General features: G+C 48.4%; 6 protein-coding genes across 17 annotated transcripts in view; 2 read left to right on the forward strand and 4 right to left on the reverse strand.

The window, feature by feature from the left end:
- Mxra7 (matrix remodeling associated 7) overlaps positions 1–8,098 on the reverse strand; it is a 24,349-nt gene extending 16,251 nt beyond the window's left edge. For all 4 annotated transcript variants that reach the window (XR_004945687.1, XM_036197176.1, XM_036197178.1 and 1 more), the window contains exon 1: positions 7,798–8,098. Coding sequence is in view for 3 of the 4 variants with exons in the window: in XM_036197176.1 (XP_036053069.1) it covers positions 7,798–8,055 (258 nt within the window). In the remaining variant the exon portion in view is untranslated. The remainder of the gene's footprint in view (positions 1–7,797) is intronic.
- Positions 8,099–16,003: 7,905 nt separating this feature from the next.
- Positions 16,004–22,060, reverse strand: Jmjd6 (jumonji domain containing 6, arginine demethylase and lysine hydroxylase). 3 transcript variants are annotated; one of them, XM_036195042.1, is made up of 7 exons: positions 21,447–22,060; positions 20,723–21,111; positions 19,369–19,655; positions 18,765–18,862; positions 18,161–18,249; positions 17,329–17,467; positions 16,004–16,394 (listed from the first exon to the last, which is right to left on the reverse strand). In XM_036195042.1, the coding sequence occupies exons 1-7, from the start codon at positions 21,573–21,575 to the stop codon at positions 16,263–16,265; spliced, it is 1,263 nt and encodes a 420-aa protein (XP_036050935.1). In that variant the 5' UTR covers positions 21,576–22,060; the 3' UTR covers positions 16,004–16,262. The 3 variants fall into 3 exon arrangements, with proteins under 3 accessions (XP_036050935.1, XP_036050933.1, XP_036050934.1); XM_036195040.1 differs by lacking the exon at positions 18,161–18,249 and having other exon boundaries at positions 18,727–18,862; positions 21,447–22,048; XM_036195041.1 differs by lacking the exon at positions 16,004–16,394 and having other exon boundaries at positions 17,380–17,467; positions 18,161–18,254; positions 18,727–18,862; positions 21,447–22,059.
- On the forward strand, positions 21,934–27,827 carry Mettl23 (methyltransferase like 23). Of its 2 annotated transcripts, XM_036195049.1 has the most exons (5): positions 21,934–22,195; positions 26,452–26,556; positions 27,016–27,253; positions 27,337–27,421; positions 27,507–27,827. In XM_036195049.1, exons 1-5 carry the CDS (start codon positions 22,112–22,114, stop codon positions 27,667–27,669), a joined length of 675 nt encoding a protein of 224 aa, XP_036050942.1. In that variant the 5' UTR covers positions 21,934–22,111; the 3' UTR covers positions 27,670–27,827. The 2 variants fall into 2 exon arrangements, with proteins under 2 accessions (XP_036050942.1, XP_036050941.1); XM_036195048.1 differs by lacking the exon at positions 26,452–26,556 and having other exon boundaries at positions 22,040–22,195.
- Positions 27,828–27,986: 159 nt separating this feature from the next.
- Positions 27,987–31,271, reverse strand: Srsf2 (serine and arginine rich splicing factor 2). 5 transcript variants are annotated; one of them, XR_004945615.1, is made up of 4 exons: positions 30,577–30,999; positions 30,027–30,337; positions 29,652–29,755; positions 27,987–29,035 (listed from the first exon to the last, which is right to left on the reverse strand). XR_004945615.1 is itself a non-coding variant. In XM_036195047.1 (3 exons), the coding sequence occupies exons 1-2, from the start codon at positions 30,936–30,938 to the stop codon at positions 30,034–30,036; spliced, it is 666 nt and encodes a 221-aa protein (XP_036050940.1). In that variant the 5' UTR covers positions 30,939–31,271; the 3' UTR covers positions 27,987–29,035; positions 30,027–30,033. The 5 variants fall into 5 exon arrangements, 2 of the variants coding, with proteins under 2 accessions (XP_036050940.1, XP_036050939.1); XR_004945613.1 differs by having other exon boundaries at positions 29,652–30,337; XR_004945614.1 differs by having other exon boundaries at positions 27,987–28,423; positions 28,930–30,337.
- A 323-nt stretch (positions 31,272–31,594) lies between these two features.
- On the forward strand, positions 31,595–43,464 carry LOC118588580 (UNC93-like protein MFSD11). 2 transcript variants are annotated; one of them, XM_036195045.1, is made up of 9 exons: positions 31,595–31,782; positions 32,026–32,199; positions 32,696–32,751; positions 37,393–37,500; positions 38,259–38,338; positions 38,447–38,543; positions 40,012–40,070; positions 40,563–40,707; positions 43,234–43,464. In XM_036195045.1, the coding sequence occupies exons 2-9, from the start codon at positions 32,104–32,106 to the stop codon at positions 43,367–43,369; spliced, it is 777 nt and encodes a 258-aa protein (XP_036050938.1). In that variant the 5' UTR covers positions 31,595–31,782; positions 32,026–32,103; the 3' UTR covers positions 43,370–43,464. The 2 variants fall into 2 exon arrangements, with proteins under 2 accessions (XP_036050938.1, XP_036050936.1); XM_036195043.1 differs by lacking the exon at positions 31,595–31,782 and adding an exon at positions 31,793–31,929.
- A 1,579-nt stretch (positions 43,465–45,043) lies between these two features.
- Positions 45,044–54,363, reverse strand: LOC118590381 (UNC93-like protein MFSD11). The gene is made up of 5 exons (XM_036198340.1): positions 52,726–54,363; positions 50,950–51,075; positions 47,971–48,145; positions 46,687–46,822; positions 45,044–46,078 (listed from the first exon to the last, which is right to left on the reverse strand). Exons 1-5 carry the CDS (start codon positions 52,757–52,759, stop codon positions 45,914–45,916), a joined length of 636 nt encoding a protein of 211 aa, XP_036054233.1. The 5' UTR covers positions 52,760–54,363; the 3' UTR covers positions 45,044–45,913.
- Positions 54,364–67,961: the final 13,598 nt, after the last annotated feature.

Genomic DNA, 67,961 nt, shown 5'->3' on the forward strand with positions numbered 1-67,961 from the left:
ATACGGGGCAGCTCTCTGTCTCTGTGCACTGAGCTCCACGTCAGGCCTAAGAGGGAGGAAAATACTTAGCACTCCAGCAGACACAAGAACCCAATGTAAAACATGTGCCAGTTTCTGCTTGAACACATCTTGAACTGGGAGCTCACTCCCTTACAGAGTATCTACCTCTCTCATGCGACCTCTCTGGAGCATAAGACAAGGCTTGGAGTAAGTTCTGCAGCAGGGCGATGCTAGCTAGGCTGTAAACAAGGAGGGCACAGACAAGGAGACTGGACCTGCCTTTGGCAAAGAGCCAGCAGCAAGTTTTTGTTTCGATTTTTGCTGGTTTGGCATGTTCTTTATTAAAAAAGATTTTACGGTGCCTGCTGCAGTGGTGGACCCGTGGTAGGGGTGGGTAAGGGGTGGTGAACGTGGTGGGTAAGGGCCTGTTCTCATTCTTGTGTGCAGACATTCCTCTGCACAGACAATGTGCTCAAAAATAAAAGATGACCTCATGCTGGTTAAGTGCTCTGAGGAGAGCCAAATAGGATGATGCATGGGCGAGTGAGCAGAGGGAGAGCAGAGAGGAGGGTGATTTACATCTGCTAACGTGGTCAAGGGCATGGAGACAGGATGTGCACAGGGCTTGTATAAAGATGCAGCCTGGGTATACCAGGCAGGCAGTCAACATGAGCGTCTAGACCCGGGCCTGAGTATGAGGAAGACACCAGTGAGGACAGTGAGCACTGTGATCAAGGTCTATCAGCCTTAGAGGCTGGAGTCCATCCTGTGCAGCAGAAGCTGCAGAATGCTTCAACAAGGAGGCTTCTGGGTTAATAAAAGGCAAAGTGGGAGCTTGTGGGGCTGGGCAGCCTAGGGCACATGGGCAGCAGGAGCCTGGGAAAAGGTTATCGGGCAGGCTGCAAGGACATGGCATGGAACAGCAGCCAGCAGGACTACAGGGGGGCTGCTTCTTTGGGAGGAGGCTCTGGGAGACAGGCAAGAGGACTTGTGGGGCAGAGAAAAGAGGAGTTCAGGCCTAACCAGCTGTGGGGAGCATGAGGAGAGGAAAAATTGGGGGAAGAAGGCAGACAATGACAGACACCTGAGGAGAACGGGTATCTGCAGGAGACGGGAGAGGGCTTCGTGAATGCATTTGGGTGTCCTTCACTACCATCAGAACGATGGTGGCGGGGTGTTCTAGAAGGCAGCAAAGGTGGAGCAGGCCCAGAAGCCCTTCAGTGGATACTATACACCAGAACCTTTCCAACAGGGGGAAGGGGAGGGGAAAGGGGAAATCCCAAGCATGAGACACACTTGCACATAAGGATGCATTGGCTAAGGGCTGGCTTACAGCGCAGGGAAAGTGGGGAATGGAGATGGAGAGAGGAGTGTGTGTATGCTGGGGGGCAGACTGAGACAGAGATGGACTGACTCACTGTTCTTTTGGCTAGCACTCATACACCAACCCTACCCTGTTCAGACATCCAGTCCAAAAACACCATCCCGGGCTCCAAGCACAGCCCAGTCAAGAGCACACTGGCCAGCCTTAAGCAAACCCACTCAAATGAGCAGGCATGGCAGACTCAATTCCATCAGATTAACAGTTTTGGGCAATGCTCCCATGAGAGGCTTTAGAGGACACCAGGCGCTTCATAAAACCAGAATGAAACAAACACAGGAAAGCCCTGTGGGCAGCAGTCTGCACTGTACCCAACCCCAGGACAAACGCTGGGCTGACATCCATCCACCACATTTCAAAATAGAAAGAAGAAAATCAAGAAGGGATTGATGAAGTCGGAATTGAGAGGGCTGGGGAATGCAGTCATTTATTCAGGAAGTCAGGATGGAGGACTTGGGTAAACTGAACATAACTGTAAGGTGGGCTGGACTGTCGTCCTCAGGAGCTTAGAGCACTTGCAGATAATGTTCTGGTTCTATCACCAGCAGGAGTGCGTGCACACGCACACAAGCACACACACCCACCCACACATCCACACACACAGAGTAGGTGGACAGCTTTTAAAATCTCTTTAAGGCTTTGATCAGAGGAGAAGCCAGTTTCGGATTTCCTGGGAGTGGGAGTTGTGGGTGGTTTGGCCCAGACTGTAAGTCCTCAAAAAAATAAGAACCTACCCAAGAGAAAAACCATTCCAGGAACTCCCCTTACCCATAGCTTGGGGTTATACAATCTCCGCTTTGTGTGTGTGTGTGTGTGTGTGTGTGTGTGTGTGTGTGTAATTAAGAAAATTTTAGGGATTGGAGAGATGGCTCAGAGGTTAAGAGCACTGGCTGCTTTTCCAGAGGTCCTGAGTTCAGTTTTCTGCATCTGCATGGTGGCTCATAACCCATCCTTAATTCCAGTTCCAGGGATCCAATGCCCTCTTCTGACCTCAGAGGGCACTAGGTATACAAACATACATTCAGGCAAAACATCTAAATAAAATTACACCCAAAATAAAATTTAAAATGTAAAAAAAAAATTAATTATTATTATGGGGAGGTGATTTCCAGATGGGGTCTCTCTGTGTAACCTTGGTTCTGTAGACCAGGCTGGCCTTGAACTCAGATATCTGCCTGCCTCTGCCTTCTGAGTGCTGGGATTAAAGGCGTGCACCACCACCACCTGGCAAATTGTTTTGTTTTTTTAGTGTCATGTCCATGCATGTGTGTGTGTGTGTGTGTGTGTGTGTGTGTGTGTGTGTGCACCATGTCACACAAGTGGAGGTCAGAGGATGACTTGTGGGGGTTAGTTCTCTCCTTCCACCATGTGCGCCTTGGGGATGCAACTTAGGTTGTCAGGCTTAGGGGCACACACCTTTACCCACTGAGCCATGTGCTGGTCCACTTCTGCAGTCTCTGCTCCCCGCTGTCAACCAAAGGGTGAAATGCTTGGGAGAGGGTATGGTGACACATGCCTATAATTTCTATGGGGGCTGGAAAGACGGTTTAGTTAAAAGTTAAAAGCACTATTTTTCCAGAGGCCCTGGGTTCCATTCAGTCTCTCTCTCTCTCTCTTTTTTTTTTTTTTTGTTTTTTCGAGACAGGATTTCTCTGTGGAGCTTTGCGCCTTTCCTGGAACTCACTCTGTAGCCCATGGGTTCCATTTCTCAGGACACACATGGCAGCTCACAACCATCTGTAACTAGTTCCAGGGCATCTGACCCCTCCATTGACCTCTGTAGGCCCCCTTGCATGCACGTGGCCTGTGGACATATATTCAGGCTCATATACATACACTTAACATTAAATTTGAGAAAGTAATTTCTAGGGTTGACGAGACAGCTCAGTGGTTAAGAGCACTGGACGCCCTTTAGAGAACCCAGGTCCTGTTCACACATGGTAGCTCAAAACTCTCTATAACTCCAGTTCCAGGGAATCTGACATCCTCTTCTGGCTTCTGTGGAATACATGCCACAGACAAAACACTCACACCTGTAAACTTAATTTTTTTTGGGTTTTTTTTTTTTTTTTTTTTTTTTGGTTTTTCAAGACAGGGTTTCTCTGTGTAGCTTTGCGCCTTCCCTGGATCTCCCTTGGTAGACCAGGCTGGCCTCGAACTCACAAAGATCCACCTGGCTCTGCTGGGATTAAAGGCGTGTGCACCACCACCCGGCATTGTAAACTTAATTTTTAAAAACATACTAGTTGCTATAGTGTATGTGGTGGTCACATCTGCAATCCCAACATTGAAGAGGCAGAAACAGGTGCACCAAGAGTTTAAGGCCTCCAGGCGGTGGTGTTGCACGCCTTTAACCCAGCACTGGGAGGCAGAGCCAAGTACATCTCTGTGAGTTCGAGGCCAGCCTGGTCTACAGAGCTAGTCCAGGACAGGCTCCAAAGCTACAGAGAAACCCTGTCTGGAAAAACCAAAAAAAGTTGAAAGAGCAATACAATGAAACTCGAACACTCCTCGCCTAGACACACCAATTTTGCCATCTGTCCATTCTCATTCCCTCTCTCTCTCTCTCTGTCATGCTCTGTGTAACTATTGAAATCTTGACAGACAATTCCAGCATGCAGGCCTGACAACCTGAATCTGACTCCCACGGGTTGCCCTCTGACCTCCATATGGGCACTGTGCGAACATGAGCACACACGCGAAATAAAAAGATTTTAGCCTGTATCTCTAACAATAGACCTCTGACCTCTCTCCTTTATAAGTGCTAGGACTCTAACCCACGACCTCAGCCAAACCAGGCAAGTGTTTTACCATGGGGCAACGTCTCTAGCCCTCAAGGACATTTTCTCCATAGAAACTTAGTGTCAGTACTGCACACAAAAAGCCCAGCACTCAGGGGGCTGGAGAGATGGCTCGGAGGTTAAGAGTACTGACTGCTCTTCCAGAGGTCCTGAGTTCAATTCCCAGCACCTACATGGTGGCTCACAACCATCTGTAATGAGATCTGGCACCCTCTTCTGGCCTGCAGACATACATGCTATATACATAATCAATCAATCAATCAATCAATCAATCAATCTTTAAAAAAAAAAAATCCAGCACTGAAACCTGAAACCACACTTAAAAATGTCTCAGTGTTGGAGATTTAGCTCGATGGTACAAAGCTTGCCCCAGGCCTCAGTTCCACTCCAAGCACCATACACACAAAAGTCCCTACTCTGGACTGGAGAGGTGGCTCAGCGCTTGATGCTCTTGTAGAGGACTTGGATTGTGTTCTTAGAACCTACATGGTGGCTCACAACTATCTGTAATTCCAGTTCCAGGGGACCAGACACCCTCTGGCCTTTGCATGTAGTGCACATACATGCAATATTCACACACATAAAATAAAAATAAATATAAATGAATCTTTTTAACAAAGCCCCTACTGTGTGTTTATTTTTTGCTCTTTTGAGAGTGTCTTGCTATGCTGCCCCAGCTGGTCCCTGGACTCAATAAGACTCCTATCTCTGTCTCCAAATATACAGTATACCGGATAAATACAGCAGCACTCAGCTCTTATTTTGTTCTTGAGTAGAGCTAGAACCCACATGCCAGGAGGTCTGACTGTGGTACAGACTAAGCATCTAACCCCAGAGTCACTGGAATGACCCTGTGCCATGGTCTCTCGGGGACTCTCCCCATATAGACATGACCTTGCTGGGGTACTGATATGTCACAGGAGACCTGACCATCCTAAAACCCCAGCATACACATCAGCATCAAGAAAGCTCTGCTCCCTGGCTTTGAGGACCAACTTTTGTCCAGACGCTGTTGTCCCATAGTTCTCTGCAGGAACTAGGTGTGCCCACCCCAAGTAATCCCCATGAGAGAGGTAAAAACACATTCTAATAACATGAATCTACCTCTCGGAGTCCTGCCTGGGCTGTGAACTGCTGGGGAGTGGGGAGGAAGGCCAGCCTCTCCAGACCTCAGGTTGGCCCCACCCCCAACCCCCTTGAGTCTGCTGCACTCAGGCCTCATCTATAACTGCTTCCTCCCACCACCTGGTCCCTGGCCTTAGGGCACCCAGCCTTCAAGAGGGGGATGCTGCCCCAGTGATCTACAGCAGCAGCTGAGGGCTGCCTCCCTGGGCTCCAGATCCTTTTCAATAATCAGCTTTGTGAGGCAGAGGCTGCAGCTGCCACAGCCTGCCCAGGCCTTGCTGGGAAAGAAGACTGGATTAGGAGGGAAGTAGTTAATGGAAAATGAAGAGGGGATGAGGTGAGGAGAGTGAGTTAAGCCTCTCAGGGGTGGTGGCTCCCGGCCAACAGCGGGTGGGATGGTTCCTGATGCCTGGCTGCTGCCTTTCACCTAGGGACCGTGAAGGAGGCCTCCACTGAGGGCATCATCCAGCCAGAGCTTCTCATGCCAACCCCAGTTATCTTCCCTGGGGGCACACCGTGCCCTCCTCACTAGGGTGGTCATCAGAAGAAAGTGCTGGAAACACCTGGAAGTGCCTGAGTCCAATTCAAGCAACAACTTGTAGTACTAAAGCCCACTGCCGGGGAGTGTGGAAGACACACAAGCACCTGTCTCCCAGGCCTGCCCTCACCTGGGATTCTGACCACTTGACATTTCAGGCAGGAGTCCAGGGAGCTGGCCAGCGTCCATGCTCACAAGCGATGGGCCTGATTTCCAAATGAGGAAACCGCCTTACTGTTGAGTGGATTCCCTCAGGATAGCTCGCTGCCATCTTGAGCTCCCTACATTGTACCTGGTCCTCCAAAGCATCCACTAACCCGGGTGTGGTGGTGAGCGCCTATAATCCTAGGATTTTGTTTTGTTTTTTTCTTTTGGAGTGGGGGTGGGGGTCTCATCATGTAGACCAAGATGGATTTGAACGCACAGAGTTCTGTCCTCTTCTGTCTCCTGAGTGCTTAGAATAAAGGTGTGCGCCACCAGGTTTTGGGAGGCTGAGGCAGGAGGATTTTCAGTTGGAAGTCAGCCTTGAGTACATAGTGGGCTCCAGGCCAGGCCGGGCCGGGCCAGGCTACATGTCAAGAATTTGCCTCAACCAACCAAAACCAGAAAAAGTCCGAAATGCCCACTCGGGTTAATTATATGAAGGCCCCTGTTTCAATACTATACTGACCCCATTGCAGGATGAGTGTCTCAAAAATCCTTGCAGGAAGTTCCTGAGGAAATTGACCTACTCCAAAGAATCAAGATAGGACTGTGCCCCGCTAAAAGACACCCTGGTCTAGATAAAATCTACTGCTGGGCGAAAGAGGAACAATTTGAAACAGGGCTGGTGGAGAGGGCCAGGGGTGGCCTGAGAGGAATCCCAAGCCCCACCTGCCATTCACCCCAGGTCTGTGAGCCCCCAGTAGCTTTCCAGGCTCCCTGGGTGGAACACAATAGCTCTCCTCTCAGCCACTCTAATGACACAATTAGTCACCCACTTGTCAAGCAAAGAGCCTGCTGGTCGGGGGTCTGGCAGACTCAGCAAAGAGAAAGGCCTGGGCCCAGGCTCGCTGCCGCCTCTCCTGTCCCAAGAGCTTCAGTCCGGTGCAAACCATTGTATCCAGCAAGGCAAGAGGAGGCTCCCGCAGACACGCCGACCACACACCAACGCAGCAAGCCCACGGCTTCCACTGTCCTAGCCATCCTGCCTTCAGGATGAAGGCTCAGAAGAACAAAGTGTTTAAACCTGACCAAATACCAGAGTGGGTGGCCTGGCCCGGAGCTGTGAAATCCCAGGAACCTGGGGCAAACCAGGATCCAACCCAGTGCATCAGCGAATGAGTGTATCAGGGATACCCTGGAGAAGGCCTGGTCAGCGCATGGCCAGCCCCCAGGAGGTGGGGACGCTGGTGGTGGGGTAGCTGCTTCTTGTACCTTTTGTTCCACACAAGCCGGGCTCGTCTGCAACCCAGGGGGTGGGGATTGAGGGTGTCAAACCTACAAGCAGTTTAAAAACGACAATAACATGCATCCCGGCAAGTGCTCTTCCTTCCAGCCCAGTCCTCCCAGCCTCATACAACGCCCACATTGACTCTGGAATCTGGATTTCAAGTTGACCTAAAAGACAGGCAACTTCCCTTCTCGCACACCCCATCCCAAAGTACTGTGTTGTCAAGAGTAAGCTAACTCCACTTCAGACCTTGAAGTAGGGCTCGTGTCCGTGGATTTGGGCACGGGTGGGCAAAAGCAGGGAGAGAAGAGGGTGCAGGGCAGTGTCAACGGCCGTGGGAGGCCCAGGAACGCCAGAGCGGGGAGGGAGGGAGGTCAGCTTCACTTTGGGGGAGGATGGAGCGTCCGGCCGTAGGAACCCTCCTTTCCTGCCGGCCGCTAGCTCGGCCCTTCCTGGGGAGGTTCGGCTGGCAGGCTGGTGGGTGTCTTACCGGGTACCCCACGGCTGCCCCGGTGCGTACCTGCCTCCCCTCGTCCGCCGGCTCCTCCGCCGCGGGCTCCCCCGGTTCCGCCATGCGCTCGGGCTGGCGCGGCTCCGCGGGTGCGGGCTCCGGGGAGCAGGGCTCGGGAGGCGCAGGCGGCGCGGGAGCCCCGGGGGCCTCCGCTGGGGACGCGTGTTCCGGGGCCGCCCCACGCCGCAGCAGTAGCCAGGCAAGCAGCAGCGCCAGCGCCGTGGCCAGCGCGGGCAGCGCGGCCAGCAGTTCGGCCGGCGCCTCCATCGCGCCGCGGCCGCCGAGTGCCCGCCCGCCGGGACCCCGAGGGAGCCCGCCGCGCCCCGACAGCAGGCCACGCCCCGAGGCGGAGTCTCGCCCCAAACCACGCCCCCTCACGCTCTCAGAGTGACTTGGAGTGCGTACCTGGGGAGGCGCTGGAAAGCCCACACCTCGCTGGCTGACGCTCTGGGGCACCAGCTCAGCTCAGGCTTGCTGGATTAGGTGAAAGGCTCATTGTTCATTGTCTTTAAATTGGCTTCATTTCAGCCCTGTGCAGAAGTTTGATCTGCAGACCTGTGATCCCAGCACTTGAAAAGTGGATAGGTGCAGGAGGATCAGGAATTCAAGGTCTTCCTCAGATACGATAAATTCTGGGCCATAGAAGATCCTGTCTCTAGGGGGTTGGGCATTTAGCTCAGTGGTAGAGCGCTTTGCCTAGCAATCGCAAGGCCCTGGGTTCGGTCCTCAGCTCCGGAAAAAGAAAAAAAGAAAAAAAGAAGATCCTGTCTCAAAACAACACACACCGCACGCAAACAAAAATGCTCATCGTTGAGTATTGGTGATCTGGGCACTACCGGGTAAGGTGTGGAGGCAAGTCCAAGGAGGATCATGGAAACTGAACACTTAATTCCCCCAAAAGGAAAATAATTCAAAATGGAACATGGTGGCTCTCGCCCTTGATCCCAATCCCAGCAATCCTGAGGCAGAGGCAGATGGTTCTCTGTGAGTTCAAACACAGTAAGATCTACATAGCAAGTTCCAAGTCAGCCAGGGTTGCATATATGACCCTGTCTGGGAAATCTCTTATGAAGTGGGTTACTGGCAGCCATGGCCCACAGCTGTGGCATTCGTGAGTTTTTGCTGAAGGCTTCTCATCTCGGTTTCAGCAAGGGGCTGGAATAAGGTGAAAAGAAGGGTGTTTTTGTTTTTCCGTATCTTTTCTAGGGTTCTATTGATTAAAGTGTAGAACACACTGGGTCCAACTGTGTATGTATTTCCCTAGCACTCCCCACCCATCTTCTAATTACTCTGAATAAATACAGAACAAAGTCTGTCAGAAAAAGGGACTGATGGAAAACAAACACACAAACAAACTCTACTGGGATTGTTTATGCATGCCTGTAATCCCAGTTTTTGGTTGTTCAAAGCCAACCTGGGTTACACAGTGAGTCTGGGTCCAACTTGAGACACATGAGACCCTGTCTCAAAAGAAGAGAAAGAAGTTGGGCTATTGGAAAGCTGAGAAGGTAGGTCACTTACCAGTTCAAGACCAACCTGAGCAGTCTCCGCTAAAACAAAATGAGGTTCCAACTTTGGCTAAATGCTAGACTGGGAAGGAATCCCAAGCATACCAGCTAAGTATTTTACCACTGAGGTACATTCTCCTGGACAAGATGTTATCTTACCTTGTGAGTTCCAGCTGTGACAGGAAGATCCCCCAGCAACAGGGAGAGCTCAATTCTATAGCAACAGTCACTGGTTTTAAGGGACATGTATGTGTCTCCTCTTAGTAGTAGTTGATGAAAGGCTCAACTATACAATGCAAAGGAGTTTGCTTCTAGGTTCCTGGCTTTTGACCTCTACAGGATGTACAGCCAAAGTATAGGAGCCTATTTTATTTAGTCTAAGACACACACCCCTACACACACACACCCCTACACACACACACCCCTACACACACACACACACACCCCTACACACACACACACACACACACACACACACACACACACACACACACACACACATACTGCCCCCATCATCCTACCACATCCTGTTTTGTTTTGAGTAACAAGATTTCATTCAATAGCCCAGGCTGGCTTTGAACTTGCATTGATCCTTTCCAGTGCTAGGACTACAGGTGTAAGCTACTACACCCTGCTCCCAAATCCAGGTTTCTGTTTATTTTCTTAGGTTTATTTACTTTTATTTTATCAGTGTTTTGCTTTCAGGTATATATGTGAAATCCTGGTGCTTGTGGAGACCAGAAGAGGGTGCTGGATCTCCTGGAACTAGAGCTAAGGATGACTGGGAGCCACCATGTGGGTGTTAGGAACCAAACCCTGGTCCTCTGCAAGAGCAGCAGGTGCTCTTAATGTGCCATCTCTTCAGTTCCCTGGTCCCATTTATTTTTAGTGTATTTTCAGCCCAGTATAATTCTAGTACCCAAGACAATGAGGCAGGAGGGTTCAAAGTTGAAAGTCAGCTGTCTTAAAAAACAAACAAAAAACAAAAAACACCCCAAAATATAAAATGTATTTTTAAAAGTTTTTTCTGAGATATTGCTGTCCACCGTGCCTGGCCTTTAATCCCAGCACTTGGGAGGCAGACACAGGTGGATCTCTGTGAGTTTAAGGCCAGCCTGGTCTACACAGCAGGTTTCAGGACAACCAGGGCTACACAAAAAGAACTTGTCTCAAGAAATAACAAAAAGTCTGTTCTGCTAACAGAGCATATCCTAAACCTTGACCTTGGGATCAGAAAGCACAAGAAGACACAGGAGAAAACACGAGGATCCCCAGTCTACTGGCTTTATTGAAATGACAAACAAGTTTACACAAGAGGGAAAACTCCAGTGGCAGAGTCACAACATTCTGTGGCCCAGCCCACAGCAAGAGGGACACAAACCCCAGATTGTTTGGTGTTCTAATAACTACAAGAGACCAGAGTGCTTACAGCCTGGTTCCTCTGAGCATCTAGTTACCATGGAGACAGCAGGCTTGGGCAGGTTCCCCCTGGGGAGATTCCTGGGGAATAAGCAGTTCAAGTTCTTGAACTAAACAAGGAGACACAATTGGGAGCCATGAGGGAAGGACTTTACTTTTGGGATGGAGTCAGTGTACTCTGAAATCAATGTGTCATCTTGACATGGGGGTGCCACAAGGAGCCAGACCCCATCTTGAATTCATCAGAATACACACCCCAAACATTACTGTGGGAATGTCATACACAACTAAGGTAACAATCTACAGCTGCATCCTCACACCTGCCTCCTACACAGCACCTTTTACATCTGCTGCATTCCCCTTCCATCCCTTCTCTTGCCTAAAGCTCAAGGCCTCCACCTGGGTAAAGCATTGACAACAGCAACTGCCCCATCTTTAGCTTGGGCACCTTCGGCTGCTCTCCAGATGCCACGTGCACACGCAAACACACCACTCGGGTGGCTCATGCTGTCCTTAGGTCTAATGCGCACGTTTGGTGAGAGCCGCACTTGACTTCTGACTGTTGTAATACATTCATTCAAGCCTCCTACCTCCCTAGTGAATAGCAGCAGCCACTGCCCACTGAGCCCCACAGGCAGGGGCCCAGGCCTGTCTCTGACCCACCTGCAGGCACTAGAAATTCTGCTCCAGGCTTGGACAACTAGGATTTGGGGATCGGCAGTCAGCAAGAGGGGAATGGTGCTTCTGCAGTGGAAGGGACCCTAGGCCCCAGGGCTGAGACTGCAGAGGCGTACCTGTGTAGTGTGGGCTCCACCAGGCTGATGGTGAATTATGTTCTGGGAGACTTGGAGTCAACCCGAGCTCCCTTTGCCCAGAACCCAGCTCTTTGGTTTAGTAAGACCAGCTGTGGCTCAGCAAACAGTGTAGTTTTGCTGAATTCTCTACTGTTACCGTCCTAACTCATGCAGAGAGAGGAAAGAGGGGTTCACCCCCTTGTCCTGAGTACTTGGCTACCACTCTACTCCTCAGCCCTCTACCTTGTCTCTGCTGTGCTCAGTGGAGTGGGGGTGTCTTCTCTTTTGGGGGGCCAGCCACCAGCTCCCAAGCAAATCACACATAGCAGCTTATTCTTCGTTACAAACATCTACCTTTTGGCTCTGGGCTTTCCCGTTCTCTCACTTCTGTAAACCTTACTCTTACTCCAAGGCTTGCTGTGTAGCTGGGTGGCTGGTTCCTGAAGTCTGCCTCCTCTGGCTCCTTCTTTTTCCCATATTTCTCCTTCTCTTAATTCTTTCTGCCTGCCAGCCCCACCTGTCCTTTCCCCTGCCTTGCTATTGGCCATCCTGCTCTTTATTAGACCATCAGGTGTTCTAGACAGGCACAGTAACACAGCTTCAGAGCTAAACAAATGCAACATAAACAACAGTAACACACCTTCAAATATTCTACACCAGAGTGTATTTGATGTGTTCATAGGGCAGTAAGCAGACCCATGTGAAGATCCTGGCTAGGAGCAACCACACACTTACTTGCAGGGTGGCCAGGTGCCCATTCCTGATGTTTACTGACTGGGAGGCACCTCTGGCAGCTGGGGGAGAATTAGAAGAGCAGATTTTTCCATCTGAGATTTCTGCACCCGCCAGGCTACTGGCTTTGTGCCTCATCCTGCCCCCTGGTGGCAAAGAGATCTCTTCTTTGGCTGCTTGTTTTAATTTCAATTTTTAACATGTTTTGATATAGGATCTCACTCAGCCCAGGCTGGGCCTGAACTGGCAATGTAGCGGAGGCTGGCCTTGAACTGCTCCCTTGCCTAACTTCCCTTGCTCTGTGGCCCAGGCTAGTCTTGAGTTCTAGAGCTCAGCTGATCTGCCCACGTTAGCTTGCTAATGGCTGCTGCACTGCTGGCACACATACTCAGCTGGTGTTTTATTAGATTTTAAAAACACTATTCATTATTTTTCAGACAAGCTCTGCTATGTTCCTTGGAAGACTAGGAACTCACTCTGTAGACCAGGCTGGCCTTCAACTCAGAGATCTGCCTACCTCTGCCTCCTGAGTGCTGGGATTAAAGGCATACACCACCATGCCAGCTAATTTTTTTTAAGATTTATTTTTAAGGCCGGGTGGTGGTGTCGGCAGTGGCGGCAGTGGCGCATGCCTGTAATCCCAGCACTCGGGAGGCAGAGGCAGGTGGATCTCTGGTGAGTTCGAGGCCAGCCTGGTCTACAAAGCGAGTTCCCGGACAGCCTCCAAAGCTTCAGAGAAACCCTGTCTCAAAAACAAACAAACAAACAAACAAAAACACCAAACCAAAAAAACCCCAAGATTTATTTTTATAAATAAATTTATTTCATTCAAATGTTTGCCTGCATGTGTGCATGTGTGCATGTGTCCCGTGTGTGTGCCTGGCGCCTGCAGAGGTCTGAAGAGGATCTCCTGGACTGGAGTGCATGAGCTACCCAGTGGTTGCTGGGAACCACACCCAGGTCCTGAGGGAGCAGCCAGAGCTCGGAGTAGCTGAACCATCCCTCCAGCCTCATTTCAGTTGTCTGGGATTGGTTCTCTCCTTCCACCATGTTGGTTCTAGGGTAGAACTCAAGTTATCTGTTGGGGTGACACCTGTTCTTTCCTGCTAACCCACCTCATGGCCGTTTCTTTTTCAGACAGGTTGAGACAGGAGCAGCTGACTTGGGACAAGATCTTGACAAGTCTCCTCTATTGATACAACTTTCCTTCAATATAGGGGCAGATTAAGGCAAGCAGGTGAGTCTAGGGGGCAAGTGAGGAGCTCGCTGGTCAACCCCCAATCCCACCAGAGCTATTTAGAAGAACCCGCAGACCCCAAAAGCTGCCAATTCCATGTCAGGATTTCTTTCCTGCATGTACAAACCACTCTTGATGCATGTGGATCAGAAGTATGAGGACACTGGTCATGATGTTCCCTGTAGACAGCATTCCTTACTCATTCATCATGTGTGGGAACTGACCTATCAGAACCTGACCTATGTACAACTCAAGTTCTGAGACAAAAACACCAGGAGTCGGGTGGTGGCGGCCCACGCACACCTGTAATCCCAGCACTCGGGAGGCAGAGGCAGGTGGATCTCTGTGAGTTCAAGGCCAGCCTGGTCTACAGAGCTAGTCCAGGACAGGCTCCAAAGCTACAGAGAAACCCTGTCCGAAAAACCAAAAACAAAACAAAAAAACAAAACAAAAAAAACAACACTAGGAACACCTTCCCCGAGGCCCAATCATGTCTTCTACTGTTCCTCAAAATATATCATACTGAGAATGTTGTATGATGTTTTGTTTGTGTTCTGACAAATAAAGCTTGCCTGGAGATCAGAGGGCAGAGCTAGCTACTAGTTAACCATAAAGGTCAGGCAGTGGTGGCTCACACCTTTAATCCCAGCACAAGGGAGGTGCAGACAGGATCTCGGCCTAGCCACTCAGTCTGAGGACCCAGAGGACCCCCCCCCCCCCCCAGAGCTGAGGTCTCACACAGGTGGCGGGCCTCCTGTGGCTGGCTGTTCTTCTTTCAGCTTACACCCTTCTTATCTAGCTCCAGGCTTTTATTGTTAAGACTAATTAAGATTATGAATTATGAGACTTCATAGACTCCCCTGTGCAGAACGATCCTAATATGGCACCAAGTGGTGAGCAAAGGCACAGGGCTGGAGCTGGGTCATTGCCCTGCATGGCACTGTGAGCCACAGTGAGGTCCAGAAGATGGCATACACTCAGGCACTTCTCACACAGATCAAGGCCTCACCACACCACTCTTGGCTCTGCTTGGGTGCACAGCTGTGCCTTTCCAACAGCAGGGGACGGACAGCAAAAGGATGGAATGATCAGGTCCCTGCAGCCAAGGGTGACCAGCACACTCAAGCACGACAGCACAGTTAGTCTTCTCACGCACGGCAACAGTGCCAGTGCAGCACTGTGCCGGCTTTGCACACTCACACTCCTGGAGACTCTGGGAGCACTTAGACCAGCATGTGCTCAGAGAAAGGAGCTTGGGCCAGAGAAGGAAGATCCACAGTCAAAGACAGAGGATAAGGTGGGAGCACAAGACGGGAAGTGAGGCGGGTGGCAACCAACAGCTTACACAGGAACCACCCCAGGAGTCCATTTGCTCAGGGATGGGCACAGCGCCCCACCAGGGTCCCTAATCCTGCCAGGGAAAGCACAACTGTCATGCACACGGCACAGCTGAGCCACAGCTAGACAGCAACACTAAAACAGAACTCCACCAGGGGTGGTGGCACACGCCTTTAGTCCCAACATTCAGGAGGCAGAGGCAGGAGGATCTCTGGGAGTTCCAGTTCTACAGCACAGCCAGGGCTGCTACACAGAGAAACCCTGTCTCGAGAAACAAAACAACAAACAACAACAAACAACCAGAATCCCAAAGGTGAGTGTGCTTGGTGGTGCATGATTCTAGCACTTAGGAGGTTGAGGCAGGAGGATCCTGACTTCAAAGCCTGCATGACTATGCAGTCAGATACTGTTTCAACTGTCCCTACCCCAAATAGGCAAAACCTCAGACCTCATGTTACAGCTGTCAGCTCCCAAGCATAGGATGGGAACGCATGAATGATTCACAGGCAGAGAGCACACCTAAGCATAGACGTGGAAGCAACCCGATTCTCCCCAAAGAGAACGCGGACTAGGAGCCGGGATCCTGGACTTTATTATGCAGTTAATGTTCAAGGGCTCTGAGATGAATGAAGGCCACAGAACTGTCACTCACCCGTGCAGTCAAGTACTTGAGAATGTCACTATCTCCCACAGTCCCAACTGGTGCCCCTCCCAGGTACACACAGGGCTACCTTTCACTGAGGGCCTGTCACTGTCCACACAGGGGGTAGGTACCAGCAGATTCGTTTGGGTTCTCTGAAGTTAGTACTTAGATCCAGTTGGTCTGTCTGTCCCCTCCAGACAGAGTTTCTCTGTGTAGTCTGGGCAGTCCTAGAACTCACTCTGTAGAGAAGGCTGGCCTTGAACTTGAGCTCTGCCTGCCTCTGCCTCCTGAGTGCTGGCATTAAGGCCTGTGCCACCCATACCTGGCTTCCTTATCCAATCCTGGTTTTCTGTTTCCCACTCTTTAAACAAGTCTGGAGGGATGATTAAGATGTTACACAGGAAACCTCACAGCTGTCCCAGTTCCCTCACTGGTCCAGGTGCCCCCTCAATAGGACACGCACCAGTGGGACACCCCACCCCCAACACACACACCACAGCAAAGGAGCACAGGGAGACTCTAGCAAGCCCGAAGGAAAGCTGTCCAAGATGTAAAATGGATTGCTTTTATTAAATAGGGAAAGGGCTTCCTTGGCGCCACCCACACACCTTTGCCCTTAGGCTAAAAGACATGACGGGGAGAAAGAGCCACTGTACCAAATGCTATCAATTCCCATTTGGAGAGTCCTCGTTCTCCGGTGTCACCCTCCCTGGTTCTGCAGATTCCGATGGGCTGCCCCTCCCCAGGTTGGGCCTTGCCCATGGCTTCGAGCACATCCTTGCACAGACAACTGCCACATGTGGTCACCTGGAGGAGCTTCGTTCTTTGCTCACACAGTCATCCTGTGAGGTAGTGTCCCCATTTCCCACCATGTTGCATGCTCTCCTCTTCTTCCTCCGGTGTGTTGTCCCATCACCTTCAGACCCAGACTCACACTGGACACAGGGAAAGAAAGAAGGAAAAAAAAGGTTAAGGCCGGGGAGATGGCTCCATGGATAAAGGTTCTTGATGCTAAGTTTCATGACCCTGGGGCTCCCAAGAAAGGAGAGAACCAGCTCCAAGTCATTTTCTGCCCTCTAAGTGTGTGCTACCACAAACGCTGGTACGCACAGGCACGCCCTTAATCAATCAATGCCATATCAGAAGCTGTAGGGGCTGGAGAGACAGCTCAGTGGCCAGGAGCACTTCCTGCTCTTCTAAAGGACAAAATTCACTGTGAAGCTTGTACACAAAGGAGCAATGTTCTTTATAGAGAGACAGCTCAAACCAGAATGTTTAAATAGAAAAGAACCAGCAGGGTGTGGTGATGCACACCTTTAACCCCAGCACTTGAGAGACAGATGCAGGTGGATCTACAAAGTGAGCTCCAGGACAGCCAGAGTTACACAGGGAAACTGTTTTGAAAAACAACAGAAACAAGAATCCCACCCGGATAAAATCCCTCTTTTTTTTTTCTTTTTTTCTGAATTACTAGGCATTGAGCACAGGGCCTTCAGGTTAGGCAAGCACCAGAGATGGTGAGAGTGACGGTGGCATCCATCAATGTATAGCACCTCTCACCTTGAACTAGTGTTAACTAAAGCAGGTGACTGGGTCTGCCTGTTTCTGGGCTTGGGTGTCACCATCCAAGGAAAATCTCTAACAAGGGCTTTGTGGTCAGAACAAAGACTCTAAGCCCTGACACTGCTGTATGCTAGCTATGGTCACAAGGCCACTGTTTCACAAACCTCCAAACACCCAAGCACCTTTGCATGGATGGAGTTCCCACACATGGGAGGCTGTAAAGGGGTGTATGACAGCAAGCACTGCACATGAGGAACCTGTCCACCCCCACCTGAGGGGCCTGGGCACAGCAGGGGAGGGCCTCACCTCTGAGTCCGTGTCGGAGGAGCTGGAGCTGGAGGAGCTGGAAGAGTCACTGGAACTGTCAGAAGCGATGCCTGTGGACTCCTGGAGGTCAACAGCGTCCGCCAGGACTGCCAGCTCAGGGTGCTCCTGCTTCAAGATCCTGAAGGGCAAGAGGCACGGTTCTCAGGGCTGTGAGAGCTGGCGGTGACAGGCACTCAAAATGAGACTCAAAGTGGAGAGCTCCATTGCACACAGCACCTGGAAAGGCCTAGTGCACCGGCTGGAGCAGCTGCACGAGACACAACCGGGCTGGACAGAGCACGCGGCTGCCCACATCCGCTCAAGGAAAACTACATTCTGGTGCCACAGGCCCGAACGAGCACCAGCCACACTGCTCTGGAGGCCAAGGTTCCTGGGGAGGGAAGTCCTTAAGAGTTTTCCCTGGAGAGAAACAGCTCCTTTTCTCCTCTCCTCCCTAAGCCCTCTCCTAGCTCATCTGTTTCTTTTTCTTTCTTTCTCTCTTTTTTTAAAGCCTTTCCTTCCCACAGCAAGGTGCTAGTGAAGGGGGTGGGAGCTTGTTAGATTATACTAGAAAGAGCAGAAATAATTAGGTTTACAAGAAATCAGACGTCACACGAGAGAGCCCACCCCGTCACTGGAAGAGAGACTGAGCTGTCTGTCACAAAGAGCAGCAGCCCTTCCCAGCAGCAACCTAATCTGGCGTCCACTGTGACCAGCGACAAAGGACCTGCGTACGCTGAGTCCCCAGAGTCCAGGGGAACAGAAGCCACCACCCTTGCTGGCCTCTCAGCAGGGAGGCAGAGCATGGAGCAAGCCAGGATCCCTCTCTTACCCCGAGAGCTGGTCCCTCCAGGTCAGGGTTGGGACACAGTGGCACGGGGTGGCTGGGGGTGGCTTGAACTGCCGCTGCCCGTGCTGTATCTGTTCTGTGGATAAACAGAGGAGCTAAGTCTCCAGGGCAGTTGCCTCACAAGAACTGAAGGTAGTAAGTTCAAATGAATATTGTTTCTGGGGGAAAATAAGGAAAACCTCAACAAAGGCTTTTTTTTTTTTTCTTTCTTTTTTTTTTTTTTTGCTAGCTTTTATTTTTTTAAAAATAACAAACCAAAACAATAACGAAAAAAAGAGTAAGAAAAGGGAGCAAACAGAGTGAAAATAAAATGCGAGACATCCCAATTGTGACTCTACTTTGACTGTGACTTTGATGGGACATGCAGAGCCGCACCCTGCCACCTGGAGGCTAGCAGACACCCTGACAACTAGCCCTGACCTTGGGCCTTCTCTACCCACAGCTTTACAGACCCAGCTGTTCCCAAGCACAGTGCTGCAGCAGACAATTCCCCTGGTCATGTCTGGGGAAGGAACCGGAACAAAGAAGAGGGGGGAGGAGGTTCTCACCTGTACCACTTCCGGGACAACTTTGGCCTTCCTCTTACCGTCTTGTGCCACACAACAGGGAAGTTGGTGCTACTGGCAAAGTTCTGGGTGATGGCGATGGTGGTGTCAAGATTGAGGACAACATGCCACCAGCCCCCTGAAATCCAACAAATAACCCATTCAGTAAAGATCAGCCCTGCAGACGACCTGCAGTCTAACCCTGCATAGCTGCACCCTTACTTTTTTCTACTGTTTATGGTTGTTTTCCTGCTAAAAGACAAAGTTGAGCAATGGTGATATACTCTCTGCCTCAACTGCACTGACTCCTGGTAACTCAATGCGACTAGTGTTGTAAAGGCAAAAGTTTTCCGTGGGGAACCCCTAATTTTTAAATAGTCTCACTTCTGGAAACTTCTTCCAGTAGCTGTCTGGCTGGGATTTTCCAAATCAATCCAGCCAGCTCTGCACTCTAGCAAGAGCCACAGAAAGCAGGCAGAGCCTGCACCACTACTCAGAGGCACCAGGAGGCAGGACACAGGCACATGGAGATGCACTCTCTCTGGATCTGTTTCATTCTGTAATTCTACTCCAGAACAACCAATCAGTGCAATTACAGAATGTAGGTGGAGCTGGGAAGAGCGATTTCTTCTAGCTCATCTATACCTGGTACAAAGACGGTCTCTCCTGGTTTCTGTAATATCTCCAGGGGTTTGAACTCAGGTGGCCAGGTCGGAAGCTGTGTCCGAGGATAAATGACGTTAAACCAGGTAATGGCCTCATCTTGCTGGTTCCCTCCTTCTTCGCGGGTCACCTTGATGAGCTCTCGTGGGGTGCTGGTCGGGAATAGGCACCAACGCTTGTGGCCCTGAACTAAGGCATTCCAGGCACTGGTTCCCAGAGGGTCAATGTGAATCCCTGTTCCGGAACGTGGTGGACCCATCACAAACCACCTACAGGAGGTAGACATGAAGGGTCATCTGAAATGTACAGTCTCTATAATATATCCACCACACATTATGCTTATCTACTTCAGAGACTGTACAAGTTGTGGTACACAATAGTAAGTAAATCAAGTATGAACTGATGTCTTAATAGAAAAAAAGAAAAATCACTGATGCAAATTATTGCTGGACTTTTTTACAAGACAGGTTATCAATTAGCTGCCTATGGTGTCCAAGCTAAGCTTTTAATCCCAGCACTCTGGAGGCAAAGAGGCAAGTGATCTGTCAATTCAAGGCCACCCAGGGCTACAGTGAGAACATCTCAAACACCCAAACCTAGCTGGACCTAGTGTCTTTAATCCCAGCACTCAGGAGGCAGAGGCAGGTGGGTCTCTGTGAGTTGGAGGCCAGCCTGGTCTACAGAACAAGTTCCAGGACAGCCAGAGCTACATAGTGAGATCATGTCTCAAAGAAAACAAGGACCCACATTCTGGAAGGAGAGAACAGACTGCCACAAGTTGTCCGCTGAACTCTACATGTGTGCTGTGGCCCATGTGCCCCTCTAATAAATAAATAAGGCACAGGTGGGTGTAGTGTCGGACATCTTTAATCCCAGCACTTGGAAGGCAGAGGCAGGATCTCTGTGAGTTTGAGGTCAGCCTGGTCTACATAGTGAGTCACGGTACAGCCAGGGCTATACAATGAGACCCTGTCTCAAAACAAAACAAAAACAACCCCCCCCAAAAAAAACAAAACAGAGTGCATGGTGGCTCACAACTATCATCAATCCAGCTCCAGAGGATCTGAGGCCCTTTTCTGACCTCCTCAGGCACTAGGCATGCACTGGTACACATACTTGCATGTAAGGGGGGGGGAGGGGCTAGATGCCTAGAGAATTTGAGGAATGCAGCTAGACATCTGCGTGTACCCCAGACCAATGAAATCAGTCTTCACAAGTAGGATCATAAATGAGTCAGTGTGCAGGGAGGATCCACTCACGGCTTTCACAAAGTTAGATTGAGCTCTGTTAACCACACTGTCTAAGGTTTTTGAACACTTGATGTGGAATAATTCACCTGTAAGGGGGCCTGCGCTTCTCCCCTGCATACTGGAAAAGGTCATCCGTGAAAAACTTGGGCACCTTGTAGTCCTCTAAAAGTTTCCTTCTTTTGGGGTGTTCACCATAGCTGCTGTCAAAGATGTAAAGGGGACTGTCATCACGGGTGCTCTCCATGTACTCGATGTAGTATTTCATCTTCATCTTCACCGAATAGCCGTCATTATCCTCGCCACACTTGAATTTCTGGTTCCGGTATTTCCTTTTGAGGCGCTCCAGAGTCCATTTCTCCTGCGCGGACCAGCCCTCCTGGGCATTCAGCAGAACCACGGGCTTGTAAGGCCTTTCGTACCGCTCCACAAATTCCTCCACTGACAGCTGTGAAGCATCAACCCTCTCCACGTTATCCTAGGGAACAACAAAAGACCTGCCCGTTAAAAACACCAGAAGAAGTCCGGTGGCGGATAAAGGTGTCCCACAGGGCCAATTAGCAACGACGCACATTAGCAATGACCGAGCCTCGGGCTCCTCCAAGGGGAGGGACGCCCACGTGCGTGAGAATGAGCACGTCGCACTCACGGGAGGGAGGGGCGCAAAGCTCCCTTAAGGAGCGAGCTGGGACAGCCGGGCTGCGGGGCCCCATCGCCCCAAAGGGCCCGGGGACAAGCGGCCTTCGGGTAGTGGGCACCGAAGGTGGCCCGCCGCTGAATGGGAGGCCCCGCCCGCAGCGGCGCCCCGCTCACCGGCACGGCCGCCGGGCTCAGCGGGAAGCTCTCGTAGTAGTTGTGCCGGGTCCAGTCGAGCGAGTCCTTGAGCTCGGGCCGCGCACTCCGCTTGGCCTCGCGGATGCGCTTCTTGCTCTTGTGGTTCATCCTGAGCAGGTCACCGTCTGGTTCCGCCACGACCTCGACGCAGCTCGCTTCCTGCCACCAAATGCGCCCTCTCTGGCTGGCGCGGCACCGAAACGCCCTTCGCTCCCGCAAGGCGCCTTTAAAGTCGCCTTCCAGAAAATTCACTCCCCAGCCACCTCCGGAGCTTCGGGTTGGGCGAGCCGCGGCCGTCCTCCCCGCCCCACCGCCTCTTGCGGACCGCCATTGGCCTCAGCGATTTGCGAGATCCGCCTTCACGCGCGCCGATTGGGCGCCATGTTGGGAAGGTCGCCTTGCTGACGCCCTGCCCCTCCAGGCTGCGGCCTGCGCACCACTTCCGGCTGCGCGTCGCTTCCTAGCGACCGCTTCCGGCCAGGCTCGCTGCTGCAGCTGCTTTCTGTTTGGATAGCGTCCAGCAGCCTCGTCTCGTCTCGTCTGGTCTCGTCTCGCGGCCACGTGGCACAGCCCCAGCGGCCTGGCGTCGCTGCGCGCTCCCTGACCTGGGGTCCCCCGACTCCCCTCCGTGCGAGCGCGGCCTCATGGCCGGGGCTCAGCGCTTTCGGTTCCGGGAGGAGCCAGGCCCTGGAACCGAAGGGGCCGTGCTGGAGGTCCGCGTCCCGCAGGTGCGTGCCGTGGCACCCACGTGGAAGCGCTCCCTGGTTAGAGTGTAGGGAATGGGGATCCCTCAGCTCTTCGCTTCTTTCGTTAGCTGCAGGTTTGGTATGAATCCCGGCGAGGGATTAAACGTGCTCCAGGGACAGACATTAAGGGACCGTGCCAGGAAAGAGGCACCGAATATTTCTTCCGGGGAAGTGGCTTTCTTGGCCTCTGATGCTAGCTTTGAACTTTTTTTGAAAAACATTTATTAATATATCTCAACACTACACACACGCCTCTGAGTACTCTTGATTGAACCCAGCCTGTTAGACAAATGCTGCACCACTGAGCGTTGAGATCAGGCAGGCTTCGAAATTGATCTCCTGTTCCTCTCCCTAGAATCGCAGGTGTGCGCCACGCCACCATGCTGTTTTGTGAGGTTCTGGGTATCAAACCCAAGACCTCATACATGCTAGGCAAAATTCTCACTTGGTGTAAGATTTGAGACCAGGGGTTTCTGTCTCTAACACCCCAATAAAGTTCTCTGCATCGGTCCTGGCTTGTTCCTCTGAGCTAGCTACCCTAATACTGAATAATACGCATTCCCTGATAGTGGGTGTTAACAAAGGACTTTCTGGTTGTAATGTTAGCTGGCCCAGCAGGATTTCCTGGCGGCAGCAGCCGTGGAAGCTGAAGGTGCAACCCTATGCTGCCACCTGTAGCAGCCTGCATTCTTCGCAGAGACTTCTGCCCAAATGAAGCAAGGATTCTTTTGTTTTGGTTTTGTTGAAACGGTTTCTCTTGTAGCTCTGCTGCCTTGGAACTCGCTCTGTAGAACAGGCTGGCCTGCCTCTGGGATTAAAGGCGGGATAAAGGCTGCAGGCCGCCGCCTCCACCATTCAAGCAAAGCAGATTCTTCACCATACTCCAGAAAAACATTTCAGGGCAAATCAATGTGGAGCAGAGTGAGAGGATATTAACATTATAACCTGGCTTTAAGTTTGGGGTTAATAAACATTTGAAAAGGACACAGAAGGCATGAGCACAGGCTTTGCAAGTGCAGAAAACTGCACTTAAGTGTCTTAATGCATGATTCTGGTAGTTTCTGTAGGTAAATTTAAGGGATTTCTAAGAAAGTTTTAGTAAATAAGATCACATGGTGGGGGATGGAAAGATGGCTCAGCTGTTAAGAGCACTGGCTGCTCTTCCAGAGGTCCTGAGTTCAATTCCCAGCAACCACAAGGTGGCTTCCAACTGTCTATAGTAGAATCTGATGCCCTCTTCTGGCACAAAGGTGTACATGCAGATAGAGCACTCATACATAAATAAATAAATCTTTTTTTTAAAGTCCCAGGTTAAGATTAGTGAGGTGCATTGGACAGAAGGGATTACAGTGATGCCAAAACCATATGCTACAAGGGTCAAAGGAATCTTTAATTATACCAGGTCCCAAGGGTGTTGACATGTTTATAATCTTGCTCGTGAGATTCTCAGAAAGTTGCAGGTTACAGGTGGAAAAGCTGTGAGGTTACATTCAAAGGTCAGACATATTTTGGTCACAATAAGTTCCTCTCTTTATGTTTTAATTATTTTTAGATAGTCTCATTCTGGAACTGACCAGGCTGGTCTTTAACTCAAAGAGATTCACCTGTCTCTGATTCCTGAGTTGGGATTAAAGGTGTGCACCACCACACCCTCCTGGTTCTTTGATAGTTTAACATTTGGGTTTGAAATATGTCTATAAAGAGCACTGTTCCTCTGTAGAAACTTCACAGTGAATTTGGTTAGTTGTACTGAAATTTGACTCTTACCTGGTGAGAGACTTCAAACTCTGGGATGAGATCTTTACTTTCCCATGTCCTCTTGATCTTTTCCTGTCTGTCTGTCCTGCCTTTGTTAGTAGTTCAGTGTTAAAAAGACACAGCATAAGTAACAAGTCAAAACAGAACTTTTTTCCTGTAGCCTTTAAGTGACTTCATCTTAAAAATTCTTATTGAGTCAGGGTATTATGCTAAGGCACTGATACTTATTTTTTTGAGACAAGATGTAGCTGTGGCTGGCCTGGAACTACCAGAGATCTGCCCACTTTTACCTTTCATGGGATTAAAGCCACGCACCATACCCTGCTTCATTTTTTCTTTTTTTTAAAGGTTTATCTTTTGCCTGGCATAGTAGCTAATGCCCTTAATCTCTCTCTCCTTTAATCTCAGCATTACAAGAGGCAGAGGCAAGAGGATCAATGGAAGTTTGAAGCCAACATAGTCTGCATAGCCAATTCCAGGACATCCAGGGCTACATACTAATTTTGTCTCAAAAAACAAGCAGAAAGTACTTTGAACTGCTAAATTATCTTTCTAGCCTATTTCCCCCCTGTAACTTCATTTAAATTATGTATATATGTATATGCATATACATGGTTTTTTTTGTTTTTTGTTTTGTATGTGCATTGGTGTTTTGCCTGCATGTATGTCTGTGTGAGAGTGTCAGATCTTGGAGTTAGACCAGTTGTTAGCTGCCATGTGGGTGCTGGGAATCGAACCCTGGTTTTCTGGAAAAGCAAAGCTATCTTTCCAACCCCTATTTATTGTTATTTTCAATTAGGGTCTTGATATTTAGGCCTGACTGGCCTTCAGTTCAGGGCCCTCCAGTCCAGTGCTGGAGTGAACAGTGTCCCACCACAGCCATCCATGCACTGTTCTTGAGTGGGCTGAATAAGTTTGGACCTCAGATTCCTTTACAGCCTTGATTATTTTTGTCCTTGTTTGTCACCCTATCGAATATACTCTTGTCTCCACAAGACAGGCCAGCAGATGCTATGTAGATCAGATTGGCCTTGAACTTACAATGTTCCTTCTTCCTCCTGTGTGATAGGATTACAACTGGAAACCACGTCCTGAATGATTCTAGTTCTTTCCGAAGGCTTTCTTTTGTCCTTCAGAACTCAGCTCTACATATGCCTTTTTTGGAACATCTTCTAGAACTGCAGGACTTGTCATTAGCATCCACGTCACACTTGAGTTGAAAATCTCCCCCAAATAGGGAGAGATAGGGACACAGCTTAGTTGGTAGAGTGCCTAATGTAAGTGAAGGTCTGGGTCTGAACCCCAGCACCTACCTCAGAAAACTGAGTGTGCTGGCACACATCTGTAGTGCTAGCATTTGGCAGGTAGAGGCAAAAAGCAGCTCAGTCGTCCTAGGCAATGAGTTGGAGACCAGTTTGAACTACATTTAGACACTGCCTTAAAAAAAACCAAAAACAAGGCTTAAGAGATGGCTTAGGTGAAGACACTTGCCTTCAAACTAGACAACCTGACCTGAATTCCATCCCTAGATCTCACAAGATGGAAGGAGAGTTGTCCCCTGACCTCCACGTGCACCTTTCCCCTCTTCCCCCAACAAAGGAAAGGTGTACTTTTTCTTTCTTTAAAGAAACCTTCCAACATCTTCTTGTACTTAGAATTCTAAATTCCTGCAGCCAATAAGATGCATAGGTTAACAAACTTTTACTCACAGCTGTGCGTGTGGTTAGACCAGTTGTCTCCATGTGTTATATCCTTACTTTACCCTGGTTTTACTATTGTAGCGTTTATTGTCAACCAAAACTTTTTTTAAAAGATTTATTATGTATAGTGTTCTGTTTGCAGCGTATGTTTGCAGGCCAGAAGAGGGAACCTCACCAGATCTCATTATAGATGGTTGTGAGCCACCATGTGGTTGCTGGGAATTGAACTCAGGACCCCTGGAAGAGCAGTTGGTGCTCTTAACCTCTGAGCCATCTCTCCAGCCCACCAAAACCCCATCATTGTCCAGTATGAAGCATACACAGTATATACTCTAGTCCAAAATGTTGTAACTGTCTCTGATTCTCAGTTTAAATGCTTGTAGAGAAACTGGAGAGATGACTCAGTGGTTAAGAGCACTTGCTGCTCTTACACAGAACCTGGTTTTAGTTTCCAGCTCAACCACTGTAGTTCCAGGGGATCCAACACTCTTCTGGTTTCAGAGGCACCAGGCATGCAAGTAAGTACATATACATACATGCACGTAAAACACTCATACACATAAAATGCTAGTTGAGGGGGCAGCACTGTCATCCAAGGCCCTGGGTTCTCCAAGGAGGCTGAGGCAGGATTGAGACTAGCCTGGTATACAAAGAAATAAAGCACTGTGATTTCAGACATGTAGGTCCTGGACTGGACAACAGGACTATCACAGTAACGAATGTCAGTGATTGACAGTACATGAAGATAAATATTATTCACATGAAAAATTTTCTTTGTAGGTCCTGCATGTCCAATATGGGATGTATGTTTGGCCCTGTGCTGTAGTCCTGGCCCAGTACCTGTGGTTTCACAGAAGATCTCTGCCAGGCAAAGCTGTCTTAGAGGTAACAGGACCCCGTTTCCAGAATGATGGGCCATAGTCACGTATACCTTCATGCTAGCTATTAACTGGTTAGGTATTTTCTAAATCTGGTAGTTTGGCTGGCTTTGAAATTCCAAACAAGTCATTTTAAAAATTTTTAAGATGTCCTTTGAGTGTGGTGCCCACCTTTAATCCCAGCACTCAGGAAGCTGAGTTTAAGGCCAGTCTAGTCTACATGTTATGAGCTATGGAAGCAACATCTTTTTATATAGCAGGTGTATACTGCCATTTTTAGCAAATTAACCATGTATCCTCATGTTCAAATTTCAGACTGCTTGTTGCCAGAGGCAGCACTGCCATGCTTTAGTCCTAACCCTCAAATGGGGAATCAAGTAGATAGAGCTCAAAGCCAACCAGGGAATTACAAACTGTCTCATCTGGAATGGAAAGCTAAATCACTCTTAAATTCCATTTTCATTAGATTGGAGCTGGAGTGAGTCTTCCAGGGATTTTGGCTGCCAAATGTGGTGCTGAAGTAATACTATCTGACAGCTCAGAACTGCCCCACTGTTTGGATGTTTGCTGGCAAAGCTGTCAACTTAATGACCTGACGCAGGTACAGGTTGTAGGACTGACATGGGGCCATGTAACGAAGGACCTACTGTCTTTGCCACCACAAGACATCATTCTTGCATCTGATGTGTTCTTTGAACCAGAAGGTAAGCTTAATCTGCCCCCCCAAACAACCTAGCACAGATGTGTTGTATTAAACTCACTGAAAAAAAGTTCTCCCCACCACCAGACTTTGAAAGCATTTTAGCCACTGTGTACTTTCTGATGCAGAGGAACCCCAAAGTTCAATTTTGGTCTACCTACCAGGTCAGAAGGTGAGTATGGATCATTTCAACTTATTTAAAAACATATTAAGGAAAACAGAAAAAGCATCTGTCATAAAAACTATTTCTTTTTAAGTGCGGACTGGTCACTTGAAGGCTTGCTCTTCAAGTGGGATATGAAATGTGTCCATATTCCTCTGGAGTCTTTTGATGCAGACAAGGAAGATATAGCAGAATCTACCCTCCCAGGAAGACATACTGTTGAAATGTTGGTGGTCTCCGCGAAGAACAGCTCCTGAATTGTACCTCTTGCCGTTCACAGACAGTGTTGTGGCTAAATAACTGGCATTAAGAGGAGCTATCTCCAGCAAATACAGTGGGCTTGAAGATGGCTTTAAGACTGATGTCCAAAAAACATTCATGGGCAATGTAACTTTTAATAAATTAAAACACTTAAAAAGGACTTGGACTTCTCTCAATAACTAGGAGAATGTGACACACTTGTAAATCCTCAAGAAAACGCTACTGTTTAGGTCTTAGTGGCATTCTCCTACTCAACATTGAAGGTAATTAATGGCATAGGTCTTAAGCAGAGGGAAAAAAAGACCAGGACATATTCTCAAAAAAGCTAACACCAAGAAACACTTTAATCAAACTACAGAAACAATGGTTATAGTACAGAATATTCATAAGCAAAAGATACACCATGTTTTAAGTACTTACAAAGTTACAAACCATTTGCTTCCTTAACATTTTCTGATTAAGTTCATACATGAGGATGATCAGATTTACCATTTTTTGAGGGGAGGGGGTGTGTATTTATCATCAGCTAGATGTGCTCACTGTATGCTCCATTATTTATATGCAAGGCCCGGGTGACTGGAAGTGCAGTTGTCAGGCATTTTAATAAACTGGACAGCCATTTGTTTCTGCACAAGAAGGCATCTTTACACAGGAGCAATCAGGAGAAAACAGGAAACAGCCAAGCACTCTGCACTGCAACACGCCACCTTAACAGCTAACCAGCATTACTCAACTGCTACACAACTGCGCCTAGTGCACAAAAATACATAAGAGAAGAGATTAGAATTGTATTTGGTAAACAATCCTTTCAAAAAAAAAAAATTAAGTCTTTTCACCTGAAAAGTCTTTATACAAATTTGGGTTCTGATTATCATTTAGACCTGAAGGTAAATAACATATATAAACAAATTACACCAACTTTCGTAGGGTTTTTAATTTTAAGGAGTGAAGGCAATGTTGAGTCAATCTGCTGACAGCTTTAGGCTGTGTGTAATGGCTGCAAACGTTTCCTTATTAAGTCAGGAGGCCACAAATTAGGTTACCAATCTGTTTAATTTCAAACAAAAAAAGTCAGCACTATAAACAAAAATGAAATTTTACCTCAAATATCCAATCCAATAATGAAATCTGAAGTCGCTCACCTCACTAAATTACAAGAAATTTGAATAACAGCAACAAAATGGCACATAAAATGAAGTTTGCCACCTGAGGCAGATTAAAACAAGTAAAAAGTTAGACAAATGTTACAAAATAACCTTTTCAATAGCCAGTTGCTTGTTCCAAGGACTCTTCCATGGACCGATGGACTGAGTTTGTGGTCCTTTCTTCCAGAGTCCTCTGTTAAGCTGTTTGCCGATCCATCTAGATTTGAAAAGAGAAAGGTTCAGCTTACCTTCTAACACTACAAAGGTACCAAAAGTGCAAATTGGTCTCAGTTTCAGGCACGTACTTACTAAGGCTCTGGTGAAACAAGGAGTTACAGAAGGTTCCACCTGGCCATCAGTTTTTTAAAGGCCCAAATGAGGATTCTCCTAAAGGCTACCAGCACAAGTTTGAATGTGATTCTTGGTCAAATAACCAAGGCAAAAAGAAAAATGGCAAGGGGGGAAAAAAGAAAAAGCGGGAGGACAGGGTGGGGCTGTATCCAAACAAAAACTTGCTATCAGAAATTAGTCTACACTTTAAGATGTTTGAAAATGAAACGTTGGCAGTTGAGGATGTTCTTAATCAGCTACTTAGGGCCCTTTCCTTTAAAAAAAAATAGGACCAAACAATTTGAGAGTTAAAGACACACTATCCTTTCCCCACCCAGTGCAATACCTGTAACTTTCTTTTGGGGTTCCAAAAGTTCATTGCTTCTTAATTGCAATTCATTTGCCACATCCATTAGAGTAAGAAGTCCCAGTCAGTACAACAACAGTTGAACTGATTGTTTTTCTCTATGAGGATAGTGCATCTTTAACGTTTAAAGACAAACCTGCTCCAATACACGCCCACAGAAACTGGTCCCTGGAGGATCAGCCAAATCAGTTAAAATCTGCAATACTGGCCAATATTCTTTTATCAAACAGGAGACCGCAGCTTTAAAGGGGGAAAATGCAGACGTTGGATAAAAACAGCAAGAAATAGTCATTTTCATTAATAGGTCTCAAACAGTATGAAACAGCCATTATTACTTAAGCTTTACACAATCCTCTCTTGAAGACCCCTCTTCAGCATTACTCCCAAAGCCGAGTAACTTCAGAGCAGTACTCTGTAACACCAGGAGTCACTCTTACGCTAGCATGGCTCAAAAAACCTACTCCAAACCCCACGGGACTCAGGGTGGGCCTCGGATTCCTGCAGACATTACCGTTTTCTTAAGAGGACACCGCTCCTTCTTCCTCTGGAGACTTGGGGGGGCTCTTGGAGCGCGACCTAGACTTGGATTCCCTCTTGGACACGGGGGGAGGACTCCTGGATCTCGACCTGGACCTGGACCGCGAGCGGGATCTGGAGACCGAGGAGGACTTGGACTTGGACCTTCGCGCCGACCTGGACTTGGAGGTGGACCGCGAGCGCGACCGAGTGCGGGACCGAGACTTGGAGCGGCTGTACCGGGAGCGGCTGCGGGACCGGGAGCGGCTGCGGCTGCGGGAGCGGCTGCGGCGGCGGCGCCGAGGGCTGCGGGCGGGACGCGAGCGGCGGGGTGAGCCGCAGCCCCGGCCCCGCCCGCTCCTCCCGCCCCGCCGCCATTATCTGCCTGCCAGGCGCCATTTCCCTCGCCGCCGGGCGGGGTCTCGCGCCGCGCCGCCAGGCCCTGCCGCCGCCCCGGCCGCGAGGGAGGGGCCGCCGCACGTGCTCCGCCGCGAACCTTTGTGAGCCCGACCGGCGGCCTCCCGCCCCGCCCCCGGCCCGCTCACCTGCGGCTCCGCCGGCCGTAGCCGCCGCCGCCATACCTGCGGGGCGGCGGGCCCCGGCGGCTGTGGTGCGAGTCGGGCGGCCGGCCGTAGCGCGCCATCTGCACCCGCAGCTCGCGGCCGTCCAGCACGGCGCCGTCCATGGCGTCCATGGCGTCCTCGGCGTCGCGCTTGTCGTGGAAGCGGACGAAAGCGAAGCCGCGGGACTCCTTGGTGTAGCGGTCCCGCGGGATGTACACGTCGCCGACGCGCCCGTACTTCTCGAAGACGCGCCTCAGCGTGTCGGGGGAGGTGCGGTAGGTCAGGTTGTCCACCTTGAGGGAGGTCATGCCCTCCACATCGGGAGGCGGGCGGCCGTAGCTCATGGCTGTGCAGCGGCCCGGGGCCTGCGACCTGGCGCCGAGACCCTAACGCCCTGAGCCGGCGCTCGCTCTCAGTACAAGCCGCGGCTTCCTCAGGCCGAGGCGGCGGCAAGCCGCGCCTCTCTCGGCAGTTAGCGTCCGCGTGGGTAAGCCGGGAGCCGCAGGCCCGTCACGGACAGAGCCCACGCCGCGGGCTCCTCACAGCAACTGAAGGGGCGGGCCGGCCCCCCAGTGCGTATTTATATCCACCCTCACAAAATGGCGCCCGCGCCACCCGGAAATGAATCTTCTGATTGGCTCGTCCTGCCCGGTTCCGTAACGTCGCTGCCGCGCGCCCCGCCCCTCCCGAGCGCGCCTGCGCAAAGCGCGGCGGGCGGGCAGAAAGCGCGCAGTCACTGCGGCGGGGCGGGGGGAGCGGCCTGGGGAGGCAGTTAGAAAGCCCGCCAAATGCTCTTTCCGCCGGCGAGGCCGGGGGAGGAGCGGGGAGGGGGGAGGAGCGGGGAGGGGGAAGGGCTAAGTACTACAGAGGGAGGGAAAGGAAGCGCTCCCCGCCGGACCCGCCTCTGCCCCACGCCAATACCCGACCTCCACGCACCTTTCTGCCCAGCCCTCTGCCCCGCCTCTGTTCCCCGGTGCCTCTCCGTGTCCCTGGACGCACCCCCCCACTCTGGCCGTTCCTGTGTTTAGCACGCTGCACTCGAGGTCGCCCCCCCCCACCAAGGGATGAGTAGTGAGACGCGCGCTTGTCGCCTTGCGCAGGCGTACCCCTCCCTGGCCACCCGGGACTACATTTCCCGGCGGGCGCTGCGCCTACGCTGTGGTCAGCTGACCGTTCTCGTGATCTGCCGTGAGTCAGGCCGGGAGGGCGGGCCCCGTCGGCCACTGGAACTCATCCTGGCCCCTGGTCCCCCTCCCTGCAGCTCGGAGTTGCTGCCGGCCGGCCCCGGGTCTCCTTCCCAGTCGGTCACGTCCCTGGAGTGTCCTAACTGTGCGGGTGGGGAGAACTTTCTCCTAAGCGCGCGGTTCCCATTCGAGCACTGGAAATTGGTAGTCTGGCTGCCTGGCTCTCTCATCTCGTTTCTTCCCTCAGGATTGTCAGGGGGTTCGGCTGGAGGAGGAGAGGTGCCTGCCCTGGGCCGCTGCTGATCTCCGACCAAGCGGAGCCAAAATGTCCCCGGAATCTAAAAAGCTTTTCAACATCGTTATTTTAGGAGTTGCCTTTATGTTTATGTTCACCGCCTTTCAAACTTGTGGAAATGTGGCGGTGAGTTGGAATTTGCCCTCCCTCTTTTCAATGCCTATCAGAATGCACTCCAGTTGTGACAATAAACGTTGATGTCCGCTACCACGCCAAGATTGCACCTCCTGGTTTTCAACCTACCTTTACTTGCTTTCTATGATTTAGTTTGATTTCACGTGTCAGACATTTCTCATTTATGGGGTGTTAAACACTGGCGTTTATTACTCAGATGCGGCTTGGGGTTTGAGTATTGGCCCTAGTTACTTTAATTCTTGTAAGCGTTGAACTCTGCGTTTAATGTTTGGGTGGTTGAGGCATTAAAAACCAATGTAGTTACAGCTGGTTGCCAGTTCCCGGTCTCGGGTTTGTGTTCCGCAATTGAGTTTTTTTCCTCCTCCCAAGGTGGGCTTGGGCGGTAGATAGTGGGCACTGAATCATAACATTTTCCAAGAACTTAGGCTTTCCAAGGGGGAGGGAGATGGCAAGGCGTTTTCGTTGACTAGTTTTATCTTCCACACAGCAAACTGTCATCAGGAGCTTAAATAGCACAGATTTTCATGGCAGTGGATATACCAGGTATTGTACTGTGTGCATGATTTCACTTTGCATGTCATAGTTCCATACATCTCTTCAGGAAAACCAGCAATGAAGTGTTGTAACTGGATAGTAGTAATTCCTTTTGTACTTAATTTGGATTTTATTCAAAACTCAGAGAAGCAGTGACTGGGTCAGATCTGTCCCTTTTTCCTACTTAGGGCCAGCCAGCTAGGGCCACCCTTCCCACCAACGCTATTTGAATTCATCCTAGAACCTACATATGGAAGGAGAGAACCAACTCACTCCTGCAGGTTGTCATGTGACTTCCACACAGGAATACACCCTCACACATACATAAATTTTAAAATATGACCCTGAAAAATGATAGGCCAGGCATGGTAGTCATGCCTCCATCCCCAAAATAAGTAAATGTGATGGTAGATTTTTTTTTTTTTATTTTTTTTTAAGATGATGACTTCAGATTTTCTGCAGAATTAGGCTTTGGGATTGAAAGCCTAGCTGTGAGGCCCCCCCCCCTTTTTTTTTTCCTTTTTGGTTTTTCAAGACAGGGTTTCTCTGTGTAGCTTTGGTGCCTGTCCTGGATCTCTGTAGACCAGGCTGGCCTTGAACTCACAGAGATCCACTCTCCTGGCTGAGCCCAGTTTCCTTGATAAGATCATGGCAATAAAGACAGTGTAGTGCTTCCTGTCCAATATGCATGCCAGTCTTGTCACTTACATTCCAAACCTAAACAGTTGAAACATTGGATTGTCATGGCTTTGTAATTTCAAAATCGCTGTGATTTCATTCTCAATTTGTAGTTTGGTTTGGTTTGATGTGTCACGACAAGGGTTCCCTGTGGCTGTCCTGGAACTCACCCTGTAGACCAGGCTGACCTTGAACTCAGAGATCCGCCGGTCTCTGTCTCCCAGTGCTTCAATTAAAGGCATGTGCCACCACCACCACCCAGCCTCAGTTTGTAATTTCATCAGAAGCTTTTGGATTTTTATGCTGTCTAGGTCCAATTTTATAGGCAGAGAAAAAAAAAACTTCACAAGTCCGAAGTACTTTGGGTTTATAGCTGGAAATGTGCTAAATGATGTGGGTATGTGCATCCTCTCCCTCTTCTCATGTAGCCTTGACCACTGCCTGGCCTTGAGCTCACAGCGTAACACCGGAGAGCCTCTTGCCTCTGCCTCCCTCATGATGAGATCTGAAGCCTGTAGCACTAGACCTGGCTTCAGGGTCTGTCCCTACACACACACACACACACACACACACACACACACACACACACACACACACACGTGCACGGACACCAAAGAATTCAGCATCCTTCAGGCCAGGCTATGGAGAGCCCTCACCCTAAGTTTGTGAGGGTGACCATGGGGCCTCTGCCAGCCTGGCTGTATCCACTGCTGAGATACTAGACAGATGGGACACAGGTGGCTGCTTTGTGGTTAGCAGGGTCAGAGGCCGAGTGGGGCTGGCAGCCGAGCTTTGTGTGTCTGTTCTCTAAGAATGTTCCAAGTTTGTCCTGCTGGTTCTTCCAGTCTTTGTGTATAAGTAGGGCAAGCTGCTGCTGCTTTTTTCCTTTTTGGTGAGACATTCTCACTATGTAACTCTGGCTGGTCTTATTTATTTATTAATCTATTTATTTGTTTTGGTTTTTTGAGACAAAGATTTTGAGTATAGCACTGGCTGCCCTTGAACTTGTTCTGTAGACCAAGTTGGCCTCAAAATGGCTATTCAAAGTTACAGAGATCTTATTCTGCTTCCTGAGTCCTAAGATTAACCAAATGCACTACCTCATTTAGCTCAGGGTTCTTAACTTAAAAAACAAACAAACAAACAAACAAACAAAAACCTCAACTTTTTAATTTTTTTTTTTGCTTTTTCAGACAGGGTTTCTCTGTGTTGCCCTGGCTGTCCTGGAACTAACTCTGTGGACCAGGCTGGCCTTGAATTCAAAGATTTGCCTGCCTCCGCCTTCTGAGTGCCGAGATCAAAGGTGTGCGCCACTACCACCGCCCTGCAAAAGTAAAACTTTTAACTGACAAGAATTGTACATGTTTATCTCTAGTATGTATACATTACAGAATTGTGAAATGGAGTTATACACACTCTTTAAATTTGATTGATTTAAAGATTTTAGAGGCATAGTGCTGACACACGCCTTTGATCCTAGCACTCAGGATGCAGAGGCAAGCAGATCTCTGTGAGTTCAAGGCCAGCCTGGTCTACAGAGTAAGTTCCAGGATAGCTAAGACAGAGAGATCCTATTTCAAAAAACCAAAAAAAGAAAAAAACCACTTTAGAAAGAGAAGTAAGATCTTCCCTTGTAGCCCAAGCTGGCCTAGAATCTGTTCATGCTCAGCCTGGGATTGCAGGCATGCATTACTGTGCCTGACTACTTTTCTTAATTTGTGCTTATAGGTTTGTTGTTACCCTATCCCCGAATTTCAGAGCTTTTTTTTTTTTTTTTTTTTTTTTTTTTGGTTTCTTGAGATAGGGTTTCTCTGTGTAGCTTTGCGCCTTTCCTGGAACTCACTTGGTAGCCCAGGCTGGCCTCAAACTCACAGAGATCCGCCTGCCTCTGCCTCTGAGTGCTGGGATTAAAGGCATTCGCCACCAACACCCGGCTTTTCTTTTCTTTTCTTTTTTTTTTAAAGGTGTTTTTTTAAGACAGGGTTTCTCTGTGTAGCCCTGGCTGTCCTGTAACTCACTCTGTAGACCAGGCTGGCCTCGAAATCAGATGCATCTGCCTCTACCTCCTGAGTGCTGGGATTAAAGGTGTGTAACACTGCCGCCCAGCCCCAGAGTCTTTATTTTGGCTCTTTATTACCTAAATCTAGTATGTGGGAGTCTGAAGATAAGTGGAAGTGTCATTTTTTTTAGGTGGTTAGCGCCATTGGAGCTTTGTAACACTGTCTTCTGTGTATTTTAAAGAACAAACAGATGAAAGAATACATTTCATATCTGAGCAGCTTATGGAAGCCAAAGAAATATTTCCTCTGAATTTAAGCACTGCCTAATAAATGAAACCAGGACCCTCAAGATGGCTTAATTGCCCCTCTGTTCAAGATATATGTAGTAAGCCGGGTAAGGTGGTGTATAGCCTTTAATCCCAGCCCCTGGGAGACAGAGGTGGGGGATCTTTATGAGTTCAAGGCCAGCCTCTACTATATAATAAGTTTCAGGATAGCCAGAGCTATGTAGAGAGACTCTATCTGTAAAAGAAAAGAACAAACAAATATGTGTAGTAAGGGAGAAAAGGAGAGATATGTAGTAGAGTGCTTAGGCCTGCTGTGTATGTGTGTATGCTCAAGCAGGGGATTGTGGGTTCAAGGTCAGCCCTGGCTATATGGTGATATAACAACTGTCCATATAGCTAATCTATTCATTTATATAACATATGTATACTAAGTTGTGTATATGTAATAGGGCTGAGAAGTAACCAAAAAATGTCCAGGTGAGTAAAATAAATCCTAGTGTAAGGAGATTCTGACTCCACTTGTTATTTATGGCAAAGAAATGCTGTTCAGCTACCAGAAGTTGTAATGGAGTAGACTGCTTAACCTGGACCCCTGGACAGATCTCCAGGTCCAGATCCTGACTCACCTAATGACCGGTTGAACTGAGGTGACTCACTCATCGCACTTCTGTCTTCTATGAAGTGAGGCTGTGTAGTAACGCCTTCCTCCTATAGCGTCTGGACTAAAGGGGGAAGTGCATGTCCTCAGCACAGAGCTTGTTAATATTCTCTGTTGTCAAAACCAGTAAGTACCTGGAGCAAGCGGTGGTGGCGCACACCTTTAATCCCAGCACTCGGGAGGCAGAGGCAAGTGGATCTCTGTGAGTTCGAGGCCAGCCTGGGTGACAGAGTGAGTTCCAGGACAGACTCCAAAACAACACAGAGAAACCTTGTCTCAGGAAAAAAAAAAAAAAAAAGTACCTGGAATCATGTTACAGGCAAGCTGGCTGAAAGAAACATGATACAAATGTTTAATACAAGACAAATGTGGAACACGCTTGTAATCCCAACAGTGTCCTGGGACAGACAGACAGACAGACAGGAATGTTGCTGCAGCCAGGGCTAGATTTAGAGACCCTGTTGTAACAATCAAATAAAGCCCACCAGTGTTAGGTCGTATTCCTGGAATCCTAGCACTTGGGAGATTGCAGCAGGATTGCCGTGAGTTCAAGCTTAGCCTGGGATGTGCAGTGAGTTTCAAGCCAGCCAGGGTTACATAGTAGGACCCCATCTCAACAAAAGCTCTATCCATCAATAACTAACATATTTATAAAGTAAATATATATTTCTGTATGTTACATTAAGTGAAAACTTTAATGTGGTCTTCAAGGATATAAATATTAATTCTGACTAAAGTCTGGAATTTTCTACAAAATTTTAAAATTTACATATTACGAGTAGAATTTTACCTTATTTTATTATGTGTATATATATTTATGACATACCTCGGGGTGAGCGTGGAGGTCAAAGGACAACTTTCAGGAGTTGGTTCTCCCCTTCCACAGTGTGGGTTCTGGGGACTGAACTTGGGTCAGGCTTTACTTGATGAGCTGTCTGGCTGGCCCTAAGTAGAATTGGAAAAGTGAACTTTTGAGATATTACTTAAGGTTTTTGTTTTTTTTCCTTTCTGTACATTGTGTGAGCAGCTTGGCAATTATTTACGGCGTGTTCTCTGCTTCCAATTTGATCACTCCGTCCGTGGTTGCCATTGTAGGACCTCAGATCTCTATGTTTGTCAGTGGCTTGTTTTACAGGTGAGTTGTTCTTTTTCTACTTCTCTTGTTTAATTTAGAACACTTTAGCCCATCTTTCAAGCGCAGTAGAAAGTAGTTATTTCAGGGATTCGGTGCTATGCTTTTTGCTCAGGATCACTGTATTTCTAACTGATCCTCATCAGTGTGTGTCATGTTGGATTTGTGTTTGAGACAGGGTCTCACTATAGCCCAGACCCGCTGTCCCTGAACTTGCGATCCTCCTGGCTCGGCCTTTAACGTTTGGTATTACCGGGCTCCTCCGTGTCTGGCAGATAGCAGCTTTCGTCTTACTCTTAATAATTAGAATGTACAAATCTCCATCCGTTAGGGTTGAAAAGAACCTTCCTTGAAATAAGTTTCCTTTCTGTTAAAGTTGGTGAGCAGATTTGGTGAAATCAAGAAATATCTCTGGCTCGAGCTTCTTCCTGCATCGAGTTCCTAGCAGAAGCTGTTGCAAACCTGTGAAATCTGCATTCACAGGCTTGAGGTGGTGAACAGCACTGAGTGGCTTGGGCTGCAGAAGGCTCAATGGCAGAGCACTCGACTATCACACAGAGTCCTGGGCCTGATCTCTTCTGGAGGCAAAAAAAAAATCCAAAACCAATTCACATTTATCATTTTCCAAAAGCCCAAACCAAGAAAGTGCTATCCAGGTCAAAGTTAAGGACGAGAACCTCTGAGCTGGCCCCTGGGTGGCGTGCTCAGCCTTCTCTTTTATGTACTGTTTGACTGTAATGCACTGACCTGTTGTATTTTAGCATGTACATTGCCGTTTTTATCCAGCCTTTCCCATGGTCCTTCTACACAGCGTCTGTTTTCATTGGAATTGCAGCTGCTGGTGAGCATTGCTCTTTGCCTGCTTTCCCGGGGTTTGGGTGCTGTTTACATGTTAGCACGGGGACTGCCTGGTATCATTCCTTTGATAAACTTTTGGTTTGAATTTTAGTACTTTGGACAGCACAAGGAAATTGCCTGACAATAAATTCTGATGAGCACACAATCGGGAGAAACAGCGGCATTTTCTGGGCACTCTTACAGTCTAGGTAATAATCTCTGTGGAGCTCAGTCTGTCCTTGGACTTCTTTCTGACATCATTTACTAGCTCTTTATTGTGTGGGGTGCAGATTCATACTCTATGAATTACATAAAAACGCATGGAACTGTTTTCCTAAAAGTTAAAATTAGCAAACAAAATATTAACCTCTGTAGCAGCCTCTGTATTTTAGGCCTTTTGGATTATTGGTTTAATTTCATATTCTCTTCACACAGACTTAGGGGTGGAAGGTATTTTCTGTATTCTGCAGATGAGAAAATGGAGACTAGAAGTTAACCCATGTAGATATGATTATCTGTAGTCTGTTAGCCACGTCCTTCCTGCCAAGCTGCCCCGCCTGATAGCTATTAATAAATACACCAACTTCAGAAGAGCAGACGGTGGCACCAGTTCTCAACAGCATACAGATGTTTCCTAAGAAAAAGTGCAGCAGTCATTCTGCTCAGGACCGTGAGTTTCACTAGGAAGAGTGGCATGGACCTGTAATCCCAGCACTCAGGAGGCAGAGGCAGGCGGACTGCAGTGAGTTCAAGGCCAGCCTGGGGGTCGTGTATGGCTGCGTGGATAAAAGCTTGTCACCAGACCTGATGACTTGAATTCTGTCCCAAGACCTGCGTGGTAGGAGGAGAGGACAGCTCCTCTGGCATGTATACTGTATACTGTAGCACTGGCACACCTCCTTCCACCTACAAAAACTAAGTGTAATAAACACTTTTTAAAAAGAGTTCTGGTTTTTCACAAGACTTAAGTTTGACCGTTTAGTTGATGGTGGTAGGGATGTTTGTGTGGTTTTTTTTTTTGTTTGTTTGGTTGAGGCTGATTGAGAGTCTCACTAGGCTGGCCTTGAACTCCTCCGCTCAGTGTGATTATTTTGCTTCAAGCCTCCCAAGTAGCTGAGACTATAGGTACACCCCACCGTGCCTGGTTAGGAAACAGGAGAATCCGTGAGTGGCCATTCCTCAGGAAAGTCTGCCAAACAGTTGGAGGTGGCTATTTAAGTCACAAGCTTGTTCACAGAGTCCTTAAATTTTTTAGGATTTTAAAAGTACCGTAAGTTTGTCTCCAGTTTACGTGGAGAGTCCCAGTAAGTCCCACGTGTCAAAGTGAGTCACGGCCTCTAGGGCAGTGCTGAGTCAGGTCACTGTCATGTGCCTCTGGGCGGTCAGCGTCTCAGAAAAAGTCAGGTGGAGTTGATACTGTTAAGTAACCTAGGGCAGGCAGTTCTCTACACTATCCTCTTTCCCTCTTCAAATAATGGGAGTGATGTTTTAAAAGCCCCAAGTATGAGCTGGGCACAGTCCCCCACTTCTTTAACCTCAGCACTCAGAGGCAGAGGCAGGTAGATCTCTGAGTTCCAGGCCAGCCAGAGACCCCGTTTCAAATAATTAAGTAAACGTACCCCCCCTCCCCCAGGATGCCAGTGATTCGCCAGCATCTTCTCCCTTTCTCCTCAACAGCTTGTTCTTTGGAAATCTCTACATATATTTTGCCTGGCAAGGGAAAACTCAAATTTCAGGTTGGTCTTATTCACGTTGCTTTATTGACATGGTTTTGAAAGCCGAACAGTAGTTCTACAGAAATGCCCGTCACTGCTCTGTCATTCCAGTGAACTTTAGCACACTGGAGTTCCTTCAGATGTTTGCTTTTTCATAAGCTTTTGCCCCAGATTTATTAAATGAAGGTCCAAGTTCATGGCTGTGCTTTGCAGGGCACCTCCAAGAGAGCAGAAGGTCGTGGTGAGGGTGCACGTGCTAGCCAGGCTCCCGAGGGTTTGTGAGTGGTCAGTGGCTGCATCTGTGTCCTCCTCAGTTAGAAGAGGCGGTTCTGTGCTTGTTCCATTGTTTCTTTGGCTTGTTAGTATTTCTCCAGCTGAGAGACGAAGCTGCTGCTTCCTAAATTTTTCCGATGCCTTAAAAATGTAATGAAGTCTTTTGCTGCCTAGCGACAAGGGCATGGCACTAACTGGTATTGTTTCACCTGTACCGTCCACTCTCTCCTTTGTCCCTAGAGAATGACCGAAGGACAGTGTTCATCGCCCTGACGGTGATAAGCCTTGTGGGGACAGTTCTGTTCTTTCTCATTCGGAAACCAGATCCTGAGAATGTCCTTGGAGAAGAAGAGTCTTGTGATGACCAGGACATGGAAGCCACTGAGTAAGATGCCTGGAACATTCTTCTTCATGTTACAGTAGATTTTGAGCTGTGGTCTAGGGATTACTAGACTGTTGACCACAGCTGACATGTGATACTCTCTGACAGATAGACATGAGGGGAACTTTCGAGCAAAGATGGAGGAGATTCATGGATGACAGAGAAGGGAAAGGCTGTCTGTGGAAGAGAGGCCATAAAAGGTCCTTAGGTCCTTCCACAGCTGCGGGTGACCTTCACAGTAGCAAACATCCTATCCTGTCTCTAGGCTGCAGTTTCCCACTCTGGTCAGCAGTTTCCTCGTGCAAGGCTGGGCCGATAAGAGAGGGGGAGACAGATGTCTTCAGTCCTGTGCTTGTGGTCCAGCTCTCCAGCTCCCTCATGCTGTGATGGAGGCCAGTGGCAGAGCCCCTGCAGCTCTCAAGGACCAGGCTCCTGTGCTGATCTGAACAGGAGGTTTCCAATACTGTAACTATGGAGCACATCTCTTTCTGATTTTGAGACAGGCTGTCACTACATAGCTTAAGCTAGCCTAGACTTGAGACCCTCCTGCATCAGCCTTCTGCTGCTGGGATCACACAGGAGTGCCAGCACACCCAGTCACCTCAGCATATTTCAATAGTAACATTATTTTGGGTATGACAGGTTGCCAAGTATATTGCACATGCCTGTAATCCCAGGATTTGAGGGTGGAGGTAGGATGATTAGAAATTGAAAGTCACCCTCTACTGCATAGCAAGTTCAAGTCCAGCCTGGGCTATGAACACTTGTTTCAAAAGCCATACAAACCAAAAATCCTAGGTGATTTGTCTGCAGTACCATTTAGATTCAAGGGAGGAAAAAGAAAAGTTAAAGATTTAATTTTGGTTTTGAGTTGGCAATTTAAGATTTTTCTTACAGCTTTTCATCTGTTGTTAAAACTTATGCATTGTAGGCCGGGCAGTGTTGGTGCACACCTTTAATCCCAGCACTCCGGAGGCAGAGCCGGGCAGATGTTCGAGGCCAGCCTGGTCTACAGAGTGAGATCCAGGACAGGCACCAAAACTACACAGAGAAACCCTGTCTCGAAAAAAACAAAAAAACAAAAACAAAAAAGCTTTTGCATTGAGCATTCTGTGTTGCCATTTATTTATTTGGGTTTTTTGTTTGTTTGTTTTTTGTTTTGGGGAGGTTTTTGTTTTGTTTGTTTGTTTGTTTGTTTTTGAGACAGGGTCTCACTATGTAGCCCTGGCTGTCCTAGAACTCACTATGTAGACCAGTCTGGCCTCGAACTCACAGGGATCCTCCTGCCTCTGCCTCCTGAGTGCTGGGATTAAAGGTGTGAGCCACTCTGCCCTGCTTCTGTGTTGCCTTTTTAATAAACAAACAAACAAACAAACACGCATAAAACTCGAGTTGAAAATTTGCACTAAGTATTTAAAGTGAAGGAGAGGAGGGTTGAGTATGTTACATACACACAGTCATGCACTGAATAATGGGTTTCTGTTAGTGACAGACTGCTGCTATATGATAGTTGAGCCCTAAGATGGTATCACCTAACAAGGCTGGCCTACTGTGTGAGTGCAGTCTGGGATTGGTTCTCAGCATTGTGTGTTATAGCATTAGCCAGCAGGTACTGGAGAAGGGCATGGTGTACCTGTGGTAAAGTGTAGTTCTTAGGAACGATGCTCAGCCTGATCAGCAGTCTTCTGGGCCTTTGTTTGCAGATAATGCTGACCATGTGCCAGCCCTAGCAGAGGACAAGCTTCTGCTTTTTTTTTTTTTTTTTTTAAAGATTTATTTATTATGTATACAGCATGTATGTCTGCAGGCCAGAAGAGGGCACCAGATCTCATTACAGATGGTTGTGAGCCACCATGTGGTTGCTGGGAATTGAACTCAGGACCTTTGGAAGAGCAGTCGGTGCTCTTAACCACCGAGCCATCTCTCCAGCCCAAGCCTCTGCTCTTACTGGACTTAGGTTTAGAGGTGGTAGAAGTAATACACCTGTAAGAGAATACCAGAGTGTCCTGACCGTGGGACTCAGGATAGTCATGTTTTTATCTTTATGTCAAGAGATCTTTACTAACTTCATTTTATTTTATTTTTTTTATTGGTTTTTGTTTGTTTGTTTTTTTGGTTTTTTTGAGACAGTTTCTCTGTGTAGCTTTGCATCTTTCCTGGAACTCACTCTGTAGACCAGGCTGACCTCGAACTCACAGAGATCGGCCTGCCTCTACCTCTGAGTGCTGGGATTAAAGGTGTGCCGCCACCAGCACCCGGCTACTTTGAATTTTTAATACATTTGTTTATTTGTGTGTATGTGTATACATGTAGACGTAACTCTGGCTGGCCTGGAACTCACTATGTAGCCTGGGCTGGCCTTGAACTTCCCAGGATCCACCTGCCTGTGACTCTGAAATTAAGGGAGTGTGCCATCAAACCCAGCTGAGGCCATAGACTTCACAAATGCAGATGGAAGTGGGGTGGCTGATCACGCGCTGCTCTTGCTCTCGGTTTCCGAGGGGAAAGCAGTCTGTTTTATTTTCCCAGGTCTGCCCAGAGCAATGTGACAAAGGCAGTGGATGCGTTTAGTAAGTATTCTCTGTCTGAAATGCAAGAACTATTTGGGAACACCTTCAACATTTGCCTCCCCTTCCCCTGGGAACTTTGGACTGAACACCCCTAGTGTTTTTGGTCTTCCAGGTATGCGCTTCTGAAATATGCCAGTCTTTCCGCCAGTGTCTCTAATAGGGTGTGTGTGTGTGTGTGTGTGTGTGTGTGTGTGAGAGAGAGAGAGAGAGAGAGAGAGAGGGAGAGCGAGCGCGCGCTGCCCATCTGGGGGGGGGCGGGGCTCAGGTATGGGGACCCTGTGTGTTGACTTCGGGAGTTGAGAGCAGACCCCAGGCTGCTCCTTGGAGCAGAGCCATGGCTCCGGTGAGCAGGGCGCTAGGAAGAGCAGCCACACTTGTCCACTGAGCAGTTTTTTCGGGCCATAGACGCAGGTAAACTTTCTGTGTGGTTCCTTACTGCCATGCTCACAGTGTAGGCCGTGATTGACACTTCCATTCCAGAGGAGAAAGTGGAGGTTTCCAGAACCTGGATGAGTCCGCTCAAAGTTGTTCACAAGTAACCAAACAGTTCTTGGAGCATGGAGGAAATTGTACCCTAACACAACTGTCTATAACTGTAGTTCCATGGGATCCAATGCTCTCTTCTGATGTGCATACATGTAAACAAAACATCTATATACATGAAACACAAACAAATCTCTAAAGCCCAAACCAGTGCCAGTTAGCGCTCTGCCTCCTGCTTGTGGATCAAATGTAAGCACTCAGTCACTGCTCCATGCCTGTCCACCATCATGATGGCCATGGACTCACCATCTGGAACTTTAAGCCCCAATAAACCCTTAAACACGTTGCCTTGATCATGGTATCTCTTCACAGCAAGAAAAAAGTAACTAAGACACTGCACCCTCATCAGATGGTTCTCAACTGCCTGTAACTGCAGTTCGTGGGGATCCTCTGCCCTTCTGACTGCCATGAGCTCTGCAAGCACACGGTGCACACAGACCAGCAGGCGAGCACATGGTGCACACAGACAAGCGGGCGAGCACACGGTGCATGTACACAAGCAGGCGAGCACATACACACATAAATAATAAGAATTGCTGTGCAGTGTAAGTGCACACCTTTGACCCCAGCACTTGGGAGGCAGAGGCAGGGGGAATCTCTGTGAGTTCAAGGACAGCCTGATCTAAAGAGCTAGTTCCAGGACAGCTAGGGCTGTTACACAGAGACAACCCTGCTTTGGAACAAAAAAGCTTTATTAGATGCAGTGATGATTATTCAAACTTATACACATACACACACACACACACACACACACACACACACACACACACACACAAGTTTGTGAATTTGAGCCAGATGTTGAGGCTGGAAGAGCAAGAGTTGGAGGCCAACCTGGAGTACACAGTGAGATCTTGAAGCTTTATTTACTATCTCAGTTGTGAAAGTGTCAGCTCTTATGGAAGACAGTCAACAGCACTTAAGCATCCTCTCAGACAGGACAGCTGCACAGAACCCACCAGGAGGGTGGAGTTTGTAGTGGGTAGCCATTCCAGCTTTGATCTGGAGGTTCTAACCCCCACTGAGGGTTTGGTAACTGTCACGCCTACAAGGTGGGATGAAGGGAGGACCCTGAAGACCCGGGACACGGATGCACCGGGGCTCTCTTGGTTCCTGGACCCCTGGACGCTGGAGGTAGACCGAGCAGAGTTCTCCAGAGAACACCTGTGCTACATCTTTCCCAGACCCTGTAAACTATCCCTTCACTTGTAAGTTACCCCACAAAATAAACCTCCCTTTTAAATACGTGGAGTGGCCTTAATAATTTCACCAATAGGAGTTTTTCTTTATTGTAACTGTCAGGAAAACCACAGCAAAAGTCCCCCAGTAAATATTCTTTACTTCCCTAAATATGCTTTTATTAAATGACAAAAGACAGTCTTTACTTCATTTCATGACACGTAACTGGCCACTCCTTGCTAGGAATGGCAGGGTAAAAGAACTTGTTCAACAAAGCATTTCAAGAGAAGTTAGAGTCTCATGCCAAGCGTGTGTGGTGGTGTCTTCCCACGTGCCCAGCATTCTCGAGACAGACAGGAGCACTGTCTGTTGTACAAAGTCCAGCCAGCCAGGGCTGCATATCAAGATCCTATCTGGAAAAGACTGGTGCATTTTAAATCATCGTGTGTTGGGCACACTCTATAACCCCAACACTGGAGGCAGGAGGGCTGCAAGTCCAAGGCCAGCCTGGGCTACACAGTGAGACCCTATTTAAAACAGTTGTGTCTCAGCATCCTCACTACACATTTAAAAGTCATTCCCATGACCACACATGGAGTGGCACCTGCTTCCTGTTCCTAGGTGGTGAACTACACTCCACAGCTAGCAAGAATCCTGAGTGACACACGGCGATCAAGGGAGGATCTCTCCATGAGAACGAGAACGACGGAGACGTGATTGTAAGGAACCGAGGAAGCGGAGTAGACAGACATCTCTGAAGGGGATTCCCTTATTCCTCCAGCTTTAAACTGCCAGGACCTGTAAACTTTAATATCAACTCTGCCCGACTTAACAGTGTTCTTTCATTTTCCACACTCAACATCAGCCAACGTAACCGGCTCTGCAATTCGACCAGCTGTTTCCTGGAGACGTGGGCTTCATCAAATACTTCGGTAGTCAGAGCCTCGGGCCACAATGGCAGCAGCGTCCCACTCCACAGTGAAAAAGGAAATGGTTCCAAAAAACCCAAACATCACCATGACCAGGAGCTGCCAGTGCAGGAGGAGGTAGTTGCTATAGAAGAAGGCCACGGCTGCGCAGATCGACTAGAACAAACAAGATGAGTCACCGAGTGGACCCGGGGCCTCAGCAGCTGCCGTCAGCCTGCTGCTTCCGCCCCAAAGAACACCCGCAGCTGGGGGAGCCCATGAAGACAGACTTCACTGGTCACCAGCTCACGACTGTATCCAACGTGCCTGACAGTAATAATCAAGGACACTGTGGGCGCTATAGTCACATGCTAATGTACAGAGTGAGACGTATGGGTCTGGGGATGAGAGAATGGGTCTTGTACCTAAGGAAGGAAGGTCTCTCACCTGAGTGTAGAGACCAGAATGAAAATCTCTCACCCAGCTGGGAATGGTGGCGCACGCCTTTAATCCCAGCACTTGAGAGACAGAGGCAGGTGGATCTCTGTGAGTCTGAGGCCAGCCTGGTCTGCAGAGCGAGATACAGGACAGCCAGGGCTACACAGAGAAACCCTGTCTTGAAAAACAAAAACACAACAACGAACAACTCTTGCCCAGCCGAGCCCGCTGCAGCTGAGCTCTACTTACAGTCCTCTTACAGGGTGCCCAGCCTCCACTGGAAACCCACAGGAGGGTGACCAATGACAACTGGAAGGACAAGGACTGCAGTGCAATCCAGACGTTACCTGGACAAACTTAAAGACTGCGAAGGCTGGTGCGCTGTCTTCCGAGTAGAGAAATCCCAAAATGCTGAGCAGCTGTGTGTTGAAGCAGCTGTCTCCCAGGCCCAGCAGAAAACTGCAGAAAATGGCGACTTCTTTGCTGAAGAGAAGAAAAATAGACACAGAACTGGAAAGACAGCTCAATGGTTAGGGCATGTGCTGCTGCTGCAAAGGGCTGAGCTTGGCTCCCAGAACCCACTTCCAATGGCTCCAGAGGACCTGATGCCCTCTTTTGAACTCCACAGGCACCCCCACATGCATATGCATATAATTTAAATGAAAAATAGGTCAGGCACATGCTTTAATGCCAGCACTCAGGAGGCAGTCAGGCGGACCTCTGTGAGTTCTAGGACAGCCAAAACTATCTTGAAAAACCAAATATAATAAAATAAAATAAAAAAAAAAGAATCTTTAAAATAAATGTAATGTGGAGCACCAATATTTAGTACCACCAGAATATAGAAACAATGCTCCCAACAAAAGCAGTTTGCCCTTGTTCTTATTTTATTTGGTGAAGGGGCTGCTGGGGATTGAGTCCAGGGGCTCCCAATGCTAGGCAAGTGCCCTGCCACTGTACTACTTCTCAGTCCTGCTTTGAGACAGGGCTCTACTACAGAACCCAGGCTGGCCTGGAATGCATGACCCTCCAGCCTCAGCCCCCTCAGAGCTAAGGTCAAAATGTGCACACATACCCCAAAACAAGAACAAATAAATACTAACATTTCTGAGGCCTTTTCTGTGGTGTTAGGGATTAAGCTCAGGGCCTTCCGAATTCCAGGCAAACATTTCACACTCACAGTGTTATGAATCCAGCCCACCTACTAGAATTTGTACAGTAAGGAATTAAGCTTAAATGCACAGACCTTTGCATTCTAGCAAACTCTGGTCTACTCTCTTTGGAAAGCAAAGACTGCATCTTTAGCGGGCTCCCTTGGGTTGTGGGTTTATCCAGACACGGCATCTCTAATGAATTACGAGTCAAAGTAATGAATCAACATCCTTACACATGAGGCTGGCCACTCAGCTGACAATCTGCCTTGGCCATTCATCTTTGACCCTTGCTAACACTGCTCAAGATGCAGAGAATGAAATTCTGATCAGATGTTTCTGCACTCCTGCACAGATCAAGGGATGCTCTGGGTCCCTGCTTTAATTCCTCATGGCTTCATCACCACTTGACACATGACCCAGGAACGACAGACTCTGAGCCATTCACTCCTCCTGCCCACCCTTTGGCAGCCGCTGTACCTGGGCCTGATGTAGGCGCTGCTGTCAGTCCCCTCCACGGGGGCAATGGGTGCATCTCCAGGCATGTTAAGGAAGATCAAGTAGAAGGCAACAAAGTGCACCAGGGTACCCAGCAGCACGACCGGATTTCTGCCGAAGCGATTATTCTTGCTCAGCAGGCCAAAGAGGCTTCCACCTGAGGATGAAGACACATGAACACGCCAGGTAGTGGTGGCACACGCCTTTAATCCCAGCACTCGGGAGGCAGAGGCAGGTGGATCTCTGTGAGTTCGAGGCCAGCCTGGGCTACAGAGTGAGTTCCAGGACAAACTCCAAAGATACACAAAGAAACCCTGTCTTGAAAAAGCAAACCCCACCCCCACCCCACATGAACACTTCAAAGTCTCTACCCATCCCAGAACCAGTCACAGGCTATAATGCAGAGTCAGGGACTGAACTCGCAGATGCTTTTGTAATATCACAGCTTGTCCAGGAATCATGACCGGAAGCAATCACTCAAACTGCAGACTGCCGTCAGTGCGCAGATTGACAACTAAGGCTTTCAGGAAGGGTCCCCCGTAAGAGCTCAGTGCCAAGGTCGCTGGCATGTCTGTTAGCCCTAAGGGCTGAGGAGACTAAGTGGGGCAGGAGCAAAAATTCAAGGCCTGACCAACTGCAGTGAGTTCAAAGCCAGCCTGGGCAGCTCCGTGAGGTACTGTCTCAGAGTTTTAAAAATGGAGCAGGGTAAGTAGCTGGCTCAGTGGTGGAGTGCTTGTTCTAGTATACACAATGCTCCAGGTTTAATTCTGACCATAAAAATTTTTTTAAAAGTTAGCAGTTGAAAAACTTCTAATGTAAGCCAGGCAGTGGTGGCACATGCTTTTAATCGCAGCAGAGGCAGGAGGATCTCTGTGAGTTTGAGGCCAGCCTGGTCTACAGAGCCAGTCCACGGCAGGCTCCAAAGATACAGAGAAACCCTGTCTTGAAAAACCAAAAAAAAAAAAAAAAAAGTCTACTAATGTTGGGCTGGAAAGACAGCTCAGTGGTTGGTTAAGAGCTCATGTTGCTCAATTCTCAGCACCCATATCAGATGGCTTCCAGTTGCCTATAACCCCAGTCCCAAGGGAATCTGACACCTCTGACCTCTGTGGGCACTTGAATTCATGTGTATATAACCCCCCATACACACAATTAAAATAATAAAAATAAATTTAACAAAACAAAAAAATTAACGTAAAAAGGGTTTGGGGTATACACTTGCAACAAGTTTGAGGCTAGCCTGTTCTATATAGTGAGTTCCAGGTCAGCCCAGAGCCACACAGCAAGACCATCTCAAAAAAACAACAAAGGAAAGGAACACAGTTCTATAGCACAGTGGGGTAACCATGGTTGATGACAACGATCTGTAGGTGGCAAAAGAGCTAGTAGACAGGATCCGGCAAGTTCCGCAACACAAAGCACATCACCCTCATCTGGGATCTGGTGGTCACACAATGAGATGCCACACTGTACCCCAGTGGCCTGTGCCCACATTGCTAGCACAGCCCCTCTGGAAAACAGCTTGGAGTCCCTAGCATTCTGTTAACCTGCGTTCTTCATAATGAACAACAGAGCACATAGCATTTTCCTGGATTTTGTGAGCTATTTCTAACCCTGAATTTGAAGCCAAGTGAGATAGGGTGGCCTGGGGACCCCCAGGTTTGTGATTAGTCTGAAGTGTGGGTGAGCTGTGGGCCTGTCACAGGCACTTAGAAAGTGCTTTTGCTGACAGCGCCAACTCACCTGTGCCCACAGGAAACTGAAGGCAGGGGAAGGCCTGGCCCCACCTTTACTTCCCAGCAGTCCCTGCTGCTCTGCACTCTGGGTCACACTCTGACTTAGCTCTGCACACACACACACATTGGTCACAATGAGAGTCTGTGAAAACTGAGGGGATCCAACCTGCCTCATTCCAGCACAAAGTTAAGATACTGTCCATCTCCTATTCCAGACCCCCACCAAGGTACCAGCAGGTCTCTAGCCATCTATCTAAACTGTAGAGACAGCAGAGCCTTACAGATAGTTCACCCTGTATGACATCACCCCAAGCACGAGCACTCACTCCATGAAAACCAGGTTGTCCCCTCAAGCAATCAGGAATTCTTTGAACCACCTTGCAGAACCAGAAGGTAACAGCTGACCGTAACCAAGGCTGCCCAACAGCACCCCTCCTGCCCAGGCCCCATCACTGTCACCAGGATTCTGACCCCACCCCAGGAGGGCTGGTGTGGGGGTTCGGACATCACAATGGCTTCCAGCCTATCCAATAAATGGTGAGCTCCAAGGTTAGGGAGAGACCCTGTCTCAAAGAATTAGATGGAGAGTTACAGAGGACTCTAGATGCCCTCTATTGGCCTGTGTGCACACACCACATATACACACAAATAAGTTAAAAGAAAGTAGTAATGATAGAAAAATAAAATATACCATTTGGATAAAAATTAGTGAGAACACAAACTCAAGGACAGAGACTTAAGATAGACTTAAGATTTCTATCTTTATTATAGCAAAATGTTTCTGTTTTTCTTTCTTAAGTAGCCCAGGCTGACTCCAAACTCACTACACAATGAAGGATGACCATGAATTCCACTATCATCCTATTTCCATCTCTGAAGACTCAAGAATGCAGTCACGAGTCATCATACCTGGCTCTTCTACCTTTTTTAAACTGAAATAGGGTCTCTTTTTATTGCCCAGACTAACACTAACCTTGAACTCCTACAGAACCAGCTTTTCCAGCCTGACTTTGAATAAAAGGGTTTTTTGGGGGTTTTTTTTGTTTTTTGTTTTTGTTTGTGACAGCCTTGGCTGTCCTAGAACAATTTCTGTAGACCACGCTGGCCTCGAACTCACAGAGACCCACTTGCCTCTCAAATGCTGGGATTAAAGGTGTGCACCACCACTGCCCAGCAAATAAAAGGTTTTTAAACTAAAAAACAAAACAAAACGCAAAATATCTACCTAAAATTTCTCCAATGCCGATAAAAATTCCAGAGAGTCCAATGAGGCTTTTCTCTTCTGTCCCAAATTTGTTTACAGCCCCAATACAGGTCCCGTACACCCCAGAGAAGAACGTCAGCTCCAGACCTGAGGGGAGAGAAACCAACTTTAACGATCAGACAGCCACTGTCTCCTTTCCAGACTTCTGCTTGCATCCAGTAGCAGTTGAGCTTGACACATATGACAAGAACACGGAAACCAGGGCTCAGAGACTAAAGTGCTTCCCATGGGGCAGCTTTATGCTGCATAAATGACCAGACAGGCCTCCTGTGAAGGCCTGCCCCCCACTTTTTCTCCCAGGGTGCTCTTGAGCAGGGAGAAGTGGGAAATATTTAGATAGAAATAGAGAGAGAAACACAGACAGAAACACAGGATAGCCTTGGGAGGGCCCGGGTCAAAATTCACCAGCCCTCCTGTCACTTCTAAAGGGCTTTTATAGAAATGCCAAGGGGCGGAGCAAAAGGCCTCCCCCAGCTCAGCCAAGTGCAGACCCTTCCAAACACCCGGTGACCATGAATGTGGTCGGTCCATCCCCTAATGCAGCCCTGCTGTGTAGAGCAAGCTCAGATCTCACTAGGAAACCTTTGTGGGCTTCCACAGTCCTCTCCGAAAGCCTACAGGAAACTTAATTCCCCACAAAGTGGCTTTGCAGGCACAACCTTAAGGTGACGGACCCACAAGATGGTCCCTTGGATGCTACTCTTACAGGACACACCAGAGTGGCTTGCTTCCTGCTCTCTGCCAGCCCTGTGATCACACAGAGGATGACAGCCAGAACCCTTCCCAGAACCTGACCATGCTGGCACCTGCTCTGATTTCCTAGGCTCCAAAACTGGGAAATCAGTGTGGTTTGCAGCTGCTAGTGTTTTTTGAGACAAGGTCTCACTCTGTAGCTAAGGTTGACCAGTATGTGCCACGGCATCAGGTTCAAACTGGTTTCGTTTTTTTTTTTTTGTCTGTTGGTTTTTTTTTTTTTTTTTTTTTTAAAAGATTTATACTTTACTTTTATGTGTAAGGTGTTTTGTCTGTAGGTATGTCTATGCATCACTGTGTGTAGTGTCCACAGAGGCCAGAAGAGGGCACTGGATCCACTGGAACTGGAGTTACCTGTGAGCCACCATGCGGGGGCTGAGAACCAAACCTGACCCCCTCTTTCAAGAGCAACAAATGCCTTATCGGCTGAACTATCTCTCCAGCCTGTTTTGTTTTTTTTTTTTTGTTTGCCCTCCACAGCCCTCACTGAGCCTGCTAGGCAAACGCTCTGCCACTCAATTACACAATTACATCCCCAACCACAACTTCTTTTTTTCTCTTTCTCTCTTTTTTTTTTTTTTTGATCCTTCCACACTGAATTAGGGCGGCCCCTGTGATTGGCTGTCACCAACAGAACAGAGTAGAAATGCCACAAGGCTAGGTCCAGGACAGACCCTCAGGAAAGGTTGGTCAGCTCTTCCTGTTGTCTTTTTGGGGCCTTTAGACACTGTGAGGTCTGGCTCTCCTGTCAATCCCATGGAGAGCTCACGGAGGGAGGAGGTCACACAGATAGCTGTGCAGAGCTCGGATGCTACATGAAGACTGACCGACAGAGTGTGACTCAGCCTTCCATCAGACACCAGGAAGATACCAGACATGTGAACAAAACTGTGTCGGAGGCTCTGGCTGCAGCTGCCCTCTGAAAGCAGCCTGGGGAGGTGGCACAGGGTGGCAAAGGCGGTCAGGGCCGAGAGCAGCTCGCACCTGTGTAGGCAGTCGTAACGCTCAGAAGGAGCATCTCCTTGGTGACACATAACTTCAGAGACTTTTCTGGAAGAAGAAAAATTGGGCAGACTTAGCTAGATTTTAACTGGCAACCAAAAGTTCTAAAAACCATTTCCTTCAGCCAGAACATTCTTCTCATCGCTGAAGCCAGTAAACAAAGAACCTAAATTTTCAGATTAAAATGCATGAGGCATGAACTAAGTCTGCCCTGTAAATAGAACATTTATTTCAAGTGCTTAAATATGTTCTGGAGACACACTGTCCTCAATGTGTGTTTAGCTCTTAATGACAAGAGGGGAGGGGAAGAAACCAGAATTACACAAGACAATACAACACTTGAGCAGACACTACAGGCAGGCTACACAGGGAGTCAGTCAGCAGAGTGCTTGGGTTGGAACCACCTGGAGCCTCCTGACCCACAGAGACTGACTGCAGACCCAGGGCTTCCCTGCTCTGCTATTTGCAGACCACTTGATGTCTGCCTCTGCACCGAGCTGTGTGGATGACATCTGCAGGGATGAGAATACATTTCTACAAGTGCACCCCCAGCGCCCAAAGATAGGGTCTCACTCTGGCTCAGGCTGTACTGGAACTTACTATGCAGTACAAGACGGTCTGGCACAAGTCCCTCTCCCTGGCACTGTCTCCAGGGTCAGGCTTACAGTCCTAGATCACCATGCACGCAAAGCTTCATTTGAATTTTTTTGACAGAATCTCCTATATCCCAGGCTAGTCTCGAATTCCTCAGTAGCTGAGGATGACAACTGAACCTCTTGTGACTCAAGAACTGGAATTACAGGCTGAAATGGACGGATCCAGAGGTTTCAGGCAAGCCTGGGCTACACAGTGAAAACCAGCCTAAAAAAGTTGCTAAATTGCAGTTCCTGTGAGTTTAACTTCAGTCCTCTGACTCCCTGGTCACAAGTAGATATTCTGGCAGACAAGTTCCTAGACTACAAACTGGCAAGCCAGAGTTCCAACAGTGGTAAGTGCCATTTTAGTCGGGAAACCCAACTATAACTTATTTACTTATAACCAAACATCAATTTGTAATTATGAATGCAACTCTGAAACACGGGAAGTGTATAAAAGCCAAATTAAACAGTTCTAATGACAGAGCATCCACGTCCTAGGTCCTTTCTAAAATGGCCTTGTGCCATTTGAGCCAGGCCACAGATGACGAGATCAAGAATTTCCACTCTGGCAAAAGGGACCTAACAACTTAAATCCCCAAGGGCCACAGGTACTGGGAAGTCCTGAGAGCTGATGGCTTACAGCAGGCTGCTCCTATGGAGGGTAACTGCCTTCACAAGGCCCCTCCTGGGAAGCACAGGAGCTGGGAGGCTGTGAGCAGCAGCTGGAGTCAGAAGCCCGTCTGTGTGAGTCACTGACACTGCCTGCTAAGTCAGCCCTGGCTCAAACCCACTCCATCTACCTACTGACCATCTGGCTGACCTTTGGTGACAGTTCTGACAGCCTGCTATCCAGTCAGTAAGATGGTGCTTGTTTGTAAAAGTTCCAGCCTGGACACTGATCATCACACATTCCCAGCTGCTAACCACTGAGCTGCCCACTCCCAATCTCAGGAGCAAGGAGTGCTCCCCATCTCCATCTTACGGCCAATGGCAGGAATTGAACTCAGAACCTCTGGAAGAGTAACTGGTGAGCTACCTCTCCAGCCCCTGGCTTGGACCCCCAGTGGCACATCACCAACAGGGCCACAGGTCCTAACCTTCTCAAACAGTTCCACCCACTGGGGGAGCCAAGCCTTCAAATATATGAGCCTGTGGGGGGGTTCTCATACAAACCAACACAAGAAGCAAATTCTCACCCTGAGCCACATCACAGAACTCCCTTGCTTTTTCTCAGCCAGTACCCCTTGTGGGCAGGAATCAGCTGAAAACCATCCTGGGTCCCTGTCACAAGGGGCTATCCTGGGGTGAATCACAGCAGGGCAGCTGTGTTCACCAAAGCAAACAAGCCACAGCCAGCAAAGGTAGCCTATCCTATAAGCCCTATTTCCCAACTCCTGAAAATGCCATCCGGTCACTTCCACTGCCTTCCAAGGAGATGCTGGTCACTGCTTCCAGCATGCAAGAGGAGACAGGAGCACATAGCCCCTGAATACCAGGGTTAATGGTTGACTGTCACACCAAAGTTTTGGTATGAAGAGAAACCAATCTTGCATTCCTGAGCTTGCATCCTCTCAGGCTCTTGCTGAGGACAGGCCATATGGCTGTGTGGGTGGAAGGTGGCTGAGCAGCCTGTCCCTAACACCAAGCGTCTTCATAGGAGGGAGCCATATCTTATCATCGCTTGCAGGATTCCTGGTGATTACTGTTACCAGGGAAAGGACATGCATTGTGAACCTGGCTTCTGGTCTACTTCTTGACGGCTATGCCATGTAAGCTGTGGGAATTCAAAGCCAGCATAGGGAATTCCAGGCCATCTAAAGCAATATGGTGAGACCCTGTCTCAAAAAAACAAACAAACAAAAAAAAAAGATCCAGAAAACAAACACAAAATGTGGTTTATGCATAGAGTGGAATAGTCTTCATCCTTTAAAAGGGAGCCTGGTGTGGCACATCTTGCAACCTTGGTAAACCTAGAGGGTACTGTGTTGAGTAAAAGAAGCCAGTCAGCAGAAAGTTAGTTGCTATGTGGCTCCCCTGACATGAGGTACCTGCCAGTCACAGCTCATAGAGACAGTAGAATGGTGGGCTGTAGGAGATGGAACAATGGAGACTGACTGAGTATAGCTTCTGAATTGCAAAGTAAAGGCATGGAGATAGATGGCGGGGGTTATACAACACGATGGATACAAAAGATGATAGGTTTATGAGTATTCATTAAAAATAATGTCTTGTGGGGGGGTCCCTGCAGGTGTCGTTACAGGGAAGTGACCGAGGGAAGAGATAAGAAAGAAAGCCCAGTGCAAACTGATTTCATTAACCTGGACCAGACTTCAGGGAGTCTGTCAGGCGGCTCATTGTCAGCATATTTCACACACAGTACAGTTTGGGGGAAAGGTTTCCAGGTAACAGTCAGTCCAATTCCAGGTGCACAATAAAGCTTAAGATATGAGCACATAGAAACTCCTTTACACAGTCCATGTGACCATGAGGGTGGGCTCTACAGCCTGGAGTCCAGTGTGGTCTCTGACTGATAGCATAGAGGTCAGCAGGCCATAAAGTACATGTGACATCTACCCTAAGGTTGGGTAATGGTCTAGGGAGGGAAGAAGAGTCTGCTGTAATCTGTAGTTATCCACAGCAGTAATCATTCTGGGGAATTTGAGTGAAGTCTGTCCCTCCAGATAGCAAAAAGGTCACCAGGTCGTTAACAGCCTCTCAGCTTTCTGGATGGAATGCAGGTGTTTGATCTTTACCTTCCATTGAGGAGACACTCTGGGTGATTAGCACTCCTGGTCTTTTTAGTGCTTCTCTGTGAGTACAAGGACCTCTGTCTTCCCAATAGTCTTGAGCTGAGCATGGTTGGTGCACACCTTTAGTCTCAGCACTTGGGAGGCAGAGATAGGAAGATCTCTGTGAGTTCAAGGCCAGCCTGGGCTACAGAGTGAGTTCCAGGACAGCTGGGGCTTCATAGTGAGACCCTGTCTTGAAAAACTGCAGTATTGGGGAGAGCTAGGACTATAACCTAATGCCACAGTGCTTGGCTAGTATGCAGGAGGTCCTGGGTTCTGTCCCCGTGCTGGGGTGGAGAGGTGACAATCGGCAGCAGCAGGGCTCTAACCCCAGCTGGCTATTTGGGAGGCTCAAATAGGGGGACTGAGAAGTTCCTCCAAGACCTGTTGAGGCAACAGTTCAAAGCTAATTTGAGCCACTCAGTGAGATCCTGCTTCAAAAAGTAAAATGGGACATTGACGAGGCAGAGGCAGATGGATTTCTGAAATCAAGTCTAGCCTATTCTACAAAGTGAGTTCCAGCATTATATGGTGAGACCCTATCTCTTAAACAATAATAACAAAACTATCAGCTGTGTGTAGCCGTATGTACATGTAAAACCTGTACTCATGAGGCTGAGACAAAAGAATTGAGAATTTGAGGCCAGCTGAGACTGCATAATAAGATTGATTTTGTGTGTGTGTGAGTGTGTACACGCACAAGCCCATGATGGTCTGTCTAAAGGGATGACTCAGCAGTTAAAAGTGCTGACCACTCTTCCAAAGGACCCAGATTCAATTTCCGGCACTCAGGGCATCGTTCATCTATAGCTCCAATTCCAGGGGATCTGACACCTTCTTCTGGCCTCTGAAGGCACCAGGCATACACGTGATGTGCAGACAAACATGCAGAAACATACTCATAAAAAGTGTGTGTGTGTGTGTGTGTGTGTGTGTGTGTGTGTGTGTGTGTGAGAAATAGAATCACAGAATGCTGGCTACATGACCCAAGCATGTAAAGGCACAGGAAACTCACATAGTAGAAGGAGAGAATTGACTCCTAAAGTTGACCTTTGACCTCTACATGCCTACTCATTCCACATGGGGCACCAACAGCAGACCAGATTAAAAGATCACCAAAATCCAATTTGGAAAACCAGTGAGTTTATTGGATTTAGTTACAGAGCACTGGTGAGGGCCGGCTTACTGGAATGTGGATGGCCCAAAAGGAGCTGTTCCAACAAAAAGTCTCTCCAGTGAGGACAGATGGAGTCTAACTTCAGTAACCCTTCTATCCAGTATACATTCTAGCATTTCCTAAACCCATGAGGCCTTGTACAGTCAAGGCAGAAGTGCATACAGCTGTCTGCACGGTGCCAGGGAAGTAGGTGGAATCAGCTGAGGGCCCAGTAAAGGAATGTCGTCAGGCCCAGCTTTCAGGTCTCACATCTGCTCAGATGAAGATGATGGCTGAGGATGGCGCTCTGTGGTAGCTTGTGTCTGAGGGGACCCAGGACCATCCTTGAAATGGGACATCTGCCAGAAAGATTTGCAGGACTGAGCATGTGGTCATACTCACTGCTAAAGCTTATTCCAGTGTCCTGATCCACTGGCAGATTGCAGGGACCAGGACCCAGAGTCTGGAGGTGCTGTTAGTAAAGCTACCTATGTGGATCTCCACCTCGGGGCCATACAGGTCACACTTCCACAGCCACCTGTGCTGTGTGCCTACCAGGAATGCCCACTAGGTGCCTGGCATAGAAGGGGTATGGAGTCTGATTCCAGGAGCTACCTCAGCTTAGCTCCTGGCTACCTGCCAGGCTCCCAGAAAGAAGGCAGGTGTGTGTTTAGCACAAACTACATTGCACCGCCAGTCCGGAACACAGAGCTACTCTCAGCTGCTGGGGACAGAAGTTTCTAGAAAGAACAGCTTCACTGAACAAGGCTGATTAACTGAGGAGAATCTTTGTAAGTATGGAGAGTGGGAGTGTTGCAGATCCAGAGCCTACTTATCTTGGGCCACCTGTAGCCCTGTTAGCCGTTTCGTGCTGTCCTCTGAATATCAGCCAGTATCTTTGTGACCGTGACCATTAAGTAAATCTTTTGGTATGTACTGTCTCCCATCAACTGAAAGTTCAATATCACCTGAGGTCTACAATGGAGATTTCTCGGCTTTGCTTTTAACCCACCCACCTCATGTTTCCACCAGTGCATTCTAAAAGTGCCTCAGCTGGGCATGGTGACAAACGCCTTTTATGTCAGCACCCAGGAGACAGAGCCAGGTGGGTATCTGTGAGTTGGAGGCCAGCCTGGTCTACATAGCTGCAGGAGTCCAGCTCCAGCCTGTGAAGGGTTCTTGTGGGGAAGAGAGAGGAATGAGAAAATGATAGAAAGATAGCAAGAGATGGTAAGAAAGAGACACAGGATAGCTTCGGGAGAGCCCTGGGTCAATACCCAGTCACCTCAAGGTTTATTCCAAAGGGCTTTTTATACAGTACCAAGGGGTGAGGCAAAAGACCCCACCTTTCAAGATCAAAGAACAACGTACAGCTAAGTGTAGACCCTTCAAAACACCTGGTAACCACGCCCCTGGCCAAATCTTCCCATTATGCAACCCTACTGGGTAATGCAAGCTCAGTCTCTGACCTTGAATAAGGCCTTGCTAGGGAGCCTCTGTGGGGTCCCACACATAGCAAGTTCCAGGACAGCCAGATTCCATCCCCCCCCCCCCCCCCCCCCCCATCGCCACATCCCCATCTCTTTCCCTAAACCCGCCCCTTCAAAGCCCGCCAAACACAGCTCCTCCCCCAGAGAGGCTCAAGACCACTCCCACAGGGTATATAAGCTGCATCCCAGAAAACAGACACATGGTTCATCTGCTCTCACATCCCATCTCTTCTCTGTGGGTTGGGGAATCTCCCAGGAGTGCTTTACCCATTAAACCTGGGCTTTCCAATTCGGTCTTTTTCGGTTTGCTGCATTGGCGGAGAGGCCTTCAGGAGGTCTAAAACTTACCAGTCTCCAAGGCCTTAATGTCCAGATAGCAAGGATTTGAGTAACTACAAACATTTGAGCTTTGTGTGGTGACACACATCTGTAATCCCAGCACTTGGGAGGTGGAGGAAAGTAGATCAGGGGTGCAAGGCTAACCTGGGCTACATGAGACCTGTCTCAACAAAAAGAAAAGCACAGTTAGTTTCTTTCTAAATTGAGGAGTGTTTTATGTAACTGATATGAAGTTTCTTTTGCTTTTCCAAGAAGATGCAAATATTGCACAAATTAGAGCAGGAACAGCTCTGACTTCAGGGTGAGTGTCCTCCTGGGGGCTTGGCTGGTCAATCAACAGTGAGGCAATGATCAATTTGGATTCTGGAGCCTGATTAAGAAAAATCAGTCAGCTAAGGTAGCTCATGCCTGTAAATAAACCCCAGTACTTGGGAGGTTGAGGCAGGAGAATTGAACTATAGTAATGAGTTCCAGGCTAGTCTGGTACTTAGAGTGAGACTCTGGGAATATAACATAACTGTTGAAGCTTCTTTATTTGGGCATGCAAAGTAAGTAGGCAATGCTGTTTTGTTTTTGTTGTTTCAAGCAAACAGATCAAAAAAGTCAAGGGCTGGAGATATGTTTCAGCACTTAAGAGTGCTTGTTGCTCTTCCAGAGGACCCAAGTTCAGTTCTCAGCACCCACACTGGGCAGCTCACAGTCACCTGTAACTCCAGCACCAGAGGATGAAATGCTGGCTTCTGGCTCTCTGTCCCAGTCAGTGTTCTGTTGCTCTGAACAGACACCATGACCATGGCAACTCTTCTAAAGGAAAACATTTAATTGGGGCTGGCTTACAGTTTCAGAGGTTTAATCCTTTATCATCAGGGAAACAGGCAACATGCAGGCAGACATGGTGCTGGAGAGGTAGCTGAGAGTTCTCTGTCTGGGTTCAAAGGCAGCAAGAAGAGGGAGACACTGGCCTGGCTTGAGCCCTTGTAACCTCAACAAGACCAAGGCCATACCTATGCTGCTGGTGACCAACCATTCTAATCTATAAGCTAAGGAGGGCCGTTCTTTCTTCTTCTTCTTCTTTTTTTTTTTTTAAGATTTATTTATTTATTATGTATACAATATTCCTCCTGCTGCAGACCAGAAAAGGGCACCAGATCTTATTATCGACGAGCGTGAGCCACCATGTGGTTGCTGGGAATTGAACTCAAGACCTCTGGAAAAGCAGCCAGTGCTCTTAACTTCTGAGCTAGCTCACCAGCCCAGGAAGGCCTTATTCAAACCACCACACCTGCATACACTCATGTAACACAAACTAAAAATTAAATACTTAAAAAGAAATATCAAAGTCAGGCTTGGTGGCACACATCTTTAATCCAAGCACTTGAGAGAGAGAAAGACAAGTTCGAGGCCAGCCTGGTCTACAGAGAGAATTCCAGGACAGCCAGAGCTAAGCAGAGAAATCCTGTCTCCAAAACAAAAAGAGATATTGAAACATATCTCTTACAAATACCCTTTTGTTACTCATGTTTTTGTTGTTATTATGCTGGGGATGAAATCCAGGACCTTAGGCATGCTTTAAAAAAATGTACCGATAACAATAGCCTGTAGTACTAAGTTAAGTTCAGTTTACTTACTTATGTGTGTGGTGGAAGGTGCGTGTCACAGTGGGTACCTAGAGGTCTGAGAACAACTTGTAGGAATTACTTCTCTCCTGCTTTGTGGGTCCCAGGGGTCCAGCTTGGGTCCTCCAGTTTGGCAGCAGGCACTTTCACCTACTGAGCTATCCCACTGGCCCCTAAATTTTATCTTTAAAGTTTTAATTTGTGTGTGTGAATGTGTGTCCAAGTACCTGCTGGGGTCAGAAGGTGTCATCAGAATCCTCTATAGCTGGAGTGTGAGTAGGTGCTAGGGATTGAACTTAGGTCTTTGAGGACAGTGAGTGCTCTTAGCCACTGAGCCATGTCCCCAGCCTCCCTCCTCCTGACGCTTTTAATGGTGGGAAGTTGGTGGAGAGGCTGCTGCTCTGGCTGCCGGCCCACTCAGTTCTCTTCAGCTTCCCTGCAGGTGGTGTGAAGAGGCATGCACCTCCCTGTGCATCTGGTGGGGGTGCCTGGCTTCCTGGTTTTTCTGTGCTAGTTTAAGTCTGGCAAGTCTGATGCCCTTGTCAGAAGTAGTTCTGCCCGGTTTTGTGGGAATCAAGCCAGGGAGTTGAAAGAGCTGATTGCAATCTGGAAGACCAACGCTGAGGCTCATCTGGGCCTTTCTTGTTTAGTCTTCATTTCGATTCAAAGGTCTTTCCGAAAATGGCCTCAGCTCCCCCTCATCCTTCAGTCTTTTTTGTTTACATTCTGAGCCTGATTGCCTTTTTCTTTTTTATTGGATTAGTTCTCTGGGTTTTGCATTTGAAAGGGCTCTGCTGGGACAGTTGTTACAGCAGCTGAAAGCCAAGTCTGTATGACTCATTGTAGAGGGGGCGGGAGCATACTGAGTTAAAACAGGACACCCCCATATGTGTGTGTGTGTGTGTGTGTGTGTGTGTGTGTGTGTGTGTGTGTGTGAACTATGTGTAGCAGCTGTCCCCACTCCTTTCTCCTTTCTCTAACTCAAGGGAGCAAGGGCTCCTTTTGGCTCAAGGTTTTAGCGGGACAGCCTGCCATGTAATTGGGAGGCACTCCTGGCTATGGCGACAGGAGTATGAAGGTGCTTGCTCACATCCAGGTGGCTCAGAAGGCAGGTATGTATCCTCTGCTGGCTTTCTCCTCTGTTCCCATCTAGTCCAGCCCCAGCCCATGGGAATGTGCTGTCCACACTCAGTTTATTTTAAGTGTCTTCTCTGATACACCCAGAGTTGTGTCTCACTAAATAAATAAATGCCTGGCGTGTTTATTTAATCAGGTTGAAAATTTAACTGTCAAACTTGGGGTGTCAGGAGAGGTTCAGCAGGTGTGGTAGTTTGAATGTAATTGGTCCCCATAAGCTCAGGGAATGAATGGTACTATCAGGAGTTGTGGCTTGGTTGGAGGAAGTGTGTGTGGGTGGGTGGGGGGCTTGAGGTTTCCTATGCTCAAGATACCACCCAGTGTCACATTCCACTTCCTGTTGCCTTCTGATCAAGATGTAGCCAGCACCATGTCTGCATACACACCACTGTGCCCCCTGCCATGATGATACTGGACTGAACCTCTGAACTGTGAGCTGCCCCCTCAACTAAATGCTTTCTTTATAAGAGTTGCCATGGTCATGGTGACTCTGCAGAGCAGGAGAAACTCTGACTAAGACAAAGGATCTCTATTCTTATAAGGAGCCACACTATGTGTCAGGATTGGCGCTGCTCTTGCAGTGAACTGTATTATGGCTCACTCTGTGTGAGCTTGCAAGAGGCAGTCTGCAGTCAGATCACATTTAGACTGAGACACATCCTTTGGGCCCTGACTAAGCCTTTACTTAGGGGCATTTTGGCCCATCTCATTATCTTGTAGGATTAGGTGTGTGGTGATATTGTGTCCCCCAGTATATTGTGCACCCTAATAAACTTACCTGGGGTCAGAGAACAGAACAGCCACTGGATAGACATAGAGGCCTGTAGATGTAACCATCTTATTAATATAGAAACACAGAGCCAAATGCAGAGTTGAGAGCCCAAGAGGTCAGAGCAACAGCTAAGAGCTAAAAACCCTTTCTTACCCTCACTGTTACTGCTGACCTTCCCCTCAGCAAGAGGCCTACTTTCTGTGTCTCTGTCTTTTTATTGACTTTCTGTTCTGCCTTCTCATTGGCTGTAAACCCAACCACATGACCTCCTCGTCACTGCCTGTCTATACAGACCTCCAGGTCTTCTATGGTTGGTATTGAGATTAAAGGCATGTATCTCCATGCTGGCTGTATCCTTGAACACACAGAGATCTGCCTAGCTCTGCCTCCCAAGTGCTGGGATTAAAGGCGTGTGCCGCCGCCGCCGCCGCCGCCGCCGCCGCCGCCACCACCACCCAGCTTCTGCTTTGGCTTGCTATTAGCTCTGACCCCCAGGCAACTTTATTTATTAACATACAAATAAAATCACATTTCAGTACAAATAAAATATCACCATAGAGGCCAGAAAATGGTGGCACACATACCTTTAAACCTAGCATTCTGGAGGCAGAGATTCATCTAGATCTCTGTGAGTTCAAAGCTACACTGGAAACAGCCAGGCATAGTGACACATGCCTTTAATCCCAGGAAGTGATGGCAGGAAGCAGAAAGGTGTATAAGGTGTGAGGACCAGGAACTAGCCTTTTTAAGCTGAGATCCATTTGGATGAGGATTCAGAGGCTTTCAGTCTGAGGAAACAAGATTAGCTTAGGAATTGGCAAGGTGAGGTTGGATGTGGCTTGTTCTGTTTTTCTGATCATTCAGTGTTCACCCCAATACTTGGCTCCAGGTTTGTTTTTATTTTTTTATTTTTATTTTTTAAAGTTTATTTATTTATTATGTATATAGGGTTTTGTCTGCATATATGACAGCAGGCCAGAAGAGGGCGCCAGATCTCATTACAGATGGTTGGGAGCCACCATGATTGCTGGGAATCGAACTCAGGGCCTCTGGAAGAGCAGCCGGATGTTCTTAACTGCTGACCCATCTCTCCAGCCCCGCCCCCCAGGTTTGTGTTTATTAAAAAGACCTTTAAAGATTCATGCTACATAGGTGTCTTGTGTTTGTAGACTGTTTAGTTTTTTTTGGTTAGTTGGTTAGTTGACTGGTTGTTGTTGTTTTGTGATTTTTGAGACAGGGTATCCTATTGGCCTGAAGCTTGACAGTTACTCTATGCTGACTGACCAATGAGCCAGGGTCTGTCTGTCTCTGCCTTCCCAAGTGGGCACCACTGTGCCTGGCTTTTATTTATTTATTGTTTTATGTGTGAGTGTGTGTGTGTGTGTGTGTGTGTGTGTGGCCAGTGTGTATGTGAGTGCACATGTGCATGTCTGGTGCCCTCAGAGGCCAGAAGGAGGATTTGGATCTCATGGAAATGGAGTTGCAAACAGTTGTGAGCTGCCATGTGGGTGCTGGGAACTGAACCGGGTCCTCTGGAAGAACAGCCAGTGCTCCTAACCACTGAACCATCTCTCCAGCTTCTGTGCTCGGCTTTTTCACATGGGTTCTGAGGCCAGAAGTCAGGTCTTCATGCTTTGTGTCAGGCTCCCCAGGCTGCTTTTCATTTTTATTTTCTTCTTTCTCTCCTTCCCTGCCTCCTTTCTTTCTTTTTTAGGAGTGTCTCGTGTAGCCCAGGCTGGTCTTGAACTTGCTACATAGCAGAGGATGACAGGTCCTGATCCTCTTGCCTCCAACAGCAAGGTGCTGGTATTCCAGGAATGAGTGCACCCCCACACCTGGGTTTCTTTACTTTTTGTTTGGGGACAGGACCTCACCACATTGCACAGGCTGGCCTTGAGCTGTGCTGTTGTGGTTTAGATAGACTTGAGGTTGATGTTACCCACTGAGGGGGAGGTCTGCAGCACAGCTGAATTTCCCAGAATCCCCCGAGGCCCAGCCCCAGGCCTTGATACTAAGAGACTGATGGCCTCCAGGCCTGGTGCTGGTTGACTGGCCTGTGCCTTTGCGTGCAGAGTCCTCACTGCTGCATATTGGAAGCTGAAAGGTATCCCAGAGGAAACCAATTTAAAGCCAGATGTGCCTGCAAGTACTCACAGTTTGCCTGGAAATGAGAAGACAGAGCCTGCCTCAGAAAGGTCTCCCTGAAGAGATAAAAAACTGACCTGGGTGCCACAGAGCGGCTTTCATTTCGTTGGAAGAAGGCTGAGATTGAAAATATTTCAAGGCAATGATGAACCTTTAATGTTTACATCGAGCAAAGAAGGCTGCGGTCACAGGTGTTGGGGGAGGTAGGATGGGAGGGTGTGGGGAGCACAGTGTGGGGCTTCTGGCGGCGCCACTTGTAGGCACTGGGGAGTGGGAATCGGAGAGATCAAAGTGTCTCGTAGGCGGTGGAGATGCCCACAGGAGTCTGGACACCGGCGCAGCTGTTGTCCTGTGTTTCCAGTGGGCCTGTGGCCTGAGGACTCGGGAGCACAGCGTAACTAACTCCGGTTCCTTCCCCTGTGGCCCAGACACTGCTTCTTTGTCAAGGATCAATTTAGAACGCTAAAGAGGGCTTGACATTGGGAATTGGATCTTTTCTTGTGTGTGTGTGTGTGTGTGTGTGTGTGTGTGTGTGTGTGTGTGTGTGTGTGAGAGTGTATGTGTGTGTGTGTGAGAGAGTGTATGTGTGTGTGTGTGTGTGTGTGTGTGTGTGTGTGTGTGTGTGTGTGTGTGTGTGTGTGTACAGGCCCTTAAACTTGGATGTCATTTAAGTGTCATATACCTTGTTGTTTTTGTTTGTTTGTTTTGTTTTGTTTTTTGAGGCAGAGTTTTTCTGCATAGCCCTGGCTGTCCTGGAACTCACTGTGTAGACCAGGCTGGCCTGGAACTCAGAGATCCCCCTGCCTCTGCCACTACCAGCACCTGTCCCACCTTTTTGGTTTTTTTTTTGTTTTTGGTTTTTTTTGTTTTGGTTTTGTTTGGTTTGGTTTGGTTTGGTTTTTTGGTTTTTTGAGACAGGGTTTCTCTGTAGACCAGGCTGGCCTCGAACTCACAGAGATCCGCCTGCCTCTGCCTCCCAAGTGCTGGGATTAAAGGCGTGCGCCACCACCGCCGGACCCTTTTTGATTTTTTGTTTTGTTTTGTTTTGTTTTTTGAGCTAAAGATGGAACCCAGGGCCTTGTGCTTGCTAGGCAAGCACTCTACCACTGAGCTAAATCCCCAACCAGGTCCTTTTTGTTTTAATAAACACTTTTTCTTCTGTCTCTGGGTCACAACATTTTTTTTTTTCATTTATTATGGCTAGTGTTTGCCTGCATGCCAGAAGAGAGCACCAGATCTCATTATAGATGGTTGTGAGCCACCATGTGGTTGCTGGGAATTGAACTCAGGACCTCTGGAAGATCAGGCAGTGCTCTTAACCTCTGAGCCATCTCTCCAGCCCCCTAGTGCTTGAATTAAAGGTGTGTACCACCACTGCCTTCCTTGAAATTTTATTTTTTATTAGCTGCATTTAGTTTATGTATACGAGTATGTAGGTGCACCATATGTGTTCATTGCCCACAGAGGTTAGAAGAGAGTGTTAGATCCCCTGGAACTGGAGTTATGGAGTTGTGAGCTACCATGTGGGTGTTTTGAACTGAACCCCAGTCCTCTGCAAGATCAACAAGTGCTCTTATCTGCTGAGTCATCACTCAAGTCCCACCCCTGTCCCCTTAAAGATAAGGTCTTACTATATATCTCTTTGGCCTGGAACTTGCTTTGTAGACTGGGCTGGCCTTGAATTCTCTTTGTAGTCTGGGAGGACACTGGACTTCTGATCTTCCTGATTCTACTTCCCAAGAGCTGAATTACAGGCATGTTCCACCATGTCTGGTTTATGCACTGCTGGGCTGAACCTAGTGCTTTATGCATGCTAGGAAAACATGCTAGCCACCAAGTCCAGGCCAGCCCTAGCCCCCGCCCCAACCCCAGCAACCTTCCTAGGGAGACAGTGGGTCAGAGTCAGAGAAAATTTGATGTCAGTTGGAAAGATCAGAGAGAAACAGAGAGAAAACAGAGAACTAGAAGCAAGTACCTTTGGCTTTAAGATGAAAGTACAAACCAAGAAAACCAGAGCCTTCCTGAGCCACCACACAGCACAGTCTGCTACCCTGCTTTAAACTCTGTGAGGCCTACCCTGGAGAACTGGAGCATGGAAATGTAAGAAAGTATGTACTTTTTTTTAGACAAGATGTTGCTCTGTAGCCCTGCCTGGCCTAGAGCTCTGTGTAGTTCAATGTAGCCTTGACTGTCAGCAATCCTCCTGCCTCTGTCTCCTTAAGTGCTGGGATTACAGATAAGCACCCACACCCTAGTATTCTGAGCTGTTTTAAGTTTTGTGGAGATTTGGTCGTCACAGATTCATACAGTGGCTCTGTGTTCCTATGTGTCCTGAACTCACACACATTCACTCGCCCCCTTCTGGGGGGCATACTGAATTCAGGGCCTTATGGATCCTAGGTACATGCTCTATGGCTATATAAAATGGGCTATGGTGGCACACGATTGTAGTGCCAGCGCTCAGGAGTCAGATGCAGGATTTGAGGCCAGCCTAGGCTATAGACTCAATAAACCAAACCAAACCAAACCAAACCAAACCAAATTTATTCCAAATGCCTGGGGAAAAGTCTCAGCCATGGCTCTCCAGCTCTTGACCTCCTGCTTTGCTCAGGCTCTTTCCAGCCTCAGTATGCAGAAACCAGGTCTTGGTAGAGAGGCCGGTGCATATCCTTCCGCGCCCTGCAGAGGGCAGCCGACCCTTGGGATCTGTTTTTGTCGGTTTGCCCCAGGATGGGACTCAACTCAAGGCCTGGGATGGAAGAGGTGTCAAACCTGCAGAGTAAATGCACACATAAACCAAACCTCAACACAGCTCAAAGGGAGCTGCCCTGTACTTCTGTCTCCTACTCTTAGGTCTCCGGGGTGTCACTAGGCCTGTGGCTTATCTTCTGATGTCCTGGTGAACCCCTGAGTTTATAGGTTGTTTTTAGGAAGGAAGGACTTACAAAATGGCTCAGTGGAGACTGTCCTGAAGCCCCTGCATGAGAGGGGAAATGTAATGTGTGTGTGAAGGGCATCCCTGGCATCCTGTGCTCTGATGACACCCAGTCAGAGAAGAGACTTAGACGCCTTCACCCTGATGGGGTGGCAGTCTCCAGGGACCGTGACCTGCTGCTCCCAGTGCCTTTCCAGTTCC

The sequence above is a fragment of the Onychomys torridus genome, chromosome 8 (genome assembly GCF_903995425.1).
Source record: "Onychomys torridus chromosome 8, mOncTor1.1, whole genome shotgun sequence".
Lineage (NCBI taxonomy): Eukaryota > Metazoa > Chordata > Mammalia > Rodentia > Cricetidae > Onychomys > Onychomys torridus.

Excerpts from the sequence above, each read along its gene's own strand:
- Jmjd6 (XM_036195042.1), bottom strand. The coding sequence starts at position 21,575 with ATGAACCACAAGAGCAAGAAGCGCATCCGCGAGGCCAAGCGGAGTGCG. Across the intron at positions 21,112-21,446 it reads TGAGCCCGGCGGCCGTGCCG|GATAACGTGGAGAGGGTTGA; the intron begins GTGAGCGGGGCG and ends GTTGTTCCCTAG. Across the intron at positions 19,656-20,722 it reads AAGCGCAGGCCCCCTTACAG|GTGGTTTGTGATGGGTCCAC; the intron begins GTGAATTATTCC and ends TACCTCCTGTAG.
- Mettl23 (XM_036195049.1), top strand. The coding sequence starts at position 22,112 with ATGGCCGGGGCTCAGCGCTTTCGGTTCCGGGAGGAGCCAGGCCCTGGA. Across the intron at positions 22,196-26,451 it reads TGGAGGTCCGCGTCCCGCAG|GTCCTGCATGTCCAATATGG; the intron begins GTGCGTGCCGTG and ends TTTTCTTTGTAG. Across the intron at positions 27,422-27,506 it reads TCTACCTACCAGGTCAGAAG|TGCGGACTGGTCACTTGAAG; the intron begins GTGAGTATGGAT and ends TTTCTTTTTAAG.
- Srsf2 (XM_036195047.1), bottom strand. The coding sequence starts at position 30,938 with ATGAGCTACGGCCGCCCGCCTCCCGATGTGGAGGGCATGACCTCCCTC. Across the intron at positions 30,338-30,576 it reads TACGGCCGGCGGAGCCGCAG|CCCTCGGCGCCGCCGCCGCA; the intron begins GTGAGCGGGCCG and ends TCCCGCCCGCAG.
- LOC118588580 (XM_036195045.1), top strand. The coding sequence starts at position 32,104 with ATGTCCCCGGAATCTAAAAAGCTTTTCAACATCGTTATTTTAGGAGTT. Across the intron at positions 32,200-32,695 it reads AAACTTGTGGAAATGTGGCG|CAAACTGTCATCAGGAGCTT; the intron begins GTGAGTTGGAAT and ends TCTTCCACACAG. Across the intron at positions 38,544-40,011 it reads TGGGCACTCTTACAGTCTAG|CTTGTTCTTTGGAAATCTCT; the intron begins GTAATAATCTCT and ends TCTCCTCAACAG.
- LOC118590381 (XM_036198340.1), bottom strand. The coding sequence starts at position 52,759 with ATGCTCCTTCTGAGCGTTACGACTGCCTACACAG. Across the intron at positions 51,076-52,725 it reads CGTTACGACTGCCTACACAG|GTCTGGAGCTGACGTTCTTC; the intron begins GTGCGAGCTGCT and ends CTCTCCCCTCAG. Across the intron at positions 48,146-50,949 it reads CGGCATTGGAGAAATTTTAG|GTGGAAGCCTCTTTGGCCTG; the intron begins GTAGATATTTTG and ends CTTCATCCTCAG.